The 72,089-nt window shown below is 40.7% G+C and overlaps 2 protein-coding genes across 3 annotated transcripts; both read left to right on the plus strand.

Annotated features, from left to right (window-relative positions):
* The first annotated feature begins 29,115 nt into the window (after window positions 1-29,115).
* Window positions 29,116-53,376, plus strand: LOC147606246 (PRA1 family protein H-like). 2 transcript variants are annotated; one of them, XM_086792778.1, is made up of 2 exons: window positions 29,116-29,525; window positions 51,993-53,376. In XM_086792778.1, the coding sequence occupies exons 1-2, from the start codon at window positions 29,137-29,139 to the stop codon at window positions 52,033-52,035; spliced, it is 432 nt and encodes a 143-aa protein (XP_086648904.1). In that variant the 5' UTR covers window positions 29,116-29,136; the 3' UTR covers window positions 52,036-53,376. The 2 variants fall into 2 exon arrangements, with proteins under 2 accessions (XP_086648904.1, XP_086648905.1); XM_086792779.1 differs by having other exon boundaries at window positions 29,116-29,434.
* Window positions 53,377-67,872: 14,496 nt separating this feature from the next.
* Window positions 67,873-68,889, plus strand: LOC147606247 (microbial Terpene synthase-like protein 13). The gene has a single exon (XM_086792932.1). It carries the CDS (start codon window positions 67,873-67,875, stop codon window positions 68,887-68,889), a length of 1,017 nt encoding a protein of 338 aa, XP_086649058.1.
* The last annotated feature ends 3,200 nt before the right edge of the window (window positions 68,890-72,089 follow it).

A 72,089-nucleotide genomic window follows, 5' to 3' on the forward strand; every position in this document is an offset into this window, starting at 1 on the left:
CTCTCTCTCGATGCTCTTTGGTATGGTAGATTTTGTTATAGAATCACACACAAATGTGGAGATCTATGCATGTAACATAGAACAAAAAAACATGGATGAAACTTGCTAGTAAGTTTTATTACACTTTCTCGTCACTTTGTTAACTCTAAAAAATATGGAATATTTGATCTCTACTCACTTCTTCTTCTTCTTCTTTTTTTTAAATATCTTTTTTATGGTGAAGGATAGTAATTAAAAAATAGATATAAGCAACCCATAAATATATAACAAAACAGGTCCAGCTTACAAAATATAGCTCTTATCTCAATCATCAAAATGATCATAATCTGCATCCTCACACTTCTTCTTCTGAAGAGTAAAAGATTTGATCTCTAGTCACTCCCTTTTTTATTTTTCTTAATTTTCACTTCTTATTTTTCCTAAGTGCAAATTAGGAAAAATAAAAAAGAAGGAGTGAGTAAAGATCAAATCTTTTACAAACTTCATAAAAGAAGAAGAAGTGACTAGAGATCAAATCTTGTACACTCTTCAAAAGAAGAAGAAGTATGAGGATGTAGATTATGATCATTTTGATGATTGGGATGAGAGATATGTTTTATAAGCTAGATCTGTTTTGTTAGCTTATGAGAATTAACTTTGACTCAGTTAGCTTATGAGGATGTAGATTATGATCATTTTGATGATTGGGATGAGAGCTATGTTTTATAAGCTAGATCTGTTTTGTTAGCTTGTGAGAATTAACTTTGACTCAGTTAGTTGGTAAACTTGTTTTGATGCTTTTTTGGTAACCTCACTTTCTCCCCCAGTTTGGTATATATTTGGGGTTTTCTTATAATTATTCTCATTTTTAATTTACTTTCCTTAAAAAATAAATTTTCACATCCTTGATTGTTTGTTTGCTGATAGTCAGGAGTAGACGTTATGGATGCATAATCCTTTGGAGCTGGTGATTCTCGTCATAAAGCAAAGATCATCAAAAAGGAGTATTAGGCTTCAAAAAAAAGAGAGAGTCACGAATAAGAGCCAAGACATTGTAATATTGATTGGTTTAATAGGAGTAGAAGTTGTGGATGCACAATCCTTTGGAGATAGTGATTCTTGTTGTAAAGCAAAGATCAACAAAAGGGAGTATTGGGCTTCAAAAAAGAGAGAGTCATGAATAAGAGCCAAGGCATTTCAATGCCTAGAGCATGCTCCTAAGGTGATTACTACTATGGATGCCAAAAGAAGAGACTAGGTTTGTAGAGTGTTAGTAAATTATTATTAATGACATTAGTACTCAAAAGGAGATCTTTAAGCAAATCAATCCTCCTTCATCCTATAATTAAGGATTTACAACCTATGCCATTATTCTTGCTAAAGCAACTATGGTTTCAAGCATCCGTAACATCGTTTACCACAGGTGAAGATCCCAAGGTCGTTGGATAAGATCTTCCTTAAGAGATCACTAATTTCATGAAAAAGGCCTCCTGCTTTTGTTCTTTACTTGTTTAAACCAATGAGGAATTGTGATATGCATAACCTACAAAGAAGGGCATCAACAAATTTAAAATTTTAGGAGCTTCTAAGCAAAATATATATTTGAAGTTGAGAATTAATCGATCTTAATTTTAATTATTTATCCTCCAATTCGTAATCCATAGTCAAAGGAGAGGTTTTGCATCCTTGAGGATGGAGTGCATCATCATGACTCCTTTAACCACATCAAAGGTGAATTTGGATTTTGATGCTTATCATGAGATGCCATACATTAAAAGATATGGGTGATAACCTATGACATGAACCTGACAAAAGACATTAGATGTGAGGCTTCATAAGTCCAACTACCTAAACAAACCCTTTTTCTATGTTCTTCATCGGTCCTGCCAAAAATTGACACCAATTCTTATGGTAGTGGTCTAGCCAATTATCTCTACATTGAATGGGAGGATGAGCACTTAAAGTAACATGTAGCACATTATCCATGGCATAAGTAATGGAAAAATCCCCAATAAGACCATTTAAGTCCTAATCAAAACCAAATATTGGCATTTTTTAGTGTATGCAAACTAGTGAAATGCCTTCTTTTCATATCACCGGCACAATAGATCTTCTAGTGATTCTACAACTAGACTACACCTACATAGTCCACAACCGCTAAGTTATGGCATACTTATCTTGCTAGCCCACCTGTTTAGCATGTTCACATTATGGCATACTTATCTTGCTAGCCCACCTGTTTAGCATGTTCACATTATGGACCACTTGTACATAGTACTCTAGTACTTATGTTGGGTTTTCACTTATCTTTTGTAGCCTTCTTTTGAGAGTAAGAAGAAGAATAAGATTTCAACCTTCCATCTTTGTGAGTGTGTTATCCATTGCTATGTGAGTGTGTGTGTGTGCTTGCAAACAAGAGCTCAAGCTCAATCCTAAAAAATTAGCAAGTACATCACATTAGAAGAATTTGGAACTCATTTTTAGGGACCTATAAGAAATTCTCAATTTCTTTATTTTTTTCATTTCCAAAATGCATAAAATCAAAAAGTTCATCCAACAAAAACAATAAAATATGTGCACTGACTGCAAAAAGTGAATCTCTAGAGGAATAAAAAAACTGACTTGCATTTAATACAAGGGAGTACCTCACATCGCATTTAAGAGTCTAGGTGTTCATAACTACCTTCGGATATGTCATACAAAATCTTTGTTCTTTTGAACATTTTAGACCTTTACCACCATCGCAAAGTTTTGATTCATGAAGAGGTGCTGCATTGTGAGAACGTAGAGAAAAACAATGGCAACCTACAATCAAGCGACTGAAGAATCTCATAACAAGAGGCTATACCATCTTCATATGGACTTACAAGAGAAGAGTATGATCCTCTTCAAAAACAAAGAAAAGGTCCAAGAATAGATGCCATGCATAGGGAAAAAATGAGAAGAGAAGGCTTGCACCATATCGACTTATGGTATGATGGAAAAATCTACCCAAATGCAAAATCATGAACTCCACTCCTCCTTTTTCCAGTCCAACAAAACTACTGAAGTTTGTAGGTGATAGCCACAAAGGCTTGCTTGAATACATATCTAGCCAATCTGCTATTGCTGATATGTATAGGTGTCTATACCAACAAGAGGCAAAAGACAAAGCTCAAACTGAAAGAAAAACTTCAAAAAGAGGTTAACAAACTCAGGAAGACCCAACAAAAGTTGAAGAAAGCAAGGACAAAAGCTACCCCATTGGGAGACAGACATAGAAGTTAAAAAAATCATAATATTGCTGAACTGAAACCTAGTAGTGGAGGATGTAAGCACAGGGTCAAGCAAGCAAGGTAAGATTTCTTATGCCTTTATTACTTTGAATGCAATGATAATATAGATTTAAACTAAAAATTGAGAAAACCACTCTTATTGTTACAGAAACATTTTAGAGCCTACTAATAAAGAGAATCTCAATCCTAATATCCTTCCAATCTCAAATAAATGAAAGGTTTACTATTAAGCAACATTGCAAAAAACATGATTGAAGAGAAGAATTACAAGACAGTCAAACGGAATGTTGTGCAACAATTTGTGGACACAAATAAAATTGATGTAAATGTTATTCAAGAGGCACTAGATGAAAGTGGAGTTATCAGAGAAGGCTACACCACTATCTTCAAGGTTGTGTCATCGACTTTGAAGGATCAAAGAATCAAACATGTGCTTTTCCTTACACCTGCAGAAGTATGGAAGCTGAGAGGCCTACTAAATCAGCAAAAGTGGATGACTACATTGGCCAATGCTTCCATATTGAAGGCTTGTTTGAGGGTGAGAAGGGGAGTACTATGTATAATCCTTGGAACAACATTTTTGTTGATCTCCAACAAATGCAAAGAAGAATGGTTGAGTACTATGGTATCACTTTTGAAGAGCGCCAAGGACGTCTAAAGTTTGTTATAAAACTAGATGAATGTGAAATTGTTAAAGAGAAAAAGATTGAGTGTGTGACAATCACACTTATGAATAGAGAATTGGACCCATCAATTTTACAAAAGGTAACCCAAAATATTTCAGTGTGCAATCAGAAAAGCACATTTGGTGGTTAGGGGCATTTGAGGTTAGTAAACACTTGTAATTGGCACACTATTTTGTTGTGATGTTTAGTCAATTTTTGGTCAATGGAAAGGACTAAGCAAAACAGCTAGGAAGGAGGGACATGAACCTCCTATTGCAAAAGTTGCCATGCAAAAGTTGCCACAGGAAGGGCACCAGCACTATCCAGGTTTAGAGCCTCTAGAAAAGGAAAGCATGCACATCCTTTAGCAAGCAAAGATAAGGAGATTCAGCTAGAGAGTGACATTCCTGAGAGAGAGAAGAAAGGCATAGAAGGCTGTTGGGTTTGTTATCCCCAAGGCACCCTTCCAGAGGATTGTGAGAGAGGTTTATGATAACTAGTCATTGTGAATGAGATGGCAGAGGTCTACTATCTACACACTCCAAGAAGTAGCAGAGGACTTCCTTATTGAGTTCTTTCAGGACACTATGCTTGTTGCTACACATGCCCATAGGTGTACAATCATGCTTAAAGACATGGAAACCCTCAAGAGGGTACATTGGTGATATGACCAGCTCCTTCATCCTACTGGCTGGGTAGATGTGAAGACGAGGAATATTCTCATGTACCACCAGTAAGGAAGCGAAAAGATAAAGAAATTCCAAAGACTTAGGATGTAACACATAATAGAGACACAAGGGCAAAGTCTGCCTATGAGGAGTCAGTAAAAAGCCAAAAGGATGTTAGTTCTCAGGCTCTATCCCATGCTACTACCATTCAAGATGTGAAGAACTTGCAGAGATTACTAGACTTGGGGTCTAGAACTATGATCAAAATAGAGGAGGTTGATGTTGACATTCTTTTGTCAAAAGAATGCACAAGAATTTGGAGGAACAAATCTACAGAGGTCTCAGACTCAATTATTTTTGTTTGTTTATGGTAAGTTCCTAACTGTTTGGTACATTGTTGGCAATAACATTTTGAGAGCCTACTGTGACCAAACCTTTTTTTAGCATGATGAGATCCAAGTTACCTCTAGACATCCAACCAATGGTGTATATTCTAGACCCCCACTTCGATCAAGTTGTACGGAATTTGAGAGAGCCAGTATAACAAGCTTAGCCAAATGGTTTACACACTACAACATTCATAGGGTCAATACCATCATTTTTCCCTATCACTAAGACTCAAGTGAATGATGCCTATCATCTTGACCTTTTCACCATGTCTACTCGAAGACTGACTGATTTTTGTCTTTCTTACAGTCGGCATTGGAGCTTTGTATGCATTGATGTCCAGGATCATGAATGCTTTCTCTTCAACTCCTTATATGGGACCCATCCACAGAGCTTAGCCTGTATGTTTCCCTTCTACAAGTTTGGTTATTTTTTGGTAAGGTTATTCTGGAATCGCTAATAAGTAAATATCTCTTTGTAGATGCTTGAAGAGACTGTTCAATGCTCTTGATCACATTCCCCCCAATGTCAATCTTCTAGACTCTGTTAAATCTCTTTCCATGCCTGTAAAAGTGTTGCCCTTCCCTCTACACATGCTGGTTTTCAATATGATGTAACAGATTGCTTATGATTTTTAATGCATGTCCAGACTCCACAGTAGAAACAAGGGTACTCCTGTGGATGGAGGACCTTGATACATGCCAAATACATATTGGCCACTTATTATGATTTTGAAAGACCGGACATTGTAAGTTCAGACACCCATTCATTAATAATGACATTGTACACTGATCAATATGGGATTAAAAGGTAACTAAATTTCATTAATCTTTATTTTTGAATAAGCCTACTACATTTGTAGTAAAAAGAGAATATGAAATTACGAGTCGCAATCATATATTTGATTGCAAATGAGTTTGGTACCACTTAACTTTATTGTACGTTTTTCTGTCCCAGCCATCATCCAGAAAGCCAATATTATCTGCAGTAGCATTGGCTTTGTAGCTAAGCATTATTCTACAGACCTTCACATAATATTTGGTGAACAAGTCCACAAAAACTGTAACGGGCATGCAAATATTTATTTTGACAATTCTAGTTGCAATGCCTGGCTATAGAGAACGTTGCACTCTCGAGAAGATCTTAGCTCTATAAGTCTCTGTAATAGTGGCATGAGGAATAGGCCAATCCATACTATGCCATTCTAGAAGATTTAGCCTTCTCAAGGCACCATAGGTGTTTTCTTTGTCCAGCCATTGGTAGAAATGATCGTAAAAGAAAATACCTAATTGGGCTAACTGGGTGGCAGATCTATTTTGGTACTATAACTCTCCAATGCTACCATGTAGAACATCCAATAATCCCAAAATGCATTGTACTGGCTGCCACTCTTGATAGGATGATGGATATATATCTGCAACAATAAAATGTTGTGGTTAGAAAACACTTAAGGTTTATAGAAAACATTAAGGTTTACAAAAAAACACTTACAGTTTGGTCTATGTTGTTGGAGATAATCAGGACAAACATGCCACACAAGTTCTTTGTGCATATACACATGCTGGATTAAAATCTCCATGACATTTTTCTTCCCTTCTACACTTCTAAAATCCTTCACCCTACCTTTCCATGCTACCAAAAAATTGATTCTTTGATCTTTGCTTCTTTCTCCTGTTTGGTTTCATCCTCACAACCCAGCTCCCTTTCGATATAATAAGTGTTTTCCAACACCCAGTTGTAGAAATTATATTGGAAATCTCAATAGAGTTAATAGAAGAAGTGGGTCAATGGGGCAAAGAACTCACCTCCCTTCTTTTATCCTCTGCATTTGGCTCTATAGAGTGTTTTGGCACAAGCTCGGTGATAGTTTTCTGTTGCCATTCTTGAGAGCACGAGATAATAAGAGATGGTAGAGTGTAGAAAATTGAAGAAGCGAGAGGAAAATGTTGTTCAAGCGGGATAACTGGTTTAGGAGGGAATCTTTTTTTGTCTTTGATGATATAACTGCACTCACAATAGAATAATCTTGTCAAAATCAAAAAGGATCTCTTCATTGAATGCAAACAGTTGTATATTCAATAAAATATGATTCTTATTTCTTTTCTTTTTAATGAATTTTACTTTGTTTTTGCAATTTCTCCAACGTTACGTTGGCCTTTCTCCTATTGGTGGAGAGAGGTTTTTTGTTTTGGGAAAAAGGCCCCAAAATGAGCTCTGTTCTCCCCTAATGCATAAAGGCAAAGAGAAGGTGGATGAGCCCCTTGGTATGCTTAGCATTTCAGCAGAGCATTCATTGGTTCATGGGGAGTCTAGTGGCGAAGAGCAGAGCCTTGAGGAGGAGCGATGAAATGTGCTTCAGCTCTCAAACTCCAATCATGTTTTTTGCATCCTCTGATGTTTGCATTTCAGGATCCTATGAGCAATAGGTAAAAATGCTCCCTTTCTTACAATAATTTGCAACCTATGGAGTGCTTAGACAATGGCAATGGAAAAGAGGAATGTAGGCTTCAAGTCACATGTTTCATTTTCTTCTCATCTTATTTCTATTCATGATCTTTAATTCTTGTTTACTTTACTCTAAAACTCCAATATTGTTCTCAAATCCTTTCATGAATTCATTTTAGATAGAAGTACTTGTCGAAAATTTAGTACTTGTGGTAGCTAGGACTGGACCAAGAAAATGCATGAAGCAAGCTACCTGGAGTGCAAAAGGGCTCAACTTTCAAGTTTCTAAAGTCCCCTCTAAATGTGGAAGCAATGCCAGGTATATTGTGCAAATATGGTTAAAGTTGGAGAGTATTTAGCACTTGCATGGTCTTCCAAGAACAAGCAAGGGTCTTGATCATTCTATAGTAACCTAGAACCAAATTCACTTATATTTTATTAGGAAGTTTTCACAAGTGAGATGAGGTCCAAGTTTTTATGGCAAGAGTTTTTCTTTGGGTGTGTGGAGGACCTAATAAATAGACCCTTTAGAGATGCCTTGGTTTGGAGTCTTTGGAGGGTTAGGTCCCAGGTTTCTTATTGGATCATGTCCTAACGAGGTTTATTTTGTCTCTCCAACCATCATAGCTATAACACCATCGATGACATGCTCATGTGGATCTCCTACAACAATCAATGACTAGGCTCTCCACGCACAATCTAGATCCAACTTTAAGGAATTAGGGGATCCTAGAAGTTGTGGCTCTATGTGGGCTTTTTGCTATAAGATTTGAAGGATCAAATGGTTGTATAGGATGGTGTATTGAGCTTCAAACTTTGAATTGGGTGATAGCCTTAAATACTAACTAGTTTTTTGTTGTAAACATGTAACTTTTGCTCAAACTTTTACATATTATGATGAGGTTTATTAGCTACATTATATGTAGATTGTAATGTTGTTGTCATTTACATGGCACTTATTGATTGTAGTGTCACCCTATGTTGACACTATTTGATTGCCCTATCAAGGCTTGTGATGGAAAATCTATAAAACAAAAAATTATCATGAATTTGTAACAATGCCAACCATCATCAATAAAGTACTTTTTTGGTTTTTTTTTTCAAAATTTTCATGTTTGTTAATGTTTTTCACTAAGCTAAACATGAAAAAAAAAGGCAAGAAATTTGGGGGGAAAAAAATTAAAAAGGTAGCTCGTGTTGGTGTGCCCAAGGGTCAAACAGGAATGACGCCTGGCCCTTGGGTGCACAAACACGAGCAGCCCCTCTTTTTTGAAAAAAAATTGTCAAGTTTTTGGTTTTTTTACAACATCAAAATCAATATCAAAAAGATTTTTTTTGGCCAAAAAAGCATTGAGGGTGCAAGGGAGGGGGCTTTCTCTTATGGCAAATTAGTAGGATGATTGCGGTTAGTTTTTTAAAATATAAGACACTACAAAAATAGCCCTCTTTGGGAGCTTTCATCTTCCAAACAATGAAGAATTTGAGTAAACCAAATAAGAAACTTTTTAATTACCTTTTCAATAAGCAATACAAATTGTGTCTCCATGTCTTCTACCCACATTCCAAGGTCTAGGGCCTCAAACTTCCATCACAAAACTCGACACACACTCTTGTGTACAAATTTCACTCAAAAATTACTTTTTGCTAATTTTGTTCTACTTTTTGACCTTCTTAACAATGGATCCATGAAAATATCAATAGATCAAAATTGCAGTTTACCAAAAGATGTACAAGTCCATCATACAAACTTTTTTGCATATAACATGAGCTTCTTATACATATTCACCTCACAAAATGGACATTTTACATATTTTTCATAATTGTATATAGAAAATGATAAATGAACATGAGAGAGAATAGGAGTGGAATCTTTTGAGCTAATATTTCATATCTTCAGCAAAGGAATATGGCTTGTGAGTTGATGCCTCACATCCTACCTTGTAGTAAATGACACTAATGTACACTATCAATAATTGCCATCATTTGGACTTGTAATTTATGACAAAATCTTTACTTGCTCAACTAAAACAAACAAATCTTAAATGCTCTCAAATTCTATATTACTTTGGCGTGCTGAAGTCATACACATTTGGTATATTCATAATCTCTACATGCATACCTAATGCACATGTACACTCTTATTAGATAAAGCATTGTTGCTATATTTAAATTCCTCATTTATAATCTTCTTATTTTGAAATGAAATAATAACATGAGCAATGATAGTATTTTCCATTGAAATCTAGACTTCCTTGTGAGTGATAAAGCATTGTTGGTATATTTAAATTCCTCATTTATAGTCTTCTTATTTCATAAGAAAATAATAACATGAGCAATGATAGTATTTTCCATTGAAATCTAAACTTCTTTGCAATAAATTTCTCTAGTTCTATTGTATGAATATCACTTTCCAAATATCATTCTTTTTCAAATTTCAAACACAACATGATAGCTTATTTCACACACAATTTGTTCTAATTATGGTAAATTCATATCAATTAAATCAACAAGTAGAGAATCAAGATAACACTCTAAAATTCATCAATCACAAAGACTCAATGCCGTAAGGTAGAACCAAAAATTGTTGTCCATTGTGTCAAATGTATTTGTATTAAGGAAAATCACCAATGTACATGGATACCTCCATCAAAGGATGGTTTTTGTTGACTCTATGGTCCTCTAGCAACTTCTATCTTCACATGAAAATGGAAGATCTTTGCAACTTCTCAATATACATTTATTCTCTCAATACACAAGGTCTTTAGGGTCCAAAAAATTTATGGTCCTTCAGAACTTTATAATTCTCCATAAAAATCTATGATTGTCCTTGTATGTAAACTCTATGGCTGGCCATTTGATTCACTTCAGTGACCTAATCTGCAAAATAGCCATGATTCTATGTAAGTTAAAAATGCACAGGCACAATGAGGCATCAATAGCATAGAACTGAAGTTTTTATCTCTCTCTCTCTCTCTCTCTCTCTCTCTCTCTCTCTCTCTCTCTCTCTCTCTCTCTCTCTTCCAAGGAAGCAAAAGTAAAGGGCCACAATGCATACAAAAACTAGAAAAAATAAAGTCCTCATTAGACTCTCCAAATGTTTTCTTTCAACCATTATGGAAAGTATCCATGGATGATGAGATAAATGCATTGGAGTGGCAAGGTACATGGTCATTTGTAGGTTTTCTAGAGGTTAAGAATGTGATCAGATGTAAGTGGGTGTACAAGATTAAGCATAATTCAGATGGAAGCACCAATTGCTATACAAGGCTCAGCTTGTAGCAAAAGAACATGCACAACAGTATGGCATAGATTAAGACAAGACATTTAGTCTAGTTGACAAGATGGCTACTACTCATATGATGGTTGCTTTACCTACACCAAATAAGTGAAAAATGCATCAAATGTATGTGAAGAATGCAGTCTTGATTGGAGATTTAATAGAAGAGGTATATATGCAACAACCACCAAAATATGAAGAAGAGAGATATCCTCAAACGTATGTAGATTACACATGGCTATTTATGGATTGAAGCAAGCACCACGAGCTTGGCATGGTCGCATATAGGTTATTTGCAGCATTTGGGATGCTATGCATGCCCATCAGACACTTCTTTATTTTCACTAGTCAGGGGGAGTGACAAAGTGCTCATAATTTTGTATATGGATGATCTCATCATTATTGGTAGTAATGAGCAAGCTCAGGGTGAAGTCTCAATTGTAGGGTGAATTTGAGATGAAGGATATTGGCATACTTAGGTACTTTCTTGGCATAGAATCTCTAGAAGATGCTGAGGATACATGGATGTTGCAGTGTTAGTATGCCCTAGATATGTTGGCATAGTATGGTATGACATCTTGCAAAACAATAAGCACTCTACTAGATCCAAATGATGAGCTGTCGGCACATGATGGTGATGAGATTGGAGATCCATTATGTATAGAGGGATGGTGGGTAGTGTGATTTATCTTACTATTACTAGATCAGATCTTAGCTACGCATTTGGTGTTGTAAGTCGGTTTATGCACTCATCCAAGAAGTAACACTTGGATGCAGTTCGTAGTATTATGTAGTATGCCAAACATACACTTGGATATGGTTTGCACTGAGAGTTTTGTTTATGATCTACACATCGGTTAGTCTTGATTATACTAGTGATAATTTCAAATGTTTTTTTCACAAAACAAGGCACAAGAAATTTCTACAATATGTGTGTCTTTCCTTTCTACAACCCCATTTTGTTGAGGGGTATATCTGCATGAATACTTTCTCTAACTGCCTTGATTCTATAGGTATTCAATAAATTCTTTGGAGAAATACTCTCCCCTTCCATCAAAATTTAAGAACTTGGTAACCATTTTCCTTTATACTATTGTGTCTTAAAACTCTTGAAGTGGCTGAACACTTCACTTTTTTGTTTCATGAAATAAACCCACACTTTCCTTGTGCGGTCATCAATAAAACTGACATTATAATTGCAACCTCCAATAGATGTTATCTTGGTATTCTGCACATCACCATGTATTACCTCCAGGGGTATCTTACTTACTTCTACATTATGTGGAAATGTATGCCGTGCATGTTTACCCAATCGGCAAGCCTCACATACCTTACATTATGTGGAAATGCATGCCGTGCATGTTTACCCAATCGGCAAGTCTCACATACCTTACTTCTACATTATGTGGAAATGCATGACTTGCATGTTTACCCAATTGGCAAGCCTCACATACCTTATGTATATTCTCACATACTTTATGTGGAAATGCATGCCTTGCATGTACACCCAATTGGAAATTCTCTCCTTGGTAGCATCTCTAATTGCAACATAATTTGCTTTTGTAGTAGAGAATGCAACAAGCTTTTACAACTTCGAACCCACCTTACCATTGTTTCCCCTATATTAAGAACATACTCAATGGTACCTACTCTTCCATCTTTATCACTTGCCATATTTGAATTGACATACACTTATAGACAAAGGGTTTGAACCTTTAAAATATAATGCATGAGTAGTCATACCTCTCGAGTATCTGAGAACCCATTTAATTGCCATCCTATGTTCTTCACCTAGATTATTCATAATCTGCTCACAATTTCCACTACAAGTGTAATATATGACTTTTGGCATACATTTCATACATCAAGCTACCAATTGATGATGCATATGGAATCATTGACATATAATCAATCTCCTCTTGCATCTCGGGACACATATCCTTGCATAATCTACAATATATGTGTTGAGATATCAAGCTCTACCCCTGATGTATATCCTAGGTGACTATCATTTATGTCACCGTCTTGTGTTAGGTATACTTGTGGCGTATCATTTATGTTTGGATTGGGTTCACATATGGACCATGTATTCTAGGGTTACACATATAGTGTATACCCATCTTTCATTTTTTTGTTGTTGTGTGCTAAAGTTGTGAAGATAGGCTTCAGCCTCCAACCTTGTGTCCTCTCTCTTTTGTGTGTTGTGAAGAAAGCTACAGTTGAGTCTCCTACCTCTCTCCCTCATTCTTTACATGGTATCAGAGCTTGATAGGTGGTGAGGAGCTCAAGCAGCAAGCAGAGGCAAGAGGAGATCGTGAAACCCTGGTAAGAGGATCGGCATCTCCTTTCTCTTGAGCTTTTGGGAGCATACTGGTGCAGGTACACAGTTGTGAGTACAAAGTGCAAAACCTCAGATTGAGGTGCCCTTCATTGTGGAGCACGAGAGCATTACTTGGAAAAATTAAACTTCGTAGGGGTTTGTGTCGCGAAAATTTCCATTCCGAGACTGTTTCGACCTCCGTTTTGGCATCGCGAAGTTTCAGCAAGCACTCAGGAAAAGTCACCTGTATATGTCCATTTTTCGCCGTTGAGCAAAGTTGCAATAGAAAGGTTGCTGTATGCCCCATTGCAGAGAATCTAAGAAACGCAGGCCAGTTTTGGGTTACTGTGTTTATGCATTTTCGTCACTTGGTGTGACTCGTGGTTGCTTGCCACCGCCCTTGTGAGGCATAATTTTTGGTGTTGCAGAATTGTTGCTGTTTGCCCTTGTGAGGCAGAACTCTATTTCTTTCTCTTGCAGTCAAAGTTTTGACTTGGCAGAATGTCTGAAAATCTGTCAACTATTGTTAGTGAGAAACTTGAGAAGGACAACTTCCAAGCATGGAAGTTCAAGATGACAAACTTCCTTATGGGAAAGGGAGTATGGCCATTTATCAATGGTGATGAGCAGGAACCCATTTTGGGTGCTGCTCCTACTGCTGCCGATTTGAAGACCTTTAAAGAATGGCATGAAAAGTCCAGAAAGGTAATGTATTGGTTGTCAGTCAGTGTTTCACACTCAATGATTGTGCATATACAAGATGCAAAAACACCGAAGGAGGCATGGGATACATTGGTGAAGATGTACAGCACCAATACCACTGCACGGAAGATGCAACTCAAGCAAGAGTTGCATAATGTGCAGAGGAATAAGCTAAGAATAAATGAGTATTCCATGAAGGTTAAAGGCCTTGCATATTCTCTTGGCTCAATTGGAGCACCTTTTGATGATGAAGACTTAGTGTATGTGACCTTGAATGGTCTTGGGAGAGAATATGCACAATTTCGGACATCCATTGGAGTCCGTGAGACCTTTCCTGATTTTCAGGAACTTGTTGCTCTCTTGTTGAGTGAAGAGCAAAGGAATGGTGGTTCAGCCACAGGAAGTTCTCAAGAGTCTGCATTCTACTCAAATCAGAATAAAGGCAGAGGTAGAGGAAGAGGCCGTTTTGGTGGCCGTTCAACAAATCATAACCAACAGGAAAACCAGTCCTATGGAGGAGGACGTGGTAACTCTAGAGGCAGGGGGAGCCAAAGAGGACGAGGTTCATGGCAAAGGAATCAACAAGTAGATAGCAACACAAAGTGCTATTATTGTGGAAAGCCTGGACACAAAGAGAAGACCTGTTATAAAAAGCAGAATGACATCAGAAATGGAAAGTTGCAGCAAAGCAACTATGCATCATCCACAGTGGGCATGGTGATGACAGAAATGAGCACCTTTTTGTGATGCATCACATGGTTAACTCCATGACAGAAAATGCTGCAGATTGTAAAAATGTTTGGTTGGTTGATTCAGGTGCTTCTAACCACATGACTAGTCATGGTGAGTGGTTTAGTGATGTCAGAAACCTGGAAAAGCCAGGTTATGTTGAAACAGGTGATGATACTGCTCATCCAATTGCACAGGTTGGTAAGGTGCCATTGGCTATGCAGAATGGAAGAACAAAGTACTTGTCAGATATACTTCATGTTCCAAACATCACCAAGAACTTAGTCTCAGTTGGCCAAATGGTAGAGCAGGTTGCAGGTCAGATTTAACCCTGATGGGTGTTTTGTTGAGGATTTGTGCTGCTTGGTTACAAAAGGCAAAAGAAATGGCAGAATGTTTACCTTGGATGCTGATATCCTAGAGGTGCAGGTTGCTATGTTTACGCATGGAAGAGGTGTCATTGCAGATATTGAGATATGGCACAAGCACATTGGGCACGTGAACATACAAAGGCTGAAATCTATGCAAACACAGAGTATTGTTACAGGTTTGCCAAAATTCAGAGTGGATGGAATGCAAAAGGTATGTGAAGCATGCCAAATGGGCAAGCAGGCCAGACATGCATTTCCACGTAATGCTGAAGTAAGCAACAGGGCTTTGGAAGTGATCCACTCTGATGTGTGGACAACAAAAGCTGCTTCTCTTGGTGGATGCCATTATTATGTGAGCTTCATTGATGATCACACAAGAAAAGTATGGGTCTATTTTATGAAGCATAAAAGTGAAGTGTTCAGCCACTTCAAAGCCTTTAAGGCTATGGTTGAGAAAGAAAAGGGCATGCAGATAAAAGTGCTAGGATCTGATGGAGGGGGAGAGTATTTTTCAGAAGAATTCAGTGACTATTTGAAAGAGCAGGGAGTTCAGAGAAAATACTCATGCAGATCTACCCCTCAGCAGAATGGGGTTGCAGAAAGAAAGAACAGGCACATTGCAGAAGTTGCAAGGGCTATGCTGAATGAAAAGAAGATGCCTGATTATTTTTGGGCTGAAGCAGTAGCAACTGCTGTCTATATTATGAACAGAACCCCCACTGCCAGCTGTCCATGGCATGACGCCTGAGGAAAAGTATACAGGCAGAAAACTAGATATTTCACATGTTAAAGTATTTGGTTGCATTGCTTATGTTCATATCCCTGATGAGAGGAGAACTAAGCTGGATCCAAAGGCAGAAAAATGCATCTTCATTGGATATTCTCTGCAGTAGAAAGGGTACCGTTGTTATAACCCTTCCACTTGTAGGATTCAAGTGAGCAGAGATGTAGTGTTTGATGAAATGAGTTGTTGGTATGGTCCAGCAAATGTTACAAAAGATGCAGATACAGGAAACGACAATGCTGTTGTGAATGTAGAGCAGCAATCACAAAGTCTGAGTGGATCTGGTGAGTCCTCAGCAAATTGATCCAATGCATGGACAGGGAGACTGCGATCTAGTGGTTCTACTGATGGCAATCCAGATAGTGGTGCGGACGTAAAGGGAAGGAGAAGGTGGACCCTCCACCTATCTTTGATGTCTCATGTGGACACTCTCATATTGATGGAGAGTCAAGTGGATCAGAAATGAGCCTTGATGAGGAACTTGGGATTCCTTCAGTGGTTACTCCAGGTGTGTGAGAAAAAGCAGGAATGTAATTAAGGCTCCTGGAGGTGATGCAGGTACACGTAGGTCTACACGTGTTAAGTATCCTGATAGGCTGAGATATGATGGTTTTTCAGCCCATCATTATGCATATATGGTCAAAATCCTAGAAGAACCAGAGCCAACTTGCTTCAAGGAAGCAGTTGGAAAGAAAAATTGGGAGGCAGCCATGGATGAGGAGATGGCAGCCTTGGATGCAAACCACACTTGGGAATTGATGCCTTTGCCTCATGATAAGAAGGCGATTGGTTGCAAGTGGGTATATAAGGTGAAGCACAATGCTGATGGGTCTGTGAGCAGGTATAAGGCAAGGTTAGTTGCTAAAGGATATGCACAGACATATGGCATTGATTATGAGGAAACCTTCAGTCCAGTTGCAAGGATGGCAACTGTGAGAGCAATAATTGCTATGGCGGCTACAAAAGGATGGTCTTTGCATCAAATGGATGTAAAGAATGCCTTCTTGCATGGTGATTTGCAAGAAGAGGTCTATATGATGCAGCCAGAAGGTTATCAAGATGATGCATAGCCCCATTTTGTTTGTAGGTTGCGCAAAGCCTTGTATGGCTTAAAACAGGCGCCCAGGGTATGGTCAGATAAGATAGGCCAATATCTTGTTACCATTGGATTTTAGATTTCTAATGCAAATTTTTCACTTTATGTGAAAAGAATAGATAGAGGGATTGTGCTGGTAGTCATCTATGTGGATGACTTGATTGTTACAGGTGACAGTGACGCAGACATTGATGAGGTGAAGTTGCTTTTGAAGTAGAAATTTGAAATGAAGGACTTGGGAGAGCTGCGTTACTTTCTGGGCATTGAAGTTATTAGGCCCCTAGAGGGATATGGCTATTGCAAAGGTAGTATCCAGTGCAGAAAAAGGAGAGCTTCTTGAAGATGTCACTGTATATAGACGCATAGTTGGCAGTCTGATATACATGACTATCACCAGGCCAGATTTGAGCTATACTGTTGGACTGGTGAGTCAGTTTATGCAGGCGCCGAGGAAGCCACATTTGGATGCGGCTAGGCACATGTTGAGATATGTGAAGTCCACTTTACAATATGGACTTTTTTATGAGGCTGGGTGTCCGATACAGGTACATGGGTACATAGATGCTGATTGGGCTGGTAGTATCTCCGATAGGAGATCTACTAGTGGATTTATGTTTTCCCTTAGGAGTACTGCCATCAGTTGGAGCAGCAAGAAGCAGCCCGACAGTTGCCTTATCGAGCACAGAGGCTGAGTACAGGGGTGCAGCTATGGCTGCACCCCTGTACTCAGCCCGACAGTTGCCTTATCGAGCACAGAGGCTGAGTACAGGGGTGCAGCTATGGCTGCATGTGAGGTAGCTTGGTTACAGAAGCTACTTGTTGATTTGGGCCAGTCAGTACATGATGCAGTTGTCATTTATTGTGACAACATTAGCAGTATTATGCTTGCTAATAACCCAATTTATCATGCTAGAACAAAGCACATTGAGGTGCATTACCACTTTGTGAGAGAGAAGGTTCTAGCTGGAGAGGTTGATCTAGTATATGTCAGCACTAAGGAGCAGGTGGCTGACGTCTTCACGAAGCCCTTGGGTACAGAGAAGCTTCGCAGATTTAGGAGCTTACTTGGTGTACTCGAGATGGATTTGAGCTTGAGGGGGAGTGTTGAGATATCAAGCTCTACCCCTGATGTATATCCTGGGTGACTATCATTTATGTCACTATCTTGTGTTAGGTATACTTGTGACGTAGTTAGATAGCCACGTATGTTTGGATTGGGTTCACATATGGACCGTGTATTCTAGGGTTACACATATAGTGTATACCTATCTTTCATTTTTTTGTTGTTGTGTGCTAAAGTGAAGATAGGCTTCAGCCTCCAACCTTGTGTCCTCTCTCTTTTGTGTGTTGTGAAGAAAGCTGCAGTTGAGTCTCCTACCTCTCTCCCTCATTCTTTACAATATGCACATGCGTATCTTTCTCCAAGTTTGTAGAAATCATGCGACTTATATTTAGGGAACCTTTTGAACCAATGAACCAAAAATGTGCTCATGTCTTCAACTACAATAGAAGAACATATCATTTGTTAAAAACAAGTTAGATTTTTTAGGTGATTCACAAGGAAAAGCACAGATTAGAAGACACAAAAAAATCATGCAAGCTTGTTGTTGAATTTTTGCAAATCAGAGCATGCACATGCATAAACCAACTTGCGTTACTTCTCAAATATTTATCCTCATATAGGAGAACAAAATCACCCATAGAGAAGGAAGGATGGCACAAGTGCCAATCATTCCAATCTTTGCATTAACAATTTTCCACTTGGGTGGCAAGCTAAGCATGGAAATGTTCCTCGTCAAAGTGGAGAAGATGTTTAGCCCTCGAGATAAGAGTGGCATATATCATCTATGCAAGGAGTAGGGAGGTGGATGTGTCCACCATGGAATTCAAACATACGACTGCCACAAGGCCATAACCTAATTATAAGTTGATTGAAATGGAGTGTTGTGTGGTGGACTTGACTGTAGTTCGTGTTGGAACAAATTGATGTCATGGATTAGCCTAAAGTCTTGTAGAGTAACGGTCTATAAATAGGTGTGTTTGGAGGACACTATGTGTAAAGACAAACTCACATATGAGCTAGGTGTTGATATCACTTGGTGGTTAGTGCAATTGAGAGAATTTAGGAGATTCTATGGTCCCCTTGATTGAGTGATTGTAGGACCTAGATGCTTATGTTTTGCATCATAGATGATGTTAGTGGTTGATGTGCCTTGGCCTATATATTGGCATCTCATCTAAATAAACATGCATTTTGCCTCCACACTCAGCCTTTGTGACCACTATGTCCATGTACTTCCATGTGGTATCAGAGCTAGTCTACAATCCACCATGAGCCTAGCCTACTCCCCTAGCTCCTAGACCCTATATTCCAAAGATTCCCAAAAAATCTTCTTCTTGTCCACAAGCTCCTTCTTGCTTCCCTCATGAACTAAATTTCCAAATGTGAGCTCTCTCTCTCTCAGCTTCCTTTTCCTGAAACCTTTCAGCCCTGAAGTACTCTACTCATGATAAACTTGCAGCAGTAAGCATTGCATGAATTATTGATGGATCTACATGTACTACCTTTGTTTATCTACTTCATCATAATGCCAACCCTATAGTGCAGCATTGCCATCAAGCTTCTAACAAAGCCTTCCTCATGCTTGGGCGACCCTCCTACTAAAATTTAGCCAAATAGTCACTTATACGAGCTATATTCTCTCTCTCTCTACTTGACCTTGATAGTTCTCTCATAGTTGATCTCGAGGAGCATTGTGCTTCTTCTCTTTGGTGGATGTTCTTTGATGTTTGAGCCTCTTTCCTATCAAGAAAGCCCTTAAAAGTGACATCTAAATGCTAAATTTTGAGCTATAATCAACCTTCTCTTCATTTGGGAAAAATTTGAGTTTTTAAGTCAAAGTTTGACTTTGGTTGACCTTTGACCAATCAACCTTATTATTTGCTATTTGTTTCAAGTACTTGCAAATTCATTTGATTATTCATGATTGGTTGATACTCTGAATGGCATTTAATTGTGGTCCTATGCTTATCATTTATGAAGATGATGTGATGATAGTATTTGCTTGTTAGTGACCTATGACCATGAACTTGTCCGTATGCCTAGTTCTTATGGCAACAAAAGTGAAGCAGATATGAAGAAGGCAAAACCCACCCAAAGGTCCAAGTATCCAGTGAAGAAGACACCTCTAAAAATATTATGGGAAAAGCCCACTGGCTATCATTTTGGTAAGAAATTAGGCTATTCTGAATTCCTTGCTTGTAATTTGCATTTGTATGGAGAAGATGATTTCTTTCTTAGGAAGGAAGATTGAGTATTGATGTAATATTATAACACTTCCTTTATCAGGTGAGACCTACTCGAAGATAGTTCCTTCAATAAAAGACATAGCCATGAAATTAAATGTTCACAAGGGGAAAGGTAGATACAAGAGATCTACCCTAGTACTTGGAGATACTTATGGTCCAATCAAAATTCCTTCATTTGGTGGTTATAAATACTTACCACATTTGTTGATGATAGCACACAAGACAAATGGATATATGCCATGAAGAAGAAGTCACTTGTACTTGAGTGTTTTCAATTTGTTCCTCTCAGATATTGAGGAAACCTATTATTCTAAAGTGATTACACTAAGAACCATAGTGGAAGGAGAATGGCACTCTCTTAATTTCAAGAGTTTTATGGTTGATCAAGGAGTTCTTCACTAGTGTTTTGTACCAATGATTTAAGACTTGAAGATCAAGGAGAATGAAGATAAAGATACTGAAGACAAGTCCTCCACCGTCCATGTAGTCATTATGTCTAATGACACCATCTAGTATTGTAAACCAAGAATCCTAGGATTGAGTCATAGATCAAGGCCACGAGTGTTGCCACACATTGGTGGGCAAGCCATGGAGCATTCAATGTACCATTGCCAAGGGATGAGGTCATCAATTTGTGGGAGGTGTTGAAACAAATTGATGCAATGGATTAGCCTAAGGTCTAGTGGGGTGATGGTCGATGAGTAGGTGTGTTTGGTGGACATTATGTGTGAAGACAAACTCATGTATGAGGAAAGTTCTGATGGCTTGTCAATTAGGTGTACCCAGTTGCTCGAATCACTTGGTCGTCAGTGTGATTGAGAAAATTTAGGAGATTTTGGTGGTCCTCTTGATTGAGTGATGAGCGGATCTAGATGCTTATGTTTTGCATCATAGATGATGTGAGTGGTTCATCCACCTTGGTCTATATATTGGCATCTCATATGAATAAACAATGCTGATGCATTTTTCCTCTACACTCTACCTCTATGTCCACTCTCTCCATGTACAATATTTAATCCGCCTAGAGAGCATCTATCAAAGCCTCATTTGAATGCGACAGATGTTCATTGCAAATCTTTCAAAATGGGTATTTTAAAACTTTATTAGTGCCCTCTACCTACCCATTTTCACGAGTGTAGTAAGGCAGTGGAAGATTTTATAGCAGCTCATGATGTCTTAGAGAACACTATTAATAAAAATGTGCCACAATTGGTTACAAATTCAAGTGGAGAGTCAAAATGAAAGAAGATTTGATCATGGAGAAAGGTGGCCACCATGGAGGGAGTGTTGGCTTGAGAAGCCTTGGCCTTAGCCCACTCTGTCACATTATGAGTGGCTACAAGAACATAGTAGGCCGAGTTTGGTAGGAGGGGGGAGTGATTGAGATCCAACAAAATCTAAACCCCAACGTTCAAATGAAGCCCAAGTCTGACTCAATGTGAGGAGGTTACAATCAAGATGAGTTGGATGAGGTACACCCCTTTGGCACAAATTGCATGTATTTACATACTTCTTGAAGTCTTGGTAAATGATTGCCACCATAATCTTACATTAGCAAGGATGCAATGTACTATAAGTAGTGTTGAAATGTGGCCTCCACTAGGACCATTGTGGGCATCGGCAATGAGATCCGGGATCTCATGTGGATTTAAACATTGTTCAAGGATTCCATCATGTCCCTAGTGGTAGAGATGCCCGGCAATGAGTTGAAATGGCCTTGACTTAAAAAGAAGTGTGTGCTTCTCACATGACGTGAGTCAAGAATGAATTTGACTTATATAGAAAAGGATGGCTAAATCCCAATGCCAAGGTGGGATGGCCTCAACATCATAAATGGAAAACACTCATGGAAAATAAAAGGATGCAATGTGGGAAGGAGAGGGAAGAGGATGAGGATGAGCTAGAGGGGATGGAGATCACAAACGCTAGAGGTGGGGGATTCAAGTGCACCAATAAGAGCAACTTCAAGAGAATATGAAGGGGAGTCATCAAATAAATGAGCATCTGAAAGGTCATAAGAATATTGACTCCACTAGTCTCACCTGGTTCAAGGCATTAAAGATGGTCCACCAAAACATTATGGTGATCATGCGAAACCTAAATCTCAAAATTGAGTTTTTTTAAAAGTAGAAGCCACCTTTGAATTTGTCCAAACACATGAGGCTTATTCAAAAGATACTTGAGCGGCTGATGGTAAGTGAAATGTGTTACCAAAAGGTAATGGAAGGACATTTGTAATGCAAAAACTATAGCCAAATCCTCTCATTCTCTACTGCTATAATTTTGTCTGACCATAATCAACTGGTGGCTAGTGACAAAGACTGGGAGATCCAGAGGGCCATTTTCCTCTGGCTGTGTAAGGACTACCCCCCACAACCACACTATTTGCATCCGTATGTACTTGAAAAGGGTGATCCCAATCTAGTTGAGTAAGTATAGTGCAGTAGTAAGACCAAGTTTAAGGGAGTCAAATGCTGCCTATTGGCATATATATATATATATATATATGGTTGTTCCAAATCCATGCACTGAACATAATCATGCGTGGCTCCTATGGAGTGCTGAGATTTAGTTCTCAGGGTGCCCTAACCATATTTGGCCATGATGTTGGACATAAGTGCACATTGATGAAGTGCATTGTTATAGGCTGGAGCATCTTAGATTGGGAAGTCCCCTTATTTTCTTTGAGCCAAATTAGAAAGGAATTTGCTCAACTTGAGCATCTAAGGTAGAGGGGTCTAACATAAGGAGGTGAGTTAATGGAGCCAAGTCATTACAGAGGGCTTGATAAGTAGTCTAACTATGTTGGGGAGGATTAGAGACCATAATCCAATAATATGCATGAAATCAATAGCCAAGCCCTCCAATCCATTGTTTGTTAGGAGCAACATGCTACTTGAGTGACAATGCAATGAAGAAGATGTGGAAATACACTGCAGAAGTTCACAAAATGGAAGAGAGAGCGAGACACAAATTTACATGGTTCACCCAATTTGGGCTATGTCCATAGAGAAAACATCCAAACTATGTTTTTTCAATCCAAGAGACAAGTAGATACAAGCTACATAGTGCAACAATGTGCTACCACAATCTCACAATGTTCTCCCCCGAAAAAATGACCATCCACCACTTTTCCTACGTGAGCCAAAGTTGCCATAATTTCTCCACCAAATTAGTCCAAATCATTATCCAATTTTAGCGTAATTTTTTGCTTTGAGAACGTGCCGCCAAACCCCTACTAGAGAGGTCTAAAGGGATGTCGTGGACCCCCCTTGGAACCCCCTCAGTGACCTTGTCCACTCAGGGTGGCACAAAATACGTTGGGTCCTAAGCTCAATATAGAAACACCCTCTTCACAAGAGATCATGCTCCACATACAACAATCTCCCACTTGGAGACTGATCACAACAAATCCATTCTACCACCTTACATAAATCCTCCATCTAATTGTTTCCCTTTCTCCTTCTCATCCTTGAAGGCCAATCGAAATTGAGCATAAGCCAACTTCTCCCTTGTTACCACTTTCCTCAACATATCTATAGGGTTCTGGCTAGTGTGTATCTTCTTTAGCTTCAACTGACCATCGTCCAAAATAGAACATATGAAATGATACCTGAGTTGCATATGTTTAGTTCTGGAATTGAAGGTTGAATTCTTTGCAAAATGAATAGAACTCTGGCTATCACTATGCAAGATGCAATTTTCTTATTTCTTTCCAATTTCCTCCATAAACCTTTGCAACCAAATCATCTCTTTATCAGCCTCTGTCATTGCAGCATATTCAGCCTATTGTAGAGAGTGCAATGATTTGCAACTTTAAAATCTAGCGTACTTTGTCCCTTCTACAATAAACATGTATCCAGTAGTACTTCTTCTACCATCTTTATCACCCACCATATCAAAATCAACATATCCTTGAAAAATAGCATTTGAACCTCCAAAGCATAGTGTTACCTCTCAAGTATCTTAGAATCCACTTCACTACCAAACAATGCTCTTTTCCTAGATTGTTCATAAACCTGCTCACAACTCCCACTATATGTGCAATATCTAGCCTCATGCATACCATTGCATACATCAAAATTCCAATTGCTAATGCATATGGAACTCTTGACATGTACTCAATTCCTTCTTGTGTCTTAGGACACATATCCTTGCAAACTATGGAATGACTAGCCAAAGGCATAGAAACCAACTTTGCATTTTGCATCTCGATACCTTCTCAATATAATCACTCTAAGATAAAATCTATTTGGATTGACATTTCTTAAATGTTTCAAACACATCAGATTTCCTCTGAATGCAATAATCCCATGTTTTTCTAGTTGCATCATCAATGAATGTGATGTAATAATGAGATCTACCAAGAGACTAGCACCTTGCAGGACCCCATACATCTAAATGCACGAGCTCTAGTTATTCATTCTTCTTTTGCTTTACAACCCTGAAAAACATACCCTTTTCTGTTTTCCATAAACACAATTCTCACATAATTCCAAATTGACTTGTTTCAATCCTAGTAAAAATTTCCTTGATTGGAGAATATGCATCCCCTTCTCACTCATGTGCCCAAGCCTATAATACCACAAAATGGTATTTGCATTTGTAGAAGCTAAAGCAATATTAGAGCAAACATTAATAGTACATAAATACAACATATGAATATTCTCATCCTTTGCTAATACCAAATATCCCTTGGTAGCCTTCCACAATTTTCCAATGAGTGTAGTTTTGCAACCTTCATCATCCACTGTCTTGATGAAATTAGATTTCTTCTCAAATCTGAAATGTGCCTTCATGGTTTAGCATTCATTAGTTCCCGTTTTGTAAGTTTATTAGCACCTTGCCTTTTCCAACAACTTTACATGCTTTATCATCACCCAAATATACATATCTAAAATCACCTTGAACTAAATCTTGGAAATATTTCCTATGAGGTGTAGCATGAAATGAAGCTCATGAGTCTACCACCCAAGCATCATTGATATTATCCAATGAAAGAATCAAGGCATCTTGCACAACAACACCTACTACATTTGCTTCTTGTGAATTCTCACGTTGTCCTTTCCTTCCTTTTCATCCTCAACCAATAGTTTTTCTTTACGTGTCCTTTCTTTCCACAATACCAACATTCCAAGTTAGCTTTTGATTTTTTATATGCTCCTCCTTGACTTATCATGATTTCCTTGATTCTTTTCTCTCTCCCTATTTCTTCCACTGTTCTCAATACTCAAAGCACTACTTGATGCTTCACTTGTGCTGATCACAAAAATCACATTTATTTTCATGAGGACAATTTGAAATGGCATGACCATGTGTATTGCACTTGACACACCAAGTGCCCCTTCTCAAAAAAATTAGGTTCTTGAACTTGTGGTTCATGTTCTGGGATTCCTCATTTTTATTTGCAAGCTTGAGCTCCTCCAATTCTCTATGCAAAAGAGAAACTTCATCTGAAGTATTAGTAGAAGAAGGAATCCAACTAGTTATTATGCTGAGTGGATCACATCACCCAACCTTAAACAAAGACAACACTAAGAACGACGGGAAGGATCTTAACACAGGTGACTAGCTCTGAGACACTCTTAATGGGTCCCATCTCCAAGTTATTGAGTTCTTGCACAATCAAATCATAGAAATCTCTAGTGTGAAAGTTTTGTGAGAAAGCATCTCATAGAGCCATCCAAGTAGGGAAGTGACCATTGGGAAATGGGTTGTACCATTTGTTGGCATCTTCTTCTAGTGTAGTTAGGAACAGAGCCATGTAAGCATCTTCACACTCAACTCCATTTGACTTGTAGGTGTACAAGAAATGACAGACATGGTCATCATCATCTTTTGAGAAAGTGCCACAGAGCCGTGGAGCTTTCACTTTAACTCCAGCCAACAAAGCCATAAGAGGCTCTAGAGCTTGAGCCATATGAGAAGGTGGAGAAGAAAGAGGAGTTTTAAGGGGAGATGAATGAAGAGTAGATAGATGGATACTGGAGAGTAGCCACTTGATGGAAATGTGGGAGTAAGTGGGTGAAGATGTAGTAGAGGGAGGTGACTCTAGAAGGGAAGGGGGTCAATGAGGACACCAGCATAATCACTTGATAGGAGGAGCACTTTTTGCATAAGAAACAATCTTTCCATGAGTGCTTCTTTGAGATTGTCAGGATGTTCTCTTAGGTACTAACAATAAAGCACTATGAGTAGAAGAATGGGTATAATGAAACATCAAATAGAACTGACAAATGGATAGGAGAGATGAAGGACTAAAACATCACAATCACTATCAAGAGATCTCAACATTCACTAGATTAACCTGACTGTGCTCATGCACTAGTATGACAATTGACACATTCAAAACAATCCCATCAATCATGACCATAACTCCAACATAGAGAGTCCTCATAACTCCAACATAGAGAGTCCTCATAACCCCTTGAACTCCCCAACAGGTTCTCCAAAATTCAGTGGCGGCTAGAGATGTCTATGCTCACCTGTAGCTCGTGAAGGGAGAGGAGAAGAAGGGGGTTTGGGTAGTTTGCCTTGTAGGGGTTATCTCAATACAAGTAGCAGATTGTGACATCCTAGGTCATGTTGTAGTCCAAGATAAGAAGGATGAATGGATGAGGGGAAATAAGCACTTGAGCTAAATGTTTAGCTCCAACATGTTGGAAGACTATCTTCCTCTCTATGATGATCACCACATGCAGCTCCTTAAAAGATTGATAAGGGTTGATTGGGAGGAAAAGGGAGGCATGGACAAAATATCATATATAGACAACAATGTACACAAAGAACAATCCAACACACACAAAGAGAACACCACCTTTATTCGGACATATGTACAACTTCAGGGCATAGATGATACAAGGAAGTGGGAGAAGAGTTGGAGTCGAAGAGGAAGGCTAGGTGTCGGCCAAGTGCTACAATGGTGCCCACTAGTTTGTCATGTGGTGTGTTTTGTTGTTCTTCTCTTAGCATGCTCTCATATTTATGCTTGCTCCATTATCTCTCTGCTCATTCATTGCACTGTCACCATCGAATAATGGAGCTTAAATGGATGGCGGTTGTCAAAGCATTTGTCAGAGGGTTTGGTGTTGCCGACAAGGTAGAGCAAAGGGGGATGAGTTGGACGTGGCAAAGAGAGATGTGGGAGAGATGTGTCGGTGGAGTGGAGACAAGGGGTGGTAGAGTTGGATGGTAGAGGTTCATGTGGTGAGGGTGCCCTTAGAGAGATAGAGACAAGGAGGGTGAGGGAGTAGTAAAGGAGGTGGGAGACACAAGGTGTCAGTGGTGAGGAGGAGACAAGTAGAGGTGAGAGAGTAGTGATGGCGAGATCATCTTGAGGTGTTGGTGGTTTATTAGCAATGAGGAGAAGTGGAAGTTGAGATGATCCAAGAGCGTCAAGAGGTGGGAGCTAGGGCAGAAGGTGAGAGCCACTCTCGCCAAAAGGTGGGTCAAACGAGGAGAAGGGGAAACCAAAGTGGGATTCAGAGCCGCTATTGCCAAAAGGCGAGCTAGAACTACAAGGTGGAAATGAGAAGGTGAGCGCTGAAGTTGGGAACCGCTTTGAGAAGGTGAAGGGGAGAAGAGTGAGAGGAAGAAGATGAGAGCCACAAGAGGTTATTTATCAAGCAGAGAACACAATGAAAGAGCTATTTTCCTGACAATACTCAACATCAAGACGACAATGCGCTCTGTTGCTAGTCACACATAGCTAGGTGTGTGATACCTCCCCAATAGCCACTCAGAGGGGAGGCTGAGGTTCGACTTGGGGCACAAGACTACTCATTGGGTGTCTCCAGCTACACCTAGCTAGGTGGTGGTGCCTCCCCTTGTGGAAGGTGCAAAGTGGAGGGAAGTTCTTGTGAATTACAATGTTTTCACAATAGTTAGGGTAGTTGTTTAGGTAGATGAACAACCAAAATTAAAACCTCATATTAAAAAAGAAGAAGTTAATGTTATATTTGACTCCAAGTTTTTTCTAAAAGATCGTGTTAGGTACCATCTCCAACCATGTGGTTACTTGTAAGAATCACTTTATGTGGTTGCCTAGAAGACAAATAGTGAGCACGTATGCACCAATGCATGAACACCTTTTGCATTACCATCTCCAGAAGTTTTTCCTAAAAGATCGTGTTAGGTACCATCTCCAACCATCTGGTTACTTGTAAAAATCGCTTTATGTGGTTGCCTAGATAGTGATCACGTATGCACTAATGCATGAACACCTTTTGCATTACGAAATGTATAATGCTTTAATGTTCAAAATTTAAAAAGAAACCGTGCATACCACATTTCATCAAGCTCTTGGAGTTGTGGTCTCATTCATTGTTGGCCCTCTAATAGGGACTATGGAATGGTGGTCGTTGTTTTGGTTAATGAGAACTTTTGAAAATTTACATATAATGGGCCAACTTGACTTTGATTAGATGTTCTTAATTGCATATTAAGAGTGTCTGATTGGTTTAGTTGAGTCTTAGTTGGTCTTTAGTTCAATTTAGTGACTTGCTAGTCAGAGACTTGGCTAGTAGAGCTAGCTAGCTATATTTTGTCTTTTAGCTTGCTTCTATGGCACCACTGTTATTACAAGCATGTGATATAATGCCCACCACACATATCTAATGGTCTGTCAACTCCTTCACCTCTTTCGTCTCCTCTTTTTCCACTTAAAGCCTTTCACCTTCACCTCCTTTTTCTCTTTCCCTTTCTTTCCAACGTATACCTCTCATATCCCTTTTACAAATTAATAAAAAAATTCAACATAATATTCATCTCAACTATTTTATATAATATTTTAACAAGCTACACCTCTAAATTAGGTCACATTTAGTAAAAATTTTCAAATGAACAAGTAGGACATGGTACGCTTGTCCCTATTTGGACATATCACTCTATAACGTATACTTTTGCTTGAAGATTTAGTCCTTTCATTATAACTACAGCTATGCCACCCTTGCACAGCATGCGAGTGCCTAAGTGATCTTCCACCTTGTTTTCAAGTAATTCCATATAGACAAATTGGACTAAAGTTCGTCTACTATTATAGAAGTGTTCGGTAATGGTATTAATACGAAGTTGTTGGTGCTTGTTTTGCCATTTCTCAAAGTACTTGTAGAGAATATACCATAGAAGCTTATGTGGAATCACCTTCTACTGATGGCCTTCGTGGCGAACCCCTTGTCCCTCAGCATCCCGCCTGCCAACTTCGATGCCTGGTTGCGAGACAGTGGCTACCTTGAAATCTTGGATGAATGCGCCATTGATCCTGCTCGTTCAGGACGTTGTGGAATTCTGTCCTCCATTTTCAGCTTTGTCTTGAACCCCTTTGGGAACTTGACGGTAGAGGATTTGGGCCGACCGCCTGTGCCCTGGACTGGGGAGTTTTGGGACTGTGGACGCGGGCTCAGGGAGAGTTATGGGTGGCCTCTCTGTGGTACGCAATTGAAACTACGAATGGGAGAGAATATGAAACGATATATGGGCAACTATCTACGGCTCTTTGTTTTGATATTTGCTTGTTTTGTGTAAGCCTTCTTTCGCTCATAGATAGGAGTTGCATTCCCAATTTCGTAAAATGCTTTACAAAGAATCGATCTACGCTTTCTACCGCCTCATCGGCTCCTTACGGTGAACCCATTAAAGGAAACTATTTCAATTAGAGGAAGCAATGCGATTGCAGTCTGTCTTTAATGATTTAGCATATATTTTATATATGGGGAACAGATGGAAAATTATTTTGAAATAAAGTTCAATTTGAGTTGTTGGTGGTCTTTTTCAAGTTTGTAGTGCCCTTTTGATAGAAGTATTATCTGCTGTAAAGCAAGGACTTCAAATTGAGCTTATGTAAACACTTTAGGTCTTTTGTGGTTTCTGATAATTCTTTTATCCTGTCGTTGTTCTACATACAGAGATGAATGCATGCTTTGTGAATTTCCTTCCCTCTTCTCACTGTCTCTTCAGCCTTGTCATATGTATGCTTCTAGATCAATCTCTACAGCAACCTTTATGGGAGTCAGCTATGACTTTAGACAGCAGCTTCCTTGCTTTGCTGTGTTCGACTCCTGACATATAGCCCTCGTTTCATTAGTCTCTCATAGACAGTGGTTATAAGGGGTAGAGGTTTTATGGTATTGTTGACTTGGTGCTGTATGAGTTTAGTTTCTGATGTGTGGTCTATTATGGGAATTGTGGGTGGTCCCCCTACCCTTCAAGTAGCAATGAGAAAGTACTCTTCCTGTGGTGACACGTGTCTCTTGGAAAGCACTTTGAGTTGAAACTGATCGTGGCTCCCCCCAATACATGGTTCAGGGTCCTTTCCTGTAGAGAACCCATTATCGATGTTGAAATGTGTGCACAAACTGCACCTTAAGACATTGTGGTCCTGGAAAGTGGGGGAGACCATTGGGAAATCTTGGTATGTCATTTTTAGTGACATCTTCACAGGGATCATTCTGCTTTCTAAGCATGTCACTTGTTGTTACAATGTAATCAGGGGCATTGTTTCTGCAAGGTGAAACTTCTAATATAGAAGACACCTCCCATAGACTAGAAGGGAATGGATGATGGTGATATTGAAATGCTGTCAGCACCATATGATTTGACCACATTCACTAGTATATTGGTGTTTGTCTGCTGTTACGTGTACACAGAAGGGGATGCATGATGAGTTTTCATGTTTGAACCAAGCTTGTAGGGTTGGATTGCTGGTCTGGGGAAGATATCCAACAGTCGAGTATTGTAACAAGCTGTCTAGCTAGTGTTCTGATAACATTAAGTGATGTAAACTTGACCACTGGCTGCATAGATAGTCTGATCACAGATGGGGCTGAGAGCATGTCTATGCCTCCTTGAAATCTGCTTGAGGGAACTCCACAAATGTGCTGAGATCTACTGCTGCGCCAGTAGGGAATTGCTGCTCTGCTCCTAAACTAAGCTGATCTACATGCCCACATTCTTTTACTCCTGATTTATATGTTTGTCTTTCCCTTCTCTTGCATCAGACCCGCCAGTTGGGAGTCAGTGTGAAGTCTCTTCCATTGATAGAACTTAAAACAAGGGAGCGTCTAGTGAAGCTCAGCTTCTACGGGGACCACTGCCTATGGATCTCACTGGAGGGCTTCATCAACCCACCAGGATATACTCGGATCCACCTCCCACACTCTTTGAGGATATTGATTGGTCAGCTTAGAGTCTCATCACACTGGTTATGCATGGAGAGTGGATGGGCTGAGGGCATACCTCAGGAGGATCGTATCTGCACTCTATGTGACAGCGGGAGATCAAGTCAGGGGAGCACTTCATCTTCATATACCTTGTTTATTAAAGAGATCCGAGGCCGTCTCTTCAGAGATTGTTATGGATCCCTCCCCAACTTTTGTCACATTTAGATCAGGGATGCCTGTCAGCTTGCATTCATGAGATGATCTGATACAGGGACCGTCTACTCCAGATGGATGCAGGATTAGGGCATACAGCCAGACTCCACTCAGAGCATGATGATGGATCTCTTCTAGCTCGATGATACAGTCCACAAACTCCGGGGAGACGCATGAGTCGAGATCTAGAGTCTGAGCCATGGCAGCTCTGCGAGCGTGTTGATGCACAAATTTGCCCTGTGGATCTTCCCTCTATGTACCTTAGGAGGGGGATATGACTGGTCACCGATAGGGGTGATAGTGGCATTTGTTAGGCATACAGCTATATCTCAGAGGCCGTACATGACCACAATGCTGGTTGTCATCAATGCTCTATCACGGATCTCATACCATTGCAAGATCATGCTCCATCTGACGCTCCACTTGATTCATCCTTGACACCAGCCTTGAGTGGGAAAATAAATTGATACCATTCTACAAATGTCTTCCTTCTTTTCACGTACCACTACTCTTATGATGATCATGGTGTTATTTTCTTTTTTGCTAGGAGACCGGATTAGAGGCTCCCCTCACTCAGCTCATTGTATCATGATCTTTTTAGTGTCATAGATCCTTTGTGGTCTTCTTAAGACTTTTAATAAACTTTCTTTCTTTCTTTATTGTATAGGAAAGCAATCACATTGTCTGAATGCTGATTCTTATGCACATTGTGCATGCTACCCACTAGTGCTGACTATTTGTATCCAAGCTACATGTCCCCTTGACAATCTGTGTCTGCTAGCATGTCTAGGCATAAGGGTGCACATGGCTTTCCCTATGGCTTATTATTGGTTCTGGACTGGTTAGGAGGGTCATTGAGGATGCATTATTGTGATGCTTTGGCTTCCGAATCAGTACTCCTCTGAATGCCTTGTACCAATTTAGATGCCCCACAAAGGCTTTGAAAGTAATCACACCTTTTCAGGCTTGGTTTGACAGGAAGCCATCAATGGATTTCTTCCGTGTATTTGGTTGCTTGCCCTATGCTCTTGTGTTGCAAGAGCTATGTGGATAGCTTGATGATAAGGTGGTGATAACTCAGTGCAGCCCCTTGCTAAATTTAAAATGTGGCAGGCCAAGGAAATTATGATGTGTTTGGGGGGTTCCCACTCATTGCACTTGATGCAGGGGCTGATATGCCCACTATAAATTGGAATTTGCAACGGCTGGTCAATGTGCTAGATGCCTCAATTCAGTGCATGCCTGAACCTATAGATATACAGCGTGTGGATGATGCAATTACACAAGAAAGTTGTTAAAACTCTCAAGGAGAGTAAGCTTTCTGCTCCTTTTGGGGCAAAACTTGCAGAGACACACATGAGGCAGAAGGGTCACATTTTGCTGAGTCAGCTTGCTTGGGTACCCTCATGATAATGTACATTGGATGCAAGCCATGTAGGAGGTATTAAACTCCACGAAGGAAGGAAAGTAACAACTGGGATGTCGTGGATATGCTTGTAGAAAAGAAGGCAGTGGGAAATAAATGTGTAAGCCTGCTGTGTGATGGTGCCCTTGATAGGTACAAGGCTTGGCTAGTTGCAATGGGCTATATGCTCAGAAGAAGGGCCAATCTTCACGATGCGCCCGGCTATATAGGCTTGTATCAGTAGGGGCTATGCGACACTGGCCAAGCTGGAGTGACAGTCCTACCACTCACATTTCTAGGACTCGTGGACCAAGTCACTTCTCTTTGACTCTTTGGTCCGTCCAACAGGGATGTATGGCGCCCCTGGTTGGGGGCCCGGTCTTTCATATACGAAGTGGGCACGAGTAGAGAGCCTATAGATACTGATGTTTGCTCGGATGATCCATAGCAAACCATTCGTACCTCATCAGATCCTACTAGCAGAGTTCGGCACCTCACCATTGCAGCTAGATGCGGCCTTCCAGGGCATCAACTATCTACACAGGGTCAGGGATTTCGGCTCCTCATCCGATGGCTGCCTCCGACTACCATGGTTAACTCTATCCTCCTCCATGGCCATATCCGCCAAGGGGGACTACCGATGTTGGTACATCCACCTTTCTAGTTGGTTCACATGACTGGGCCTCGGCATGGACCGGCTACCCCCCTTTCAGTAGCCACCGCAAGAGAGCAGCCTGCACCTTCGAGTGTACCGATGGTCATCTCGAGCTTGTCGATGTAGAGGCCAAAGAGGTTCAGTGATAGGGGGCATCCTTGCTTTACTTTGATAGTGCTTGTGATCTTTGTGGTCTAGCTAGTGCCGATCGGACCTAGCTCGTCACCCTCTCATAAAGAGCCACCATTGCCCAAATGATCTCTTGGTTATAGCCCAACTCTTGCAGTTGTTTGATGAGGCAAGCATGGGGAACTGTGTCCAATGCCTTGCAGAAATCCACAAAGCAGCAATACACTCTCGGTCTCCTGTGCTTGGCCTCCTCAATAATCCCCTGGAGTGTAAGGATATGGTCGTACGTCGAGTGGTCCATCCTGAAACTGGCCTATCCGGTTGCCATGAGTCCGCGTACCTTTGCACTGGTACTGACCTCACCATCTAAAACTGATGCATAGATCTTGGACATAACATTCCTAGTCATGATGGTCCTGCTTGAGTCCATGGGATCTCTTGCTTTGTGGATGGGTGTAATGGTGTTTAGGGTTGAGGTCTTGGGGAACTCGTAACAAAGAGCTTCATTAAATAACGTTGGCAGGATGGGGCCAATGTTTTGATGCCATAGGCAATAAACTTGGTACATAGGCCCTCATGATCCTTAGCTTGGCCATTATGAAGCTTAAGTGCTGCGTGGGTGACCCCTTTCGATGTGAAGAGGGTGATTATAGATGACCATATCATGTATGCATCCGAGGTCCAAGAGAGCCTGTCCATATGCTGTGATGGGGGCTCGACTGTTGGTCGAGGAGCAGGAGAAGCCCGAGTCCTCTGCGTCCACCTTAGGTAACAAGACCGGATCTGAGTGGAAAGCCAAGAGGGATGTCTGTTGTGTACTTGTCCACGCATTGAAGTCCCCAACAAGGAGGACCTCTCCGTGTCTGGAAAACTCCACAATGTCAGGGTACAGTACAACGTAGAGAGAGAGAGAGAGAGAGAGAGAGAGAGAGAGAGAGAGTCTATGAGACTAAAGGTGACTGATACAATGGACAGGACGCTGATGGTTTCAAAGCAGATCAGCCAGACCGTGTCTACCAATATATATACACACATTAAGGACGATGGGTCTAGTCCTTCTATTGATATTGATACTGGTATTGATACAAAAAAATGTCTATCTACCTCAAGATGATACAAAAAATGGTACACAAAACTGATGATACAAAAAAAAGGAGTGAGACGGTTGTCAAAGGCCAATCATAGAGGGGCCGTCAGGTAGGCCGAAAAAAATCCTACGATGGATGATTGGCCTCTAATGTCACGCTGCTTGGTGGCGATTGCTCGGGGGGGGAGAGAGAGAGAGAGAGAGAGAGAGAGAGAGAATATATTATCGTCCTCTGAAGACCAAAACCGGCCTATGGGACCGGAGCAATACAATATCACAAATACATGGAAGCTCCTCCCAAAGAAGAGGGTAGAAAGAGAAACCACCTTCTAAGATTCAGGTGTATTTCTATGCTTGAAGAGCTTAGACACAAATGTTCCTAAAGCTGAAGGTGACCCCTTATGCAGCAAATCAGCTAGTTTGTTATGTCCCTCAAGGAGGTGATTGAACTCTTTTCTAATGTGTGCAGTGAGGGCATATCATTACCATGTGTTCTTCTGTTTCAACCATACCCTGATCACATAATTGGCATATTCTACTCTCCCTTGGCATCTTTTTCCATCCCCCTGTTTCAATTTGCAGCTGGTGTGATCTGGTGCGAAGTGAGGCTAAAGCCCTCCGTTTATGCATTGCCATAGGTGTGCAAATGTATTTCTGCGTGGTTGTCTCCCTTCCTGTATAAATTGACCAATATTCGGGGTTGATATATGTGCGATAGTACTCAAATTTATCTCTGTTTTCAGTTGTTTGCCATTTCCTGTGTAGTGCATTCAGCAAGTCATAATGAAAAGCCTCTTCATCAATCTCCTCTGAAGAGTAGTTTAAGTACTCTTCTACTTCCCACTTCTTGAACCATTTTCTTAGGTCCAGTGTCCATCCGGATGTCAAAATCTTGCCCTTGATTGTCTTTTGGAGCTTTTGACTTTCTTCCCATGCTCTCTTTGGTAGCCTTTCATTATTCATGCACTTGACACCTTTGTGATGTATCTGAGTACTCGCTTTAGGGCATGTAGTTCTATGGGTATACATCCTGTCTCTAGGAGTAACAGAGAGTATGGTGTAGTAGCCTTGATGCCCAGATGTCTCCTTATGAAAGACTTTGCATTTTTTCTATCTCATTCCATGTTGATGGTGGTATACTCCCACCCCATACCTCTACTCCGTAGAGTACTGTCTGTATCACATATGCCCCAAAGATCATATTTCGTACTTGCCACCTTCTTGTATTGCTATTGCTGCATTCATTTTCAAATTGGAAGTACTTCCCCCATCCTGCATCAAGTCTCCGTTGTACACAGCTGTTCCATCTGTTATTGGCTGGAATTTCAATGCCCAGGTATTTGAATGAGTGCACTGTCTCAATGGGTTGGCCTCTGTATGAGATTTGGGGGGGGCTGCTTGGCTGTCTAGTCTTGACTATCATGAGTTTAGTTTTGTTGACATTAATAGCCATCCCACTTTCTGCACAAAATATGCTGAAGATATCCATCATTTTTTGCATCTTACTTTCACTATCAGTGAAAACAACCACATCATCTGCATAAAGAAGCAACCAAATCACAAGACTTGCTAGATGGGGGTTGGACAGCTCTTCTTTACATGCTTCTTTGTTCACCAACTCCTCAAGTCTATCAATGCATATGCCAAACAAAGTGGGTGAGAGCGGGCATCCTTGTTTTACCCCAATATTACTATAGAATTCTTGAGACATCCCATCCTTACATTTTAGCTGGCATTTTACTTTCTCATAAAGCCTAAAGACAGCAAACCTTATTTCCTTAGGCACTCCTATGCATTCCATTCTCTCCCACAGCACATCCCTGGGCACTGTATCAAATGCCTTCTTAAAATCAATGAAACAACAAAAGAGTGCCTTCCCCTTGAGGCGGGTTTCCTCCATCAAAACTCGGAGGGTGACTAGGTGATCCACTGTACAGTGTTTTGGTCTGAAACCAGCTTGTCCCATTGCTCTTTTCTTTTCTTTCTCTGCCCAAGCACTCAACTTTGCCTCTACTATTGTGCTATATAGCTTGGCCAGAGTGGAGCATACCATAATGGTTCTATAATTTGTTAATTGATTGCGGTCACCTCCTTTGTAGATTGGTTTGATCCAATTCTCTTGCCATTCTGTTGGGAAACCATGCACCAAAGCTTGGTTTAGTGCCATTGCTATGTGCCCTTGCGTGTGCTCATTTGTCCACTTAATAAGTTCTGCTGTGAGATGTAGAGTGTCTGCTGCCTTTCCATTTACCATTTTCTTGAGGCCATCTTGTACATCTTTCAATGAGAACAAACCATGAGTATTACTGCTGAGGGGCATGCTCACCATGGGCCGAGCCTTGGGATGTGTGTAGAGTTGTTGAGTATACTCCAACATCTCTGTTTCTGTAAAATCTCCCATGACATCATTTGGCCTTTGTTTAATTCCTTTCCATGCTCTTCTAGGATGCTTGATAAAGTCAATTGCATCTGTCCATTCCTTTTTCACAATATGCGCACGTCTCTTTTTACGTGTAAGAGCATGAAACTGTTTCTCAGCTGCTCTTCTTTCATCTCCCATTGGGATCCCCTTTAGTGCATTCCTAGCTGCCTTGCACTCAGCATCAAACCATACATTGTATGGTAGCCCTTTCTTACATTCTTTACTGTTCTTTTTATGCCCCAAAACTGACTTGGCTGTAGTGAGGATAGCATTTTTCAATTCTGTCCACCCAATTTTCTGTTTTTCCAGCAGACAGGACTTTAGAGTCTCAGCACTGACTTGGCTGTAGTGAGGATAGCATTTTTCAATTCTGTCCACCCAATTTTCTGTTTTTCCAGCAGACAGGACTTTAGAGTCTCAGCATAATCCACCTTCTTTGCCTCATTTATATGATAGTTACACTCAGCTCCTTTATGCTCTTTCAAAGTTGCCTTGGCATATTGAGCCAAGTGAAAAATTGTGAATAAGATGGCCAGCTTCCAAACCAATCAATGCATAGTCAATTACACTAGGCCCCCCACTGGCAGGGAAACAAGTAGGAGAATTTGATTTTGGGAAAAGGGCTGTACCATTTACCACCAACATGTGCATCCCGTTCATCAGTTGTTCCAATGCTCTACCATGTGCATTCACCTCCTTATCCTCTGAGCATCTACACCAAATGGGGTCAGTTTCTATCTCATGGTCCTTTATGTATTCTTGCTGAGTAAGGTACTGAAACTGTAAGTCTCCTATCCGTGCATTGAAATCACCAATGAGCAAAACATTTCCTTGTTTGCTGAACATAGCTATATCCAAGCATAGGTCTCCAAGTGGCTGAGATGGGTCAACCTCGTGTCTCTGGTAAAAGGGGGATTCTTTGTGAGGAATGTAACATCCTGCAATGTAAAGTGGTGAGTGGCTTCCTTTTACCATGATCCATATAAAGCGTTTGTGGATGTCATCCTTGACGATGGAAATCATGTCCTGTATATGTTCTTTGTATATGCATGCTACCCCTCCTTGCCCTCGTAGGCCTACTTGCTGTTGCCAAATGGAGTGCACCACATATCCATTAATTTTAGGAATTTTGCGTATGTCCCTTTCCCAAACAGTTCCAAAACATGATCTTCAGCTTCTTCTAGGTTCCATAGGCCTCGTGTTCCTAAAGGGTATGTTCAGCTCCTTGCTCTCTTTTTTTAATTCGGGACTCATACATACGTCTCCTTTCTTCTTGCTGCTTGGGGGTGCGGTCTTCTGTCACGTAGAAAGATGTTCCCTTCAAATAAATCTTGCTGCTGTCCAAAATGATTTCTCTCTTGTGTGGGTCAAGCATGGTGCAAACAATTGCCCGATGGCTTGAATTGTCATCTCTCTTTCTTCCTACTCTGTGTGCCCCAAAAACCATAACCTCTTGCATGGCAAAGTGCTCAACAAAAAAGTCCCCTACGTCCTTTGCAAGTGAGAGGGGTGTTTCCTTTTCTTTTTCAACTAGACCTCGTATGACAACATTCTGTGATCTTTTTTCTCTCTCTCTGTACTCATTGACATCTATCCCATCTTCTGATTTTTTCCCCTTGTCTAGATGTGCATCTGCCTGGGCATGTCCATTTACTACTTTACTTGCCCATGTCACTGAGGTGTCTATCTCTCTCTTGCATTCTATTTGAGGCTGTTGTGCCATATTTGCTCTTATTTTTTCCAAGGTCTGTTCCAGCTCACATATTTTTTCCTCTTGAGTGATAGTTTTTTGCTCCAAATTGGCTATGGAGTTCTCTTGCATGGCCACCTTTTGCTCCAAATCTGGAGAGAGAGAGAGAGAGAGAGAGAGAGAGAGTATTAAAGTCTTCGGGAGACCATGAAGGTCTATGAGACTAAAGATAATTGATACAATGGGCATGACGGTGGTGGTCTCAAAACAGACCAACCAGATCGTGTCTACAAAAAAAAATGTATCAAGGACAGTGTGTGTAGTCCTGATACTGATACTGGTACAAAAATGTCTATCCATCTCCAGATGGTATAAAAATGGTACAAAAAATGATGCTACAAAAAAGGAATGATAGGGTGGTTGTCAGAGGCCAATCACAGAGGGGCCGTCGAGTAGGCCGGAAAAAAATATTGCGATGGATGATTGGCCGTTGACGTCGCGCTACTTGGTGATGGTTGCTTGTCGGGGCGGTGGGTGGCCCTATGGCAAATGAATGTGATAGTGATCCCAGTAGGGCGACTTGATAGCATAGACGGGAGGTTGCGAACTCGGATGTGGGAGTCTGTCCGAAGTCGTAGCTATCGTGGCTCAGGATCTCGCTCACGTCCGCGTTGTCTGCTAGACTGAGGAGAAGTGTCCTATGACTAGAAGAAGTCGGTGATGATCTATTGGGAGGTATTTGGCGATGTAGGCTAGATGCGTTGTCATGCTCTAAGAGATGTATCTTGGAGGCGGGTCATCTCATGGATGAACGCTGTTAGGCACCGCTAATCTGGGTATTGTAGAGTTTTTGAGAGAGGACCGAATCCATCGTAGAAAAGGCAATGGTAACGGCCTTGAATAGCATAATAGATAGGGCATTTGAGGGCAAAGTGCTCCTCCGACTCGATCTCCTATAGGTCGCAAAGTGTGCATATGCGGCCCTCGTGGGGGATACCCTCTGCGCGTCCATTCTCAATCCACAGTCTGTGTGATGAAACCTTGAACTAACCTAGGGCGATCTGGAGTGCATGTGGTTGATGAACCTGCGTGTAGCCTGGGGGAATAATGAAGCCCTCTTGCAAAATATATGGAGGTAGTTCCGGAGGTAAAAATTGAGCTTCACAGGAAGCTTGAGGGGGAGGAGCCATGTCCTGAAGGTGTGGAGCTGGAGCAGATCCTCTTGTATAATCTGGTTGACCTCCTGGTCAGTGGGATAGGCATAGGATGAGGGAGCGTCGAGGTTGTACTGAAAGGGAGGCAACCGACCGTGTCAAGGCTTAGCTGTGTGAACCAACTGGTGAGGCGACTGTACACATATTTGGTCCCCCTTGGCAGATAAAGCCATGGAGGAGGATAGGGCTAGCCATGGTAGTCGAAGGTGGCCGTCGCATGAAGAGCCGAAATCTTTGAGCTGCATTGTTGAGGCGCCAAACTTTGCTAGTAGGATCAGATGAGGTACAGAGGGTTTGCTGTGGATCATCCGAGCAAACATCAATATTTGTAGGCGCTTCACACGTGCCCACTCCATATCTGAGAGATCGGTCCCCCAACAAGAGCTGCCGTACATGCCTGCTGGGCAGACCAAAGAATCAAAGAGAAGAGACTTGGTCCACAGGTCCTGAAAATGTGAGTGGTAACACTGTCGCTCTAGCCTAGCAAGTGCTGCGTATCCTCTACTGATCTGGGCCTGCATGGCCAGGCGTATCATAAAGATCGGTCGTGAGAAGAGAACACCCAATATGTGTAGGATCCAACTATCTCCGCTGGGTTTCCAACGAAAAGGAACTGCTCTCGGTGCATAGCAGGTCGAGAAGTGTTGAAGATTATGACCTTGGTTTTCCCAAGGTTGACCTCAAATCATGAGTGTCGCAGAAAACCTGAAGTGCATCTAGGTGTCTTTGAAGGCCAGCGCTGAGGATGATAGTAGTGTTAGAATAGAGGTCATTGTCCCAATTGTAGGCATTGATATGAGGCTGGCTTGGGACATGCCTGTAGACAGTTGGGTGGGCAGTTAGGGCAGCAGAGGGAGGACAGCATAAGGGAAGGCAGCCCCCAGTTGGGGCTGCCTAGGGGCTGGCCAGCCCCATTTGAGGGGCCTGGTCGGCTAGATCTGACCGACTAGATGTTAGCATTATATGCATCTCCTGTCTACAGTGTACTTGTGTGCACACTGCTCTGAGTGAGGGCTTCTTTGTGGGTGTGCCCGCCCCTCGTGAGGTTCTTTCATTCCCGGTTCTGCACCTGTATCTGGCACTATCTTCCCATCCTTCGGAGGCTCTTCCTACACTCAGAGGGGGCACCTAGAGGCACCCAACCTGGGGCCAGTCGGTAGCCCAGTCGGCCCCAGCCCTGGCCGACAGCTCCCAGGGCCGACCCCCTTCTAGCCGACCCTCCTACTGGAGGCTATAAATACCTCCACCCCCCTGGGTCAGTCTTGACTAGTTTAGTGGCTCCTCCAGCCTCCTTGCTCCAGGCTGCTCCAGCCTTCTTGCCCCAGCCTCCTCCAGCCTCCTTGCTCCAGGCTCCTCCAGCCTTTGCTGATCCAGATCTCGCATCCTCTTGCTGCCATCTGCCAGGCCCTGTTGTTCAGCCTCCTTGCAGCCCATGTCCTGATCAGCCCACCTCAGCCTCCCTGCTCCCAGGCTGACTCCTCGTGTTGCCTAGGCCCCTGCTCCATAGCCCTGCTGGCCCAGTGATCAGCCCCGAGTTCCCCCGCTCCCCATCCAGTTCTGTGGCTCTTGCCTCCAACCTCCAGGCACGTGTTCTTTGCCTCCTGACCCCAGCCTCCTTGCTCCCAGGCTCCTCCTCCAGTTCCCCTACTCCCCATCCAGGCTGTGCTCCTCCTGTTCCCAGGTGCCTTGTGATCAGTCTCCCCCTTTCTAGTGGTCACCCTGATTCCCGTGAGCACTGCCCTGAGTGCTGCTCCTCTTCAGCCCATCTGTGCATTCACTGCTGCCCCAGATTGCAGCCCCTTGTGCCCCTATCCTCTGCTCCAGTTCAGCCCCTTCTGCAGCTCCTGTTTCTCATCCTGTTCAGGACTATTGTATCACAGTTGCTGCCCCATTCTTGGGCTGATATATAGGAGATTTGTTTGGTGGCACATCTTGTGTTGTTGTCTCTGGTGTTTTCTGTGTGATTCTATTGCTTCAGTATGTTTACATCTTCCGCTGCCACTCTTGACATGGTATCAGAGCACCCGGTGCTCCCCGATCCTCTCCGTCACTGAAGCTGACACCCCACCTACAGGCGACTTCAGTTCCTCTTCCTTTCTGTACCCTGTGGCCCTCTACTGCAGGACGACACCTATTCCTGTGCCTATCCTGATCGGCAGTGCCCTGTGTGCACCTTGTTCTGGTCGGCAGAGCTTCCCTTGCCTTTTCCTCTGTTCGGCAGCTTCTCCTATGCACCCTATGCTGGTCGGCAGTGCCTCATCTATCTCTTCCACTGGTCGGCAGTGCCTTGTGCATACCCAGAGCTGGTCGGCAGTACTTCAGCCTGCCTCTGTCCCAAGATCCCCTCTTGTTGCTAGTCGACAGTTGAAACCGATCCCGTCAAGCGGGAAAGACTCCGTTGGACACCCACACGCTTAATAGCACAACTTTAAAACCACAAATTTGAAATGGACAACTTAATACAACTTGAAATTGAAATGAAATGAAATGGAAAGATGGACACCAGCACTGGGGCCGGAACGGGCCGACCCCCCCTCAATATATGATATATTTATTGGGAGTATTTAATGAATACAATGCTCCATGGGTTCCAAGAACCAGATAATGTCCATGTACATATGAAAACAGTACCAAACAAATAGGCTCGAAGTCGAATTTCGATGTAGAAGCTTGAAGCAGTACGACCACTAGTGTGGTTCAATCTCTACGGTCCTGTGCTTTCACTGGACTCCGCGGAGAGCGCCTCACTGGTGTTCCGAGACCACGCACAAACAGGCGCTCTCGTACTAACGCCTGGCTCTCCCGATCTCAGCACCTTTGGACCGAGGTTCTCCAATAGAGCTTGGACAACCCGGCACCGAACGGGTGTTGGCCGAGCGGGATGAATCCCTTATCAGATTTAAACATAAAATACTTTACTGAAATCTGAAATTCACTTGTAGATGGTTGATAGAAAACCAATACTCGTGGTATGATGAAGCCACCCTTGTTGAAGAAACAGTTGCCTCGTGGTGAACCACCAAGACAAGTATCACCGCAAAAGACACAGCCGCCTGCTGTGAGAGAAGAAGCATCCACTTGCAAGGGAGGAGAGGCCTCGCTGCAGTGTGGAGGAGCTCAAGCAAAGTCGCCTCCTGAGGGTAGTGTTCTACTGGCTGGAACACAAGCGCACAGCCATAGCCGCCTGTAGGGGCATACGTAGCTTGGAGAGGTGCAGCCGGTAGAGGATGGGCAGCCAGCAGGTACTGTCGCCTGGGGAAGTAGCCGCCTGTAGGAAGGGAGAAGAAAGGGTAGTTTGCTGGTGTAAAACGTGCAGCCTGCAGGAGAGCTCACGCAGATGAGAGGGCAGCGCCACCTGCTGGTGTACTGACGCCTGGGGAAGTAGCCGCAGCAGTTCAGGGTCGCCTGGAAGGGAGTACGCCTGGCTGCTCTACACAGGTGCAGCCCACCTGTAGGAGAATAGAAGCAGCCGCCTATAGGAAGAGTAGGCGCAACCAGCAGCAGCATAAACAGCCGCCTTTGATTTGGCTCAACCGGCAGCACGTGATGAAGCTCAGGGTGATGAAGGCGCACAGAATCAGAATATGTGCCCAGCCTGAAGAGATGTTCGCCGGTTCTCACGTAAGGTGGAAGCGATGATGTCTACGCTTGATGGAGAGAGTCTTTTTTTTATAAAAATTAAGGTGTAGTCTTCTCTAGTGAATTCCACGCATGCATGTGGGGGAAGCTAGTGTGGGTAGGTGACCATGCCCACCCCCACACTCACTTAAAAGTGGGGCTCCCCACCTTGGCCCCTAAGTGGGTGCCCAAAGTGGTGCCCACATTTAAATGAATGTGAACACTTAACCTTATAAAACAAAGGGGTTAGAATAAAATAATAAAAACAACATGTGCAACATACTTACCACCTGTTCACATGCACCAAAACTCGTCAGAATACAGAGCAGACTTCACGACTCACTGGCAGGCGTCCCCGCTCAGTAAGTAACACGTCAAGCAGGCAAACACACAAATACATGTCATGCGAAAACAGTTTCAAACATGCAAAATATGTGTGCATGTGCAAATAGTAACATGGACATATCTCCCGTTCATGGAACAAGTACAAAATATCTGTCGGCACAAAACTGGCACGACGTAAAAACATAAAAACCTAGTCTTCCTATGGAGTGACAGTCCCATAGGTAAGACACAGTTCCAGGCACGAGTCTCCCTATGGTGTGACAGTCCCATAGGCAAAACACGGCACGAATACTGGCTCTTCCATGGCGTGACAGTCCCATGGGTCGAACACAGTCCAAGTCATACACGGGTGGCACTGGTCTGGCTCCCGTCCATACGACACCATCCTGCTAACACACGGGTGGCACCAGTCTGGCTCCCGTCCATGTCAGCAAAATACTGGCCTCTTCACATGAGACACCGGCCTGGCCTCAAGTGAACGAGACACAAAATCTGGAGATGGACCAAATGGTTGGCCAATTGGTGACATCCCCCCGGGCTTCTAAAGAGTTGACCTCAACTGAAAAGCCTCAAGATATGCCTGCAACAATTGTGGATAATCTGCAAAATAATCCTCATTTACCCACTTGGCATCAATAGGCAAATAATTCTTAAACTTCACAAGGTATCTCCTGGAAAGCTTTCCTGCAGGTAGCTTTCTCTCCTTGTGAAAAACAATCTGTTCTGGCTGAAGGATCTCCTCAAGCTCTTCAATTTCTGGCGGATCTTCTGTGACAGGCTCATCAGGATCTGGCCCCACATATTTCCGAAATAGACTCACATGAAAAGCATTGTGAATCTTCCAATGACTATTTAAAGCAAGCCTGTAGGACACGTCATTGATCTTGTGAATCACCTTGAAGGGTCCATAATAGCGAGGAGAAAGCTTAGGATATGATCCTTCTCGTCCTGGCCTCTTTCGAAGCCTAGCCTTCTCAAATTTCAGCAATACCCAATCACCTTCTTTGACTTCCATGTCCCTTCTATGCTTGTCAGCAGCCATTTTATGCTTATCCTGAGATCTTGCAATGGCTATCCGCACCTGACCAAAGGCAACATCCAAGTCACGAACATATTCATCAGCTGCAAAAATCTCATCCTTAGTACGAAGGATGGGTGGCAAGACCACTCTGCCATAAATAATCTCAAACGGAGCCTTTCCTGTGGAAGCATGGATCGTATTGTTGTAGGCAAACTCAACAAGTGGAAGATACTTCTCCCATGCAGTCTTTTGATCTGCCACATAACATTTCAATAAATCCAACACAGCTGAATTTGCAGCTTCACTTTGGCCATCCGTTTGGGGATGATAAGCTGATGAAAACTCAAGTTTAGTACCCATATTATCAAACAAAGCCCTCCAAAAGAGGCTGGTAGTCCTGGGATCTCTATCCCCAACAATGGATTTAGGCATACCATGATGCTTGAAAATATTAGCAAGAAAAAGCTTTACCATATGATCAGCTTTGATGGTTTTCTTGACGGGTAAGAAATGAGCTTGCTTGCTAAACCTGTCCACAATAGTCCAAATAGCATCATTCCCATGCTGGGATCTAGGCAAATCCATAATAAAATCCATCGTGATACTTTCCCAAGGTTGCGAGGGAATAGGCAATGGCTGAAGTAAACCTGGAGGCTTTTGCCTGTCAAATTTCACCTTTTGGCAAGTAATACATGCACGCACATAAGCCTCAATGTCTTTACGCATGCTCGGCCAAAAGAAATACCTCTGAATCATGCGAGTAGTAGGCATAATACCTCTATGACCAGCATAAGGTGGAGCGTGACATTCGTCCATAACCTTTGGACGCAAATCCTTTACCACACATAGGCAATTATCCTTCATGAGATAACCCTCGTTGATAACATAAGAGGCATGTGAATGACCAGCCATCAAATCAGTCCATATATGGCAAAAATCAGCATCCAAATGATACAAATCTCTCATAGCAGATAGGTCTCCATGAGAGGCCACTGAGACTGCAGCAACATAAGGCCTCCTAGATAGTGCATCGGCCACCACATTTTTCTTTCCTGGAGTATGCACAATCTGAAAATGAAACATGGAAAGAAAGTTTGCCATTCTCATCTGCTTCTCTGAAAGCTTGGTTTGAGATAGAAAGTATCTCAAGCTTTGATGATCTGTCTTGACTACAAATTCAGCCCCAAGAAGGTAGTGTTTCCAAATCTTTAAGGCGTGAATTACAGCCAAGAGCTCTTTCTCATAGATATCCATATGAAGCTCAGCATCATGCAAACGACGGCTCTCGTATGCAACTGCATGCCCTTCTTGATTTAGGACAGCTCCTATGCAATCACCACAAGCATCACATTCAACCACGAATGACTTGTGTAAGTCAGGAACAATCAATACTGGACCACATATGATCGCATGCTTGAGCTGCAAGAAAGCATCCTGTTCCTTTGAAGTCCATTTGAAAGCAGTTTTCTTCTTCGTGAGATCATGTAGAGGAGTGGCAATCATAGCAAAATGCCTTATGAAACGCCTGTAGTACGAACATAATCCTAGAAAACTACGTACTTGATGTACGTTTTGCAATTCGGGCCAATTCCGAATGGTCTCTATCTTTGCAGGATCCATTGTAACTCCATCTTTGGATACAATATGACCCAGATAATGAATCTCTGAAAGGAAAAACTCACTTTTCTTGGCATTGACGAAAAGTTTATGCTTCCGTAACTCTTCGAACATTGTGACCAAATGAGTTCTGTGTTCCTGCTCATTCTTGGAGAAAACCAAGATATCATCAAAGAAGACTCCTGTAAACTTGCGGTGGGGTCGGAATATCCTATCCATCATATGATTAAAAGTAGCAGGAGCATTGGTGAGACCAAAAGGCATTACCAAGAATTCATATAATCCGAAGGCGGTCCTGAATGCAGTCTTATGGACATCTTGTGGCACCACGCGTATCTGGTGATAACTACTCTTCAAATCAAGTCTTCTAAAGCAAGCTGAGCCATCAAGCTTATCCAAGATATCATCAATACGTGGAATTGGGAATCTGTTCTTGATGGTAAGCTTATTCAAAGCTCTATAGTCCACACACATACGGAAGGATCCGTCCTTCTTTTGAACAAGAAGCACAGGAGAGCAGTAAGGTGAGGAACTGGGCTGAACCAAACCTTTCTCTAAAAGCTCGTTTACCTGCTTCATGATTTCTTCTTGTTGTGCAGCACTCACTCGGTATGCGGGTTTGTTAGGAGGAGAACTACCTGGCACAAGATCTATACGGTGATCTTCGGGCCTTTGGGGAGGTAATTCACCTGGCAACGAGTCAGCAAAACAGTCGTTGAATGCATTAAGAAAATTCAGCCTATCATAAGACATAGCATCCACATTTTGATGATTTGGCACAAGACTATCACGCACAAAAACCAAGTACGCTGAAAGACTCTTTTTCATTGCTTTATTAATTTGGATGTGTGATATAAGTGGGATGGAATCCCCTTCTTTGCCAGTATCAATAAAATGCATGCGGCCTTTATGCATAAAAGAAATCATATTGGACTTGTAATCTTTGCGGGGCTCAAGCCTATGGTGCCACGGCTTGCCCAACAATACGTCACATCCATTCAGTGGAGCAACTAAGAAATGCTCATTATCAAGGTAGCCCTGGATATGGATACGCAACTTCCCTATCAAAGGGGTAACCTGCACCTCTTTACCAATAAATGCAGCTTCGGCTTCAATCTGAGGTCCCATATGCTCGACCTCAATTCCCAATGCAGCTGCCATTTGCATAGAGATGAAATTGTCAGTTGCACAGTCATCAAACATGAAGAGTGCGGGCTGATCCTTGATTTGCCCCCAAGCCTTGCAAACCATACGCTCTTTTGTATCATGACCTGTATTTCCTTGCACATCAAGAACTGCATGTACATTAGCTTTGGTGTGCTTGTCCTCGTGCTTTGATTTGCGATCTGGGCATTATCGAAACATGTGGTCTTTGCTACCACAAGAAAAGCATTTTCCATCCTTGGCATATTGCTCTCTTTGCTCCGGGGTTAATCCGAATTTGTTCTTCCTTGGGCCCTGTTCTTTAGATGTGTTATTTTCAGCTTTACCACCCTTGTAAGGCTCCCGGAAGTTCTTTTTAGGTGGCTGTCCACCCTTTTGCTGATTTGGGACAGCCTTGTCTTTCCCCTTGGAACCTCCTTGATCCTACTTAATCTTGAGCACCAATTGCTCCGTAGCAAGAGCAGAAGCTGTGAGTTGTTGCAACGTATGTTTCGGGTGCAATTCAATACCCGATCTATATGCTGGTTGCAGTCCAGAACGAAACTTCCTCTTTCTTTCATCCTCAGTGATTTGCATGAAGGGAGTCACTTCCAGCAACACTTTCCAGAATTTGTTAACATACTGTTGCACACTTTCATTGTCTCTTTGTTCCGGCCTGTCCCACTTTTGAGTGAGAGTTTGCTTTGCATTGGGTGGCAAGAATTGAGCATAAAATCTATCCTTGAATTCCTTCCAAGTGGAGATGAGATCCTTGGTGATCTTTTCAGTGATCCACCAATGAGCAGCAGTCCCTTTCAAAAACATGCTAGCATGGCGCACCTTTGACTTTTCTGTGAAGTCCTCATCGCTGAAAGCAATGTCGAACTATGCCACAAATGTTAACACCTTAGAAGCATCATGTTCACCATGAAAAGCATCAAATTTGACAGATTTGTCACTTGCTTTGAATTCCTTGAGCTTCCTGGCGTGAGGCTCATGGTCTTCTCTTTTTCTTTTCCCCTTATCCAACGGGGCAGCCCTATCTGCATGGGCTCCATGGGCCGTCATAGAAGTTTCATGGGACACGGTGGCATGTGCTCCACGAACTCGAAACTCAGATGCATGTGACTTACCTGCATATGGCATGGTCTCTCCATGAGACAACTCAGAAGGCAAAATTTTTCTGGAAGTAGACCTGTCACCATGAGATACAAACATAAAATACTTTACTGAAATCTGAAATTCACTTACTTGTAGATGGTTGATAGAAAACCAATACTCGTGGTATGATGAAGCCACCCTTGTTGAAGAAACAGTTGCCTCGTGGTGAACCACCAAGACAAGTATCACCGCAAAAGACACAGCCGCCTGCTGTGAGAGAAGAAGCATCCACTTGCAAGGGAGGAGAGGCCTGGCTGCAGTGTGGAGGAGCTCAAGCAAAGTCGCCTGAGGGTAGTGTTCTACTGGCTGGAGAGGTGCAGCCGGTAGAGGATGGGCAGCCAGCAGGTACTGTCGCCTGGGGAAGTAGCCGCCTGTAGGAAGGGAGAAGAAAGGGTAGTTTACTGGTGTAAAACGTGCAGCCTGCAGGAGAGCTCACGCAGATGAGAGGGCAGCGCCACCTGCTGGTGTACTGATGCCTGGGGAAGTAGCCGCAGCAGTTCAGGGTCGCCTGGAAGGGAGTACGCCTGGCTGCTGTACACAGGCGCAGCCCACCTGTAGGAGAATAGAAGCAGCCGCCTATAGGAAGAGTAGGCGCAACCAGCAGCAGCATAAACAGCCGCCTTTGATTTGGCTCAACCGGCAGCACGTGATGAAGCTCAGGGTGATGAAGGCGCACAGAATCAGAATATGTGCGCAGCCTGAAGAGATGTTCGCTGGTTCTCACGTAAGGTGGAAGCGATGATGTCTACGCTTGATGGAGAGAGTCTTTTTTTTTATAAAAATTAAGGTGTTCTCTAGTGAATTCCACGCATGCATGTGGGGGGAACTAGTGTGGGTAGGTGACCATGCCCACCCCCACACTCACTTAAAAGTGGGGCTCCCCACCTTGGCCCCTAAGTGGGTGCCCAAAGTGGTGCCCACATTTAAATGAATGTGAACACTTAACCTTATAAAACAAAGGGGTTAGAATAAAATAATAAAAACAACATGTGCAACATACTTACCACCTGTTCACATGCACCAAAACTCGTCAGAATACAGAGCAGACTTCACGACTCACTGGCAGGCGTCCCCGCTCAGTAAGTAACACGTCAAGCAGGCAAATACACAAATACATGTCATGCGAAAACAGTTTCAAACATGCAAAATATGTGTGCATGTGCAAATAGTAACATGGACATATCTCCCGTTCATGGAACAAGTACAAAATATCTGTCGGCACAAAACTGGCACGACGTAAAAACATAAAAACCTAGTCTTCCTATGGAGTGACAGTCCCATAGGTAAGACACAGTTCCAGGCACGAGTCTCCCTATGGTGTGACAGTCCCATAGGCAAAACACGGCACGAATACTGGCTCTTCCATGGCGTGACAGTCCCATGGGTCGAACACAGTCCAGGTCATACACGGGTGGCACTGGTCTGGCTCCCGTCCATACGACACCATCCTGCTAACACACGGGTGGCACCAGTCTGGCTCCCGTCCATGTCAGCAAAATACTGGCCTCTTCACATGAGACACCGGCCTGGCCTCAAGTGAACGAGACACAAAATCTGGAGATGGACCAAATGGTCGGCCAATTGGTGACAACAGTACCCTTTGTGCCTCTTCCACTGGTTGGCAGTGCCCTATATGCCTTTCTTCTAGTCAGCATCTTCCTAGATCTGCTCCGAGCTGTGAGCCCTGCTCAGATCTTCTGTTGGGGTGATTGATTTGGTTTTATCATTTTATATTTTGTGCCGTGTGCCCCAGACTATTGATAGCAGCCTACTGCTTCATCAAGAGCCTCTCCCCCCCTTCCTTCATCGCGCATCGGTCGGCTCCCGTCTTCACCCGTGCGACTTTATCCAAGGGTCCTTGGCAGAGTGTGTTAGCTCTTGTTTTCCGGCTTCTTGAGATCCTTTCTTGCTGCCCCCGTATGCAGCCCAGTGCCGCTTTCATCTGCACGTTGGCTTGCCGGTGATCTCCTTCAGGCACTCTGTGGTTCCTCCCCGTATTCTGTACCTCTTCCTCGACGGCAACTCTTCCTTTGTGTCTTTCCTTTGTCTCGGCAATTCCTCTCTCTCCCTCTGTTGCTTCCACCCTCCTCTCCCACTGTCAATGGGACCCATAGGGTATGAGAAGATCCTCGGGAGACGACTCTTGCTTGCCATCCTTGTCCTGATCATGGTTACTATATGGCAAGGATTTGCAGAGACCCAAGATAGCTTTTCAGCTCTTGCCCCTACAAAGGTTTCAGCCCCTTCTATGGCGCTTGATAGAACCCACTGTCAGCAAAACTTCTTGATTTATTGGTTGATTCTATATGGCAGTGGTACCGACAGTTTTACAGGAACCTTGGCACCTTTGTGATTGCCTCGGGTCTGCTCCACTGCCTTTGGTTCCTCTGCAGTGGTAATCTTAGTTTTTGATTCCCCCCCCTTCTTCTATTTTGGAGCCAAGTCCTCTGTTTTTGACTCCTGATGGCTTCCTATTGGAATTTGCTATTATTCCCCCCCACTCCCCCCCCCCCCCCCCCCCCCTGATGGTTTTGCCGATACCAACCTCAGTAAACAGAGGGGGCTAGTTATCCTCTTCTCTGGTTACTCCTTGTTCACAGGTTCCTTGCTTCCCGGTACCTCTTCACTGACAAACCTTCCTCATCTGCACTACACTCCGAATCTTGGATTGTTTATTTACATGGCCCCAACAGGGAACATACTCTCCAGAGGGGGACTTTCCCGCTCATCCAACGGATCATTCAGCCTTATGAGTCTTTTAGAGCCTACCATGAGGGTGATTTAGATGCTTCTTGCATGAAGCTTTTCTTTTTATCTTTGTGATCTACAAAAGAGCCTCCATCATGGAGATTCGTCTTCTTGTAAATTTTTTATCATATGATACATTTTGCCCTAGACTTACTTTTAAAAAAAAGAGTGTGTGTGTGTGTGCACAAAGGTCTTGATCCTCTTTATCTTTTGCTTTTTTGTAGTTGGGTTTTCACCCCCTTTTTTGGGGTTTCCCATCTCAGTAATATGATGAAATAGTTTTAGCCCCCAAAAAATGTGTGTACTTTTATATATTAAATTGGATGATTGAAGCTCATGATCGATACCTTTCCCTCTGCAGAATTGAATGTATCAACAAGAACGGGATCAAGGAGCTGATGTAGATCCCCTCGGCTTAATGCTCCAGAAGCGTGCCGTTGGAAGGGTTATGCTCGTCAAATTGTTGCCCCCCAGCAGAAGTTCCTGAATGTCGAACTGTTGAAAAAGTAGCTGTAATGGATTCGGGTACTTTCTACTTGTCATGGTGAGCTGGTTGTATCTAAAGTCAAGGATGCTATGCGACAACGTCCGCGTGTAATAATGTTGCTGGCTGTAGTTGCAATTAAGCATCTCCGCAATGTCTCCTGGATGTCACCTGAAAGATGGTTGTTTTCAAGACGCAAAGTGGATAACGAATTACAAAAATGAATGCCCAAATGGTCCACGATTGAATCTACTTGGCGAATCATACGCTGAAGATTCAGACATAGAGGTGCTGGACCTTGGTACAAGGACTTCACTGATGAGGAGGTATATGTTCTGGATGCTACCAACCCACCTGAAGAAATGGTAACTGCTACTTCCCAACAACTCTAATCTATGCTTTCTATAGCCGAGTATGATGGTGAACTTTCTTCTCCTTCTTCTCCTCTTGATACTATGAATTTTATGGAACCTATTGAGAACATGCATGAGGATAATCTACCAATGGTGCTTGAAGTGTTCCAATAAGATGCCTTCTTGACATCGAGGAGCAGTGCAATCAGGTATGGTTTGACCACGTTGATGGTACAAACATGGTTCCTAAGGAGGTTGGTTACAAGGACAAGACAAAGGAGTTGACTGATGTAATGCCTACCTTTGAGACCTTTGAAGTTTTTCCTGATGGCCTCTTGATTTGGAAAGAGAAATGGAGCAATGCATGCAAGAATCAATATGAGATAGTATTCTAAGGGACACAACATATTCTCCTCCATACTGACAGACGAAAGGGGTGGAACTCTCTCCTTTCCAAACCGGGGGGAGTGGAGATTTATATAGATCTTTGATGCAACATCCAGGGTTCATAGACCACATGAGACGAGATGGCGTGCCATTAGAACCACAATGGGTGGATGATGTAGACTTCGCCATATTGACATATCTGGTGTTTGATCGTGGCAGGAATTTCTACCATTGATCATGGTTATCCCAGGCATGTATATGCTGCGCAACTCATAAGGATCTAAGATATGGTCTGGAGCATAGGGAAAAAGAAGCCCAACTATTGTCACTTACAATTCATGGTGCGGCCGACTATGGGCTAGGAAGAGGACAAACTTGGAAAAGTAGCATTATTATATTTGGGGGGTTACAACCTCACCTTGCCTATTTAAGAAGGCTCTTTTCTTTGTAATGGACACACACACTCCTCATTTGTCACCCTACCTTCCACTTATAGCGATGCTCCTCTCCACTCCCTTAGTCCATACCCATCTCCTTTGAGGCTCTCTCACTTAGTTTTCCTACGTCCACATAGAATGCTCCATCACTTCACTTCACTTGTATTCCATCCACTCCTTTCCATTGTACATGAGCCACGCTTCTCCATGAATATAGTTTCATGCCATTACTCTTTCGCTATGAATATCTTTTGAGTCACTTCCTATTTTTTACATTTGTATCATGTTCCTTCCCTCTCTTCCTCATCTAATTCGAAATTGACGGCACCTCATATGCCATGATGCATTACGGCATCCTGAATGTGTATGTTTACAACAACGCCACCTAAACGTTGCGCATCCACAGTGTCATGTGTTTGTTGCACTCCTCGAGGCAACGCTTGAGTTTGTGCAAAATCTTGCGATCGCTTTGCCTCTGTTTCTGTCCAATTCAATCATTCGAGGAGAGAATCTACATGCACCCTCAGCTCCAAAGTAGCCCCTTTAAGCGCAAGATTTAGCTCCTCGTAGGTAAGGGTGAATGTCTCTTATCGAATGTCATTGACATTTTGTACAATCTATTTGGAGCTGAAGTCCACCCCTCCTTTTGTACAAACTGCATGTAAAGCATTTTGGCAAAGAATAACGGACAATATTGATGATGGAGAGTATGGCCGAAAACCTCGAGGTAAATCCTCACGGAATTCGCCTTGATTTCCGCATTCATGCATTTATCCACCTTCCATCGACCCTTCTCTGCTTCACTTATTAGCACGGGCCACACTGAATGCTCGTCATCAGTAGATATTCTCCTGTTTACTTCTTTCCATTACAAGGCAGCAGGGTTGGTCCATCGACTACTTCGAGCTGCAACTTTTATTGCCCCAACAATGTCTGCTCATGCTTGCATTCTTTCGAATGCTTTGCATGCCCTTTCATTTCTAACTGCTTCTTCTTCTAGTTCTTCAGTAGTCATTAGTCTTTTTCCCTTATCTCTAGGAGGCTCGCGAGGGGTCTCTGTATCACGTTCATCAGCCATGTTTTAAAAAATCTACATCACAAAAAACGACGAATCATGATACCCAAATAAGTAAGCTAATACGTAACTTTCACCACATCAAAACATTAATGTTTTTTGCAACTTATGGCATTCACTTTGTTCAATACATTTATACAAATAAAACATTCATGATTTCAATATTTTGCTAACTCAAAATATTTAAAGAAAAATTATATTTGGATAACTCAACACATGAAAATTCCATATGTTCAAGACTTTAAAACAACAAAATATATTCAGATAATTCAAAATGATCAAGACTTTAAGAAGTAAAGTAACTGAAGACATTCAATATTCTCAACATGCTTCATGAGAAGCTTCATTTGAATTGAGAATAGGTATAGGAATGACCATTCTTTGGGGGAAGAGAGAGAAAATTGATGTGCAATCCCCTAAGTCTCTCCCTTATCACAATCATGGGGGGGTATTGATTCGATATCTATTTAACATGAGCTCACATACAGCATTGATACATCCCATTTTCACATAATCTACATGTTGTTGAAGCTCTTGCTTCATCCAATGAAACAAAGATTCTTGCTAAAACAAATTTATTTGCTTTATTATCCAGCCGCAAGCATAGACATTGGACACCATGCTGTACACATCATCGCAGACAGGATCCAAAATCTCTGGGGCGACCCACTCTCTAAATTTATTGACATTATTTTTTGCTTTTGTCTTCCTCATCTCGTACTCGATGGTATTCTAGCTTGGTATTCTAGGTACAAAATTTGACGGCTATTTGGTCTCCCCTTGCTTCAGCATTAAGCCCCAATCAATTATGCCCACTCTTGGGTGATGGTCCTGGGTAAAATCCAAAACTATATTATATGCATGAAAATCGCAATGCACTACCCCTACTAGGTGGGCTACAGCCAGCAGTGCATCGACCACAACTAAAATTCTAGAGAAGGAACATGCATCAAAAACCCATGCATCCTTGCCATTTGTACTTTTGACAACACAAGATCCTCCCCTGCATTTCGCACGTCCATGATGTCGCAGTCGTAAATCATGGTGCTTAAATGTGCCTAGCCTAAAAGAAAGTTGCAACATAAATTGTCCTAGAGTGCCACCATTAAAGTATGGAAACATTGTAACCCAAGGAAACGCACAAGACAAGAGTGCAGCCTTTGCATCCCTTGCTCATGGTCGAAGGCCTCCATTTGTTTACCAATAGAGCATGCAACATACTTTTTTGCACAATAAGTAACGTGTTCTGGAAAATACGATATGCCGGCAAATTTGACCTTGTGGCAAACTCCGTATGATCCTTGTCCAATGACACCCTCCCATAAAATAGTGTCATTTGGCACCACTATCACTATTATACAATCAACATTTCTTCTCGTTCGGCTCAAGAGTCCAAATCTTGCTATATCAGCAAATTCCCTCTTTACATTTTCCTCGCCAGCTTGACCTCTAGAAACCTCGTCCAGTGCCTTTTGTTGCTTCTTGCTCAAGGCTAATTGTGTGTCTATTTCTTTTGCCCTCTTGCTCTTCCGCTTCTCCTCAGCCCATTGTGCATCACTAATCTTTCCATATCTTCTCTTGGTCTGACAATCCCAAGATCAGATACACATTTTATAATATTCCCAACAATGATGCTCAAGCATGTCTACTGGATAACATCTACTCGCATCCACTGTTAGATGTTGCTTTTATGCCATAATCAGTCTTTGTTTTGTCGCACGCAATATTTGTAATACAAACTCATCGAGTGCCACACCATTGGAAATCGTGGACTCGATAGTTGCAGGCAGCATGCGACTAAGCTCATCAATTAGCTCAAATCTAATGGCATTAGTAACCTCTTTCTTTTGATCTTTAGTGTAATTCACTTGAGCCATCTTGCGTAAAATATGTGTTGATTGTTAGTACATAGACAATGTACACATCATGTGTCATGATAATATGTGCGATGCATACCACACGTGCATGTCCTAAAATGTAAATACTAAACATGTATAATTACAACTTAGCATATTATGACTAATTTCCTAGAGTGTGCGCCATATTACATGCAATCCTAAATAAATTGAATTTATAAAATAAACATGTATATTCATAGCACAACATTTTTGTAATTTGAAATGCGCTACAACATGCAATCAACTCATTCCATTCAAAATGAAACATAAAAAATGAAATAACAATCATGATTCACATGCAATGATGAAGCAATACAAAACATTGCTTGATTTTTTATTTTAAAAATGACAAAAAAATACATCGTAAAGTGTGCTCTGAGTGTTCACTACATGCTCTACATGCCAATTAATAACACCCCATCATCGTGTTACTACTAATCTTAGCACTACAAATGGATGTGACTAAACGAGATCGGTGCTGCAATGCAAGGAGAGATGACACAACTGCCAAATGAATGACAAAGTGCCAAGCTCTCGTGTACTCGCATATCTATGTATGACAACACTAATGGTCGAGTAAATGACAAAAGTGCCGAACATTATCTCTACTTAAACACTAAAAAAACGACACATACAGCCGAGTGAACGACCATGTGCCGAATCTCGCTACCCCTCACTTCTAAGAACAACACCTATGACCGAATAAACGACCATGTGCCGAATCTCGCTACCCCTCACTTCTAAGAACAACACCTACGACCGAATAAACGACATAGTGCCGAACAATATCTATTATTTCATATGTACCAGGTGTTAGTTTCAATGACACAAACGGCTGAAAATACGATCCATGGGCCAAAGAAACCAACATACTTATGCAAACAACACATTAGGTCGAAGATACGACCCTGTGCTAAGACATAAGTACCTTTGTATGTCCTAATTAATTAAATTAATTACTTAAAATGAGACAACCCTTTATGCCGAATTAATGATACAGAGCCGAATCTTACAACATTAAAACATTAAAAGCTAATACCTTAAGAGCTGCACGCGATTGAAGGGAAGCTGGGTGGTTGGTTGGCTGGGTGGTTGAAGGCTAGAAAGGTAAGAAAATAGGAAAGGGAGAGTGGCAGGAAAGGGTGGGTGGGCCCAGTGGGGGCCACTCTTTATATAATTTTAAGCATCACCGGGCTTCTATGACGACCTCGGTGGGTCCCGCCAAGCTTTTTGTGAAATCCGGTAGGCCTTGGTAAGAGCCCACTAGGATCGTCATAGAAGCCCGGTAGGGTTTTTGTAGGTTACCAGGTCACTGGTGACTTGTTCATGACTGGCCTCTTGATCACGTTATCAATCGCTGATCAAGAAAGGGGGTGAAATCTGGTCTTTTGAAAAGAAGTAGAGTCAAAATATTTTGAACTTATATTTTTTTACTAAATTGTCCTTAAATGATTAGGGGTATCTTCACATTGATTCACTACTAAGAAAACATATGTATCACGAGTGTTCAAGAGGTATTAAAAAACATCCTTATTTAATGGGTTTGTAAAGGCCTCTTTTCTTCATAAATTTTCTTCTGCTTTTTGTGAAAATTGATTTTAAAACCCCTTTTGTTAATTTTTTTCACATTTCCAAATAAATAAACCCTCTTGTTGAACTCACGCAATAGATTAATATGTTTCTTAGTGAACACCCCAAGGTCTACCTCAATGTGTAGAGAGATGGTGAATAAAACAAGGAAGGTGTAGATGAAATGGAATCACACTAAAAACAATATAATTTAGGAACAATAGAGATAGGGGTCTTCATTGTCATTACAATTTTCATGTTTTTAAACAAACTAACCAAGATAATGACTTGACTAGTTGAAAATGTAGAGAGACCAAAAATTCAATAAAGGAAAAAGTGAGAGATGAAGAAACTCATGACTTTTTAATAAGAAATGATACAACATAATGGTGGGGATGGGTATTTTTGTGTTCATTGTGTTACCTTGCCCACATTTTTTCAGTGACTAATGTGATTGAAAATGATGGGGGGAAATGTCAATGAACACATATAATGGATGGGGGATTCTTGTTTTCATTATGATACCTTGCCCACATTGTTTCAGTGACTAGTGTGATTGAAAATAATGGGGAAAAATGGCAATGAACATGTATATCTTCATTTTTGTTTTGTTTCCTTGTTTTCATGGGCCTCTTTATGTACTTCCTCCTCATTACTTCATCATTATGAAAAGTTTTTAACTCGTCATCATCTTTGTTTCTATTATTGCCCTCAGTTTCAAACCATCCGTCATTGTGTCCACATATATTGTTTTTGTCTTTTAAAATAATTGAGTTCATAAAAAACCAAGTTGTCTTCAAAAGTCCATTTGGTAAATTTCCCTTTAATTGAAAAGATGGTTACTTTGAAATATAAGGGCTAGTGTAGACCCTGTAAATTGAATTCATAACTTCTTTAGTTGAAAGTTGATGACCTTCGTCCTTCCTTATTCATGTCCTTTATGCAATTTTCTTCAAGTAGGCATATTTTTTTGCTATTATTGTCTTCATATGTAAACCATACCCATGTCCAGCTCTATTTTTGTCATTGCATCAACGTAAGCTCCTTGTTTTCAATCCTCTTAAACCAATGGCATGAGTAGTTTTTTTAACATGCTTTATGTATAATAATAATGTTATTAGGAATATGAGTTATCGATTATCTACTTCCTATCTTAATTGTAGATAACAAAAGAAAAAACTTTGTCCAAATTTATCATTTTTTGATTTTGTTATTGAGTAATAAGTCTTATTTTTTTTAATGAAACTTCAAATGAATAATTTTATTTCCTAGATTACTTATTGAAGTATTTCATGCCTTATATCATTTGAAGAAGAGGTAATCATATATATAAGGCATGAAATACTTCAATAAGTAATCAATTACTTTAGTATACTATAATAATAATTCTATCATTATACATAATGGTAGAATTATTATTAAAATATATTGAATTAATTGGTCAAGAGTCATGTATTATACAAATTGTAACAAATAGGTGAGTGAAATTGGTAAAATTCATGTTTTTCATCTCAAAAGAAGTGTAGTAATTGGAAGGATTTCATGCAACACTAGCATTTACCAAACACATAGGTAGTCCCTTGAATATGAAATATAAAATTGTGGTATAAAATTTAACTATGAAATATAATCCTAACGTGTTCATGATGAGAAATAGGCATCATAAAAAATATATACAAATTTAAATGACCATGATTATTATTCAAATAACATGGGTCATAACAGTCCCCCCTCTGTTGGGAATCAACTGTCCTCAGTTGTGGAATCAATGAGTGGATGGCTTCATGGCACAAGTGGTGGACAAGATCATCACATCAAACAATTTCTAAAAATAAAACCAAACAAGTGAACGCATGTAAAAGGGATCTAAGTGTCCCATACCACATAGGTCATACAAACACTCGCTGGTGAAAGATAGAAGACATAGATACATCTGGGGTAGGTATGTAAAACCAATCTAATGTCCCATACCATAGATTAATTCCACACGACACTACCTTAAGAATAGAAGTTTGAGACGGAGTAGCTAATTCCCTCTAAAACTTTCATTCCGACATAACTTTTCTCTATCCTCAAAATTAAACTACAAGTCTTATTCCAAAAATGAATTAGGTCAAAATGGAAATTCTTATCAACTTAAGATTGAAAAAAATAATCACTTACATTACTGTCAATAACTTGATGAATTCTGGGGATTTGTTCTTGATCTTCATCTTATAATTGTCTGACTAAATTCTCGGGATTTGTTTTTAATCTTGATGAAGTCTTGAGAGTTATTTTTTTGATCTTAATCTTAATCTTGTAATTGTCTGACTAAATTTCAAAAATTATAATCTTTGAATAGGTTTATAATTCTTGAATTTGTGAATCTTTACTTGTAAACAATGAAATCTAAAGGGGATCTTGATCTTAAGCTTAATCTTAAACTTGAAATCAGAACTTGAATAAAGATAGACATCTTTCACCCTAATATAGCAAGAACTTGATATACTAGTAATGAATCTTGGGTTAGATTAAAAATACTTGAATGGTCAAAAATTGAGAGATTAGTCTTTAATTAATCATAATTATAATTCTTGAATAAATCTTATTCTTAAGGGGTTTAAATCTTGTGGTTGAGTATATCTTTGACTTAGAGCAATTCTTGGTATAGAAAGAATCTTGTACTTGGATAGATCTTAAACTAGAACACTTGAAAATTTAGACAAAATCTTGTACTTGGATAGATCTTAAACTAGAACACTTGAAAATTTAGACAAAATCTTGTACTTGGATAGATCTTAAACTAGAACACTTGAAAATTTAAACAAAACTTTACTTGAATTGGTATAAACTTCATAATTGTGATTGGTATATAACTTAAGCTTGGTTTCTAGTCACTTGAGAGCTATTTCTTTACTGTTCTGATCATCACTAAATTCGATGAATTGATAACTTGAATGGAGAAACTTGATTGGTTCTTGAATCTTCAAATTGGTCTTAATCTTCTATGAAATGTCTAGCAATCATTTTTACTTGAATTTTTGTAACTAGATCTTGAAGATAACTTTTGCTAATCTTGTCTTGATCTTTCTATTTAAGTCATGGTATCTAAAATTCTTTTCAGGAGCTAAAGTTTTCTAACTAGGTCTAGAAACAAAGAATATTAAAAAAACAGATACAAAAGCAAACAAGAAATTGTGTACAATAAATAATTTTTAACACATACCTCCACCTTTGGTTAGTGTGTCGAGTGCGTTAACCTCTTCGGTGTCAAGATGTTCCTGAATTGTACGGTGGTGCAGATATTCACCCATTTCTTAACAATTAAAAGAAATAGGAAAAATTAAAAACAAGAGAAAAGATAGGATTTCTTATCTCATATGGAACGTCGAACTAGATGTGAGTCCTGCCAAGTTAGCTCAATACACAAATGCATAATTTTTTTCAAGAAATAATCCATGTACTCTTTAAAATAAGCTTGAATAATTAAAGCTTCAATCACTTGTGCAAAATTAAAGTAACTTTACTAAATCATCATTGTTAGTTCATCCTCATGGTCGACTCGTGAAAAAGCTTACATAAAGATCATATTACACAAAGCTTATTTTTTTTTAAAAAAAACTTAACAAAGCTTTATAATAAAAGCTTTTTCAAGCATTTTCAGCCTGAAACTATGAGCTCAACTAACCCAAATTTAGAGAAGAGCTCAGCTAACCCAAATTTAGAGAAGAGGTGATATATTTATAGATATGGTCCTCTTTTTTTTTTTACTAAGCTTATATCAAAGCTTTATACTAAGCTTTATCTCATAAAGCTTTTAATATTAAATTTATCACGCTTATTAAAAAGCTAATGAAAGCTTTACTAAAACTTGTATCCTGGCACGCCAAAGGCTGGAGCGTAAAAAGGAAACAGTCCACTAAAGAATTCACAGCATCTAATATAGAAATAAAAATTAAACATTTGAAGCTTATAAAGCTTTTAAATATAAGCTTTGTAATAATCAAAGCTTTAAGCATCATTAAGCTCAAATTCTAAAAATTGCTAATATAAGCTTTGTAAATCAAAGCTTTTAAGCATTATTAAGCAGAATTAGCTAAAGTGAGGTTTGAAAATTCCTTCCCTGCAGCTCTCACCGCCAGCAATAGGATGGAGAAAGGAGAGAAAAAAAATAAAAATTAAAAGAAAAAAAATTTTCTGCGCTTCGCACAGCTGGATGGAGATAGAAGCGCTTCGTCGGATGGAGATAGAAGCGCGAAGCGCACTGCCGTCGCTGCCACTGCCGGATACGAAGGAGGGAGAAAGAGATTAGGAAATTATATATATATATATAAATCTAAGCTTGCGCCCAGCGCAGCGCAGAGGAGGAAAAATTAAATAAAACCAAATTAATTTTTGAGAAGACTCTTGAATAATTCTCAACCTTCTATTATAGAAACTAAGCAAAGAGAAGGTTTAGCAATTCTGATTATGGCTCTCCATGCTCCTCTGCTTGCTCTTTCAATCCGTACAGACAGATTAGGAAGAGGATTAGTGAAGAGGAAGGTGGTTTAATGGTTTTGAGAAACCCACTAATGGTTTTTCACCTAGTTTTATCCTTTGGGTAATAGATTGATGGAGATTGATTACCCAATGGTCAAAAACAAGCTTAATTTGATCCATACATAAACAAAAATCCCTAAACGTGTTCTTCTTCAATTTAAATTCAAGAAAATTACCAAAATCACCTCTATTTTTGTGTTTTTTGTCTCTTTCACCTCTTTTGACCACCTTCAAGAAAATTAAATTACACCAAAGCTTTGATACCACTGCAACCGGACCTTTAATTTTCTTGAAGAGAATAATCAAAAGACTCATAAAAATTATATCAAACATTAAAACAACTACTTGAATTAAATTAAAAATTAAAACATATAACAAAACATTGAGTAAGAGAAAGAAATACATCACCATCAACACAAGGCAACCAAGACTGGGTGCAATCTTCCCCCCCAACGTGAGTGGCTTCTTCTCGCGTGGGTATTTTTATATATTCCAAAAAGTAGGCTTTCAGCCAAAAATAAAGTATACATCCATATTTGGACTTTGCCATTTAATTAGCCTTTGTCCTCAAACCTTCTAAGGTTTGCACAATTTTTCTAATACAATAATCTAACTTGTGCACATATGCACATTACAAAATAAATCAACTAATGCTCGTACGCACACTGTACAATAAATTGACGCGTGCACACACACACATCACTCTGATGTCAAAATAATATCAAATGCCATAATACAGCCACAAAATATTGTGAGATCTGTCCACATGCCATGACTCAATCCACCATCCGTGCGACACCTAAATCGGTACCCTCGCACTGTGCAACACCTAAATCGGTACCCTTGCACACCTCATCACCTAAACTCATAAACATAAACCACGTCAGTAGTAACAATCAATTGACATCACATCAATCAATCCTAACGTGTTCATGATGAGAAATAGGCATCATAAAAAATATATACAAATTTAAATGACCATGATTATTATTCAAATAACATGGGTCATAACAAATATTTTCTAGAGTGAAAGGAGTGAAAAGTCACCTTGTTCAAGTTTTTCCACAATGAGAGGCATGAGAAAAAATCCCACTAGGTGGATGTGAAATTTTAGCTAATGTGGTTTTCCCCTCTAGCAATACATGTCTACATTTTTCCGTATACCATTAGCTCCCAAGTTAGCCTAAAACGTTTTGTTTTCTAAAATAAGACAAATCGCATGCTGGCTTAATTGATGTTGTGAATTATTAGATGTAATTGTGCCTTATTATAAGTAAGGTCATGGAAAAAGAATAATTTCAAAATTGAACTTAGTACTAGTTTTATTGAAAAATCTGTCCACATGCATGAATTGGTTGTTTTCTAATTCATCCATTTTATGCTGAATATATATACTAGCATCACCAAGTATCAGTGTTTTAAGACCATCATGCAATAGTATGGTTTAATTTCTTTAATGCTTTTTAGTTTTTAACAAATCAACAAAATTTATGGAGCCTACTCCCAAATGAGTGTGCATAAATTAACCACAACAATGGAGGCCCCATAAACTATATCGAATTCTCTCAATCAAGTGTTTCATCTTATTGAGAGGAAGCTCAATCAATGCATTTTTGAATTATTACTTGGTTTGATGTATGTGTACATAAAATTTTTGATCTATTTGACTTAATTTATGCATCTTATATTTTTTGGGATACATGATTAGTCCCATATTTTTATGGTCTTATTTTTTAAGTTTGGAATTTGTACTACTTCTTGGAGGTCAAGTTTGTCAAATTTCAAGGAGCATTGCAAAAGTTATGGGCCGATCAAGTTACCCACATAAAAAAGACTCCTTGAATTACCCAAGCTTGCATCTACCCCCAAACTAATCATCTTTATTTGATATTTGAAGGCACCACTCTTTTTAAGAAAACATTTCTTTCTACCATCAAGATTACTATTTGTTTATATAATATTAGAAATAAAGGATCAAAATTTTGGGCACAATCAGCTTGTTTTAATATCTATATTTTAGAAAAGAAGTAGAAAATAATGGAGATAGGGATCATCTTTGTCATTACAATTTTCAGGTTTTCAAACAAACTACCCAAGATAATAAGTTGACTAGTTGAAAATGTATAAAAACCAGAAAATAAATTAATGAAAAAGTGAGAGATGAAGAAACTCATAACTTTTAAAAAAGAAATGATACAAGATAATGATTGGGATGTGGATTTTTGTGTCCATTGTTGTGATACCTTGCTCATATTTGTTTATTGACTAGTGTGATTGAAAATGCTTGGGGAAAATGACAATGAGCACACATATATCTCCATTTTTGTCTTATTTCCTTTTTTTCACGGGCATCTTTATGGACTTTTTCCTCCTCTTGTTGCTTCATCATTATGCAAATTTTCAAACTAGTCAACATCTTTCTTTCTATTATTGACCTTAGTTTCAAACCATTCATAATCATGTCACCTCTATTGTTTTCATTATACGTATGTGTGCTCTTCTCCACCATTATTTGCAATATAGACCATGGTGTTAGTAATTCCAGCCTTCTTCAATATATGGATTATATCTTTTCATAATGTAGTCAATACAATGGGGTGCCTCTTATCTTCTTTTCTTGAAATATAGACCAATGTGCAATATAGACCATGGTGTTACTAACACCATGCAATATAGACCATGGTGTTAGTAATTCCAGCCTTCTTCAGTATATGGATTATATCTTTTCATAATGTAGTCAATACAATGGGGTGCCTCTTATCTTCTTTTCTTGAATGTGAGTAAGAAGTCCATTGTTTCAATTATTGAGGTAGAGAGATGGTGAATAAAAGAAGGTGTATATGAAAGGCAATCGCACTAAAAACAAGATAATTTAGGGACAATGGAGATAACATCTCATGTTCCTAGAATCATGCCTAAGGGGCTAGGGACACCCCTTGGAAGTACTATATGTAGTCCACACCCCTCGAGGGCTTTTCACCACACCCTTGCAGTTGTAGCAAGTAGCACACACCCAAGCAACGCAATGGAGAAAATCCTTGGCATCACACTCTCCTCATACTATCCTTCTCTCATGTGCCCTTGCAACAAGGTGATGTGGATACACAGGGTAATGGAGAGCAGCAAGAACAAGCCGATATCAACAATGAAGAGGAGCAAGCAATTGAAGAGGAGCAACTAGAGCAAGATCCAAATGAAGAGGTGCAAACCAAGGAAGCTGAAAAACATGTTGAGGAAGAAGACATAGATGATGAAGACATCCTTCATCAAGGGACTTTTAATGATGAGGATGCTGAAATGTACATAGACATAGATCTCTTTGGGGCTACTAATCTTAATGAGGATGATAGAATAGATAATGATTTTTAAAATGATGTATCTTAATGATTATGCAAATAGTTATGACATATTTGTAATGGTTTTATGACATTGAAGGTTGTTTACCATTGTTAATGTTTACCATCATAATCACTACTGTAGGAGCAAGTTGATATAGTTTTACCAATGTTGTTTATCATTGTTAATGTTTGTCATATGGTTCTTTCATTCATTGTTTACCGTGTAATTTTCATTAGACACAAGTTTGTCATATGGTTTTTTGTCCAACAGGCCATGGGTGACTCACCGCCCTACAACTACAGTCCAGATTTCTCATTTAATCCTACACCGCAGGGCATGAGTCCCCAGCAGTTATATGGTTTTCTTTCGTCCATGACTCCAGAGCAGAGAGCCATGGCTCAGAGTTATTGGGGTTCTGGAGCAGGGACATCTGCCTCACCATCTGGCTTCCCGACGCCAGTTCCCACACCCGTGGGTACGACAGCAGCTCCCACACCTCATACCACATAGCCTTCCACTCCTCTTACAGCTCGATCTACCACCTCTTCACATAGACGGCGCTCACGTAGTAGGTCTTCAGGGGGAGGTTGTTGTGGTGGTAGTGCCACAGATGCTGTGACACCACCACCACGTGAGCGTCGTCCTTCGCTCTCATCTGTTGATAGCACACCCATAGGGTCACCTTCCACTCCTTGGGGTGCACATGACCATGACAACAACAAGATTTACACAATTAGGGATGGGGCACCAATAATGGATAGTGCAGGGAAGGCAATGAAGACACGCATTCGATAATTGTGCACTATACAGTTTCACGACTCTGTCATGACTAAATGGGATCAGCAAGACAAGGGGAAGAAAAATTATATAAATACAAAGATAAAGCAAGAGTTTCAGCCATCTGACCCTATGAATGTCGTCTCTAATGAGTGGATACAGTATACAGCTCGCATTTTGATGGGGCATCGTAGGTCAGAGGCGAGGGACGCATTTAGAGAGGGGAAAGAGAAACCTGTTTGGCTAGATGACAAGGAGTGGGCAGCCATTGCTCAGGAGCTCACCGAGACACCAGAGAGGTTTCAACAACAAAGAGAGGCGGCAAGGGCAAGACTCCAAACAGTAGGGGCTTCTCATCTTGGGAGTGGTGGTTACGAAACCATGCGCCATGAATTCGTAAGTGTTTGTAGCAATTTTATTTATGTAAATGTATGTATGTGGGCTAAATGTTGATTTCTAAAAGTTATAATTGTTAATCGTTTGTGCAGGAGTTGGCCATGAATCGCCCACCAAGTAGGCGAGAGGAGAAGTACGCTCACAAACATGGCCTTGTGGCCTTGTTTGAGTTTGAGATGCTTGAAGAAGAAGGAGAGACCGTCAATTGGGAGGCATTACCATGATGTAAGATGACCTTCAAACTAATGAAATATGATCAAAACATTCTTGAGTATTAATGTTTAATTTAATTTCTTGTTTGTCGATCAGGAAAATAAAAAAACGAGCACGGTTGTTTTTGTGCTCTATTTTAGACAGAATGGTGCTGTCTGTTTGCTGTTGTTGATCCTGCTCATTGCAGGCAGCCAGGCAACAGCCAGGCAGCACTATTCTGCCCAAAATTTTTTTTTTGCTACAGCGTCGGTATATTCCCCGGTACTGGCGTCGGTATATGCATAGGTATATATCTCGGTATTTACGTCGGTATACACCCCGTTGTTCACCCCGGTATATAACACGGTATATGCACCGGTATAGACGCCGGTTTAGCCGTAATAAGTATTACCCCCGGTGAGCGTCGGTATAGATAACGGTATAGGCGCCGGTATTATTACCCGACGCTTATACCGACGCTATGGTTCCGGCGCTTATACCGATGACGGGGCTTTTTTAGACCCCGTTAAATGACGTCGGTATAAGCGCCGGTATTAGGCTAACATGTAGTAGTGTTGCAATGCCTTCTCTTCAGTATACACTCTTCCTCATTCGCTCCTAGTACATAGTAGCTCCACCACCTGCCGTTTTATTCCCCTCCATAATGCACATTTGATCACCTGCAATGCCCAACCCATTCTCCATAATGTGGAGTTGCCATTGCCCACACTCCATAACGTCTCCCTCCCTATCATCCCCCCTCTCTAGTGTTCCTTCCCCTTGAATTGCCACCCTCACGTTCTCTCTATCATGGAAACTTGCGACTCTTGGTCTTTGTCTCACTTCAACCTGGACCCTCAATCCCCTGAGGGGAAGTTGTTCCTCACTTGCCAGTACCCTTTCCTCGGATGCCTCTTCTTTGCCAACAGTATTGATACGAAGCGTGTGACTGCAAGTGCCAAATATCTCACCTGGTATTGCTTCTTTGATGGCAAACTGGACGTGCCAGACCAGACCCTGCAGGCAACTGGCTCTTCGCGAGCTGAAGTCATCCGTGGTGCGGCCAGCTTCTTTCATTCAAAAACCATTTCTGATCTTGACAGCACCATCAATCCTGGTGTGGCCAGTGCTGTCATGCACAGTGGGTGGAGCTGGTGGACGGAAGTGATGGAGGATTTGACTCCTACACAGCAATCTCGATTGTTTCAGATCATGATAGACTTGGTTGCTGCTGCCGAAGATCATGGCCCGTTCCGCAAATCGGGAACAGTTCCACAAGTAGAAACGTTCATCCGAAATCGTGGGAAAGCCGTTGGTGTGAGGCCATTATGTCTCCTCATGGAGTACTCGCTACATATAGAGCTAGATGAAGAGACACTGTCCCATCCTCTTATTTGTCAACTCCATGAGGCTGTAATAGGCCATGTCGCCTGGGTGAACGATGTGTGTTCTTTTGAAGCCGAGGCTGCCAAGGGCGATTACTTCAATATCCTTGCCGTGATGTTACTCAATGACGAGTTCTCTAACCTGGAAGACGCCCTTTCCAAAGCTTGCGACTTGATAAAGCAGTGCGATTCTGAATGCGTCCGCTTAATGAACGAGATCAAACAATCCAGCCTAATCCAGAAACCGGGAGTGGAGAGTTACTTGGAAGCGCTAGGGAACTTGATGGCTGGAAATTACTACTGGACCAGTATCTCTTCCCGTTACACCCCGGATGGCATCCCTCGACAAGCCAATACTGCAAATCTCCCTTTCGACCCTGAATGGGTAGCTCATTTGGAGGAGCTCCAAGCCTCCAAAGGGAACTGCAGGGCTTCCTGTTAAGACAACTATGGAGCACAAATAAACATCGCACATGCTACTGCAATAAATCGGGCTCGTTCTGGCTGGGATTTCGCCCCGGAAATGTGACTATGAAGCACTCATAAACATCGCACATGCTACTGCAATTAACTAGGCTTTCGAGCACGTGAGTATATACGTATGCAAGAAACTTGCCATCCGGGTGTAACGGGAAGAGATACTGGTCCAGTAGTAATTTCCAGCCATCAAGTTCCCTAGCGCTTCCAAGTAACTCTCCACTCCCGGTTTCTGGATTAGGCTGGATTGTTTGATCTCGTTCATTAAGCGGACGCATTCAGAATCGCACTGCTTTGATCTCGTTCATTAAGCGGACGCATTCAGAATCGCACTGCTTTATCAAGTCGCAAGCTTTTCTCCATTGCGTTGCTTGGGTGTGTGCTACTTGCTACAACTGCAAGGGTGTGGTGAAAAGCCCTCGAGGGGTGTGGACTACATATAGTACTTCCAAGGGGTGTCCCTAGCCCCTTAGGCATGATTCTAGGAACATGAGATGTTATCTCCATTGTCCCTAAATTATCTTGTTTTTAGTGCGATTCCCTTTCATATACACCTTCTTTTATTCACCATCTCTCTACCTCAATAATTGAAACAATGGACTTCTTACTCACATTCAAGAAAAGAAGATAAGAGGCACCCCATTGTATTGACTACATTATGAAAAGATATAATCCATATATTGAAGAAGGCTGGAATCACTAACACCATGGTCTATATTGCATGGTCTATATTTCAAGAAAAGAAGATAAGAGGCACCCCATTGTATTGACTACATTATGAAAAGATATAATCCATATATTGAACAAGGCTGGAATTACTAACACCATGGTCTATATTGCAAATAGTGGAGAAGAGCACACATACGTATAATGAAAACAATAGAGGTGACATGATTATGAATGGTTTGAAACTAAGGTCAATAATAGAAAGAAAGATGTTGACTAGTTTGAAAATTTGCATAATGATGAAGCAACAAGAGGAGGAAAAAGTCCATTATAAAGATGCCCATGAAAAAAAGGAAATAAGATAAAACTGGAGATATATGTGTGCTCATTGTCATTTTCCCCAAGCATGTTCAATCACACTAGTCAATAAACAAATATGAGCAAGGTATCACAACAATGGACACAAAAATCCACATCCCAATCATTATCTTGTATCATTTCTTTTTTAAAAGTTATGAGTTTCTTCATCTCTCACTTTTTCATTAATTTATTTTCTGGTTTTTATACATTTTCAACTAGTCAAGTTATTATCTTGGGTAGTTTGTTTGAAAACCTGAAAATTGTAATGACAAAGATGATCCCTATCTCCATTGTTCCTAAATTATCTTGTTTTTAGTGTGATTCCCTTACATATACAACCTCTTTTATTCACCATCTCTCTACCCATTGAAGCAAACCTCAAAGGGTTCAGCTAGAAACAAGTAAATGTACCACATGAGTTCAACACAAAGGGTTTATTATTTTGGAAATGTGACAAAATTTAAGAAGAGGAGTTTTTAAAATCAAATCAGGTGAAATTTTCTGAAGAAAAGAGGCAATTACAACCCCCATTAAATAAGTTTTTTTTTTTAAAATCCCTCTTGAATGCAAGTGATGCAAAGGTTTCTTAGTAGTTCACCCCTTGAAAGCAAAATAATCTTGAACTTAACTAAATCTAGAGGATTACCACTAGTTCTCATATGTGACGATAACCCTAATTTGTTTAAATGGAACTTTAGAAGAAGAAAAAAAGAAGATAATCGTAATTTGTGTAAATGGAAATTTAGGAAAAAAAACAAGTTAAATTTTAGATTATCATTATATTTTCAAAAGACAAAAATTCATCCCACTTTTTTATGATTTACTTCAAGATAGGAATTTTATATTTATTGATATATAATATATTAATGCATTCTTATAAACTCACGTCCACTTCCACAATATTTTGGCTATTTTGGTTGAAAGTATCAGGAAAATGGATGATGAACATGCCCACCTCCACTTTTGTCTCATTTTAACTATTTTCGACCATGTGCTTATTCATCTACACCAACCTTCTCTTATTGTTCATGCATTTTATTTTTTAAAATATCAAATTGGACACTATTCTCTTTTTAATTTTTAAAAGTTTCCAAATCTATGCCTATTTCTAGTTATTATATTGTGATTAGATCATGGGTGGTATGCTTCATCAATGTACTTTAATACCCATGGTGTGAATAATGATATGCTTCTCTCCTAAATGGTTGAATTATTTTGATGAATGTATAGTTTTTTTATTTTCTACTTCTTTTCTAAAATATAGATATTAAAACAAGCTGATTGTGCCCAAAATTTTGATCCTTTATTTCTAATATTATATAAACAAATAGTAATCTTGATGTTTAAACTTCTAGTAGAAAGAAATGTTTTCTTAAAAAGAGTGGTGCCTTCAAATATCAAATAAAGATGATTAGTTTGGGGGTAGATGCAAGCTTGGGTAATTCAAGGAGTCTTTTTTATGTGGGTAACTTGATCGGCCCATAACTTTTGCAATGCTCCTTGAAATTTGACAAACTTGACCTCCAAGAAGTAGTACAAATTCCAAACTTAAAAAATAAGACCATAAAAATATGGGACTAATCATGTATCCCAAAAAATATAAGATGCATAAATTAAGTCAAATAGATCAAAAATTTTATGTACACATACATCAAACCAAGTAATAATTCAAAAATGCATTGATTGAGCTTCCTCTCAATAAGATGAAACACTTGATTGAGAGAATTCGATATAGTTTATGGGGCCTCCATTGTTGTGGTTAATTTATGCACACTCATTTGGGAGTAGGCTCCATAAATTTTGTTGATTTGTTAAAAACTAAAAAGCATTAAAGAAATTAAACCATACTATTGCATGATGGTCTTAAAACACTGATACTTGGTGATGCTAGTATATATATTCAGCATAAAATGGATGAATTAGAAAACAACCAATTCATGCATGTGGACAGATTTTTCAATAAAACTAGTACTAAGTTCAATTTTGAAATTATTCTTTTTCCATGAGCTTACTTATAATAAGGTACAATTACATCTAATAATTCACAACATCAATTAAGCCAGCATGCGATTTGTCTTATTTTAGAAAACAAAACGTTTTAGGCTAACTTGGGAGCTAATGGTATACGGAAAAATGTAG

The sequence above is a fragment of the Cibotium barometz genome, chromosome 58 (genome assembly GCF_041138505.1).
Source record: "Cibotium barometz isolate CiBa-2024 chromosome 58, ASM4113850v1, whole genome shotgun sequence".
In the NCBI taxonomy this organism is placed as follows: domain Eukaryota; kingdom Viridiplantae; phylum Streptophyta; class Polypodiopsida; order Cyatheales; family Cibotiaceae; genus Cibotium; species Cibotium barometz.

Bases quoted from the DNA above. Each gene is read 5' to 3' on its own strand.
- LOC147606246 (XM_086792778.1), top strand. From the start codon at position 29,137: ATGTGGAATCACCTTCTACTGATGGCCTTCGTGGCGAACCCCTTGTCC. The intron at 29,526-51,992 runs GTAAGCCTTCTT...TTCCCTCTGCAG, and splicing joins TTGATATTTGCTTGTTTTGT to AATTGAATGTATCAACAAGA.
- LOC147606247 (XM_086792932.1), top strand. From the start codon at position 67,873: ATGGAAACTTGCGACTCTTGGTCTTTGTCTCACTTCAACCTGGACCCT.